The following is a 72,089-nucleotide window of genomic DNA, read 5'->3' as shown; positions in this document are numbered from 1 at the left end:
AGGGACACTATGATACAATATAATACAACCATTTTTACTCAAATGTTTAAAATGCAAACACATTTCAACACATTGTTAGCAGAATACATTGTTTGTTTGTTTGTTTGCTTGCTTGCTTGCTCACTTTAGAATCCTGCTATCCAATAATCTCAGAAGCTAAGCAGGGTCAGCCGTGGTTAGTACTTAAATGGGAGACCGCCTGAGAATCAGGCTTCCTGCACTGAGCAGGGGGTTGGACTCAATGGTCTTGTAGGCCCCTTCTAACCCTATGATTCTATGATCCATGAACTGGCATTATTGTGCTCCACAAACCACTAACTCTGGAGCAGACCTACTAAAGTGTGTTATGTGACTTGCATTTCAATTATTTATCATCTCTTTCCTTTTTTTTCTGTATTAAGCATAAAAATCAGGATGATTTCCCTGTGTTCATCTGCACTGAAATTCAAACTTTTCTCTAATCTTTTTCAAATCTCTCTATTTATTATTTTACTTATTGTTACATTTATATCCAACACTTCTTCCTCTTGCAAGGAACCCAAGGCAGCTCACATGGTCCTCCTCCTCCATATTTTATCCTCACAACAACCCTGTGAAGTAAGTTAGGCTGAGAGTCTGTAACTGGCCCAAAGTCACCCAGTGAGCTTCATGGCTGAGTGGGGACCAGGACCCAGATCTCCCTCACCAAGTGCAGTGCTCTGACCACTACACCACACTGGCTGTTTGTGTTAACAAAATAATTAAATAGGTCTAATCACCAGGAAACATAATGAGGAACAATTCCAATTGCCAGATGTGTTTCAACCTTGTGGTCTTCTTTAGTGGGATATAAATGACATTTAGGCTGCGGTCATATGCCCATCAATCTGGGAGTGAGCCTCACTAAACTCAATGGGAATTCCTTCTAAATAGATATGTGTAGGACTGCACTGGTAGGCTGCAATCCTAACCATAAAAAGGTAAAGGTGTCCCCAACCAGTCGTGTCCGACTCTAGGGTGCGGTGCTCATCCCCGTTTCTAAGCCGAAGAGCCAGCGCTGACCGAAGACGCTTCCGTGGTCATGTGGCCGGCATGACTGAACACTGAGGTGCACGGAACGCTGTTACCTTTCCCGCCGAGGCGGTACCTATTTATCTACTTGCAATTTCTTGCTTTCGAACTGCTAGGTTGGCAGAAGCTGGGACTGAAGACGGGAGCTCACTCTGTCACGCAGCACTCGGGTCTCGAACTGCTGACCTGCTGACCTTCCAGTCTGCAGTTCAGCGTCTTAACCACTAAGCCACCACAGCCCCAATCCTAACCATACTTACCTGGAAATAAACGTCACTGAATTGAACTGGAGTTATGTTTAAGTAGATATGTACAGGATTGCACTGTTAGGCTGCAATCCTATACACCCTTACCTGTGAGCAAAACCCATTGAACTCAGTTGTACATGCATAGGGTTGTGCTGCTAGTGGATTAGCTACACCAGAGAAGATCAAATTGAGGTTTGCCTAAATCAGGAGTCATATTCTTGAAAATAATAATTAAAAAATTTTTTATGTGTCTGGTTGTTTGTTTATAAAATTAATATTTGTCGCCTTTTAGCCCCAAAAGACCCCCAAGGTGACATATAAATTAAAACATTTAAAACAACATCATAATAGTAAGATACTAAACATATTAATACAGGTGGCAGAACATCTTTAAAAACAGAGTGTAGAATTACATCTAAAATCAAATGCCAGATGGAACAAAAAGCGTTAATGGCCTGCCTAAAACTAAACAAGGAAAAAGCCAATCTAATATCCCTAGAGAGGGAGTTCCACAATCTGGGTGCTGCCACAGAAAAGGCCCTGTCTTGTGTTCCCACCAACCTCTCTTGGTGGTGGGACACATAACAAAGCCTCCAAAATACATCTGAAAGTATGGGCAGGCTCATAGGGGAGAGGTAGTCCTTCAGTTCAGATATCCTGGCCCCAAGCAGTTATACCATTGTTCTATGTATAAATCTTACTTGCTTTTGACCAGGGATGTATGAGAAATTTGTTTCAATTCTTTTTTAAATCAGGATTTACCCAGTTCATACCTTCCAGACTGAACATGGACTTGGACACAATCTGTGGTCAAAGTCCATATGTTTCCCAGTTCGCAACGCAATTTGCAGACCAAAAAACCTGTGTTCGACAGCATGCATACATTTGAAAAACGTGCATGAAAAAGTCATACTTTTGAAAAATGTATGCAAAAACACTTTGATCAATGGGAGAAGAATGCAGGCATTTCAAAGAATTGCACAGTTGATGCATACATTTGGAAAAATACGCACAAAAATGCGAAAAGAAAAAAACAACGCTCGCAATCTGATAAAGACTTGAGCCGGAACGAGCTTCAAGATGAAATTTGGAGAACTTCTGTGATTTCAAATGTTGTTGATTTGCACATCCCTACTTCTGAGCTGTTTTCAAGGGCAGCCCCACATAGAGCACATCATAGTTATCAAACCTACATGTTATGAAACCATGTCTCACCATTGCATGGCTCACCATTTTGCCACCGCCTCCGTGACTCTGTGGAAAGCCCCAAGGCTGGAAGAGGCCTGGTGAGCTCTCATGAAGGCCCCACAGCTGCTTCTTCCAACTGCGTGGCTCTCTGTAGAGCCAATGTGGTGGCAGCGGCAAGGGGAAGAGGACTCAGTGCGGCAGCAGTGCATATTCTCTCCTCCCTCAAGCAGCGGGAGAGGTTGTGCCGGGGGTGGGTGTCTGCCTTTGTCTGGCCGACAGGGCAATGTCTTTTGTTTTCTGCACCCACAGTGGGGTGGTGGTAAACTTTCAACTGCAGGAAGTCATCATAACACTGTGTATACACATACACACACCAAAAAGCAGCAAAATTTATTTTATTTATTTATTTATTTATTTATTTATTTATTTATTCATTTCATTTCTATACCGCCCAATAGCCGAAGCTCTCTGGGCGGTTCACAAAACCTCACTAGGGAGCTCATTCCAGAGCCGGGGTGCCACAACAGAAAAAGCCCTCCTCCTCGTAGCCACCCGCCTCACTTCCTTTGGCAGGGGCTCATGGAGAAGGGCCGCTGATGATGATCTTAAGGTCCGGGCAGGCACATATGGGAGGAGGCGATCCTTCAGGTAACCTGGCCCCAAGCCGTTAAGGGCTTTGAATGTTAACACCAGCACTTTGAATCGGGCCCGGAAACGGACTGGCAGCCAGTGCAGCTGGAAAAGTACTGGCGTAATATGAGCTCGCAGGTCAGTCCCAGTTAACAATCTTGCTGCCCTATTTTGGACCAGCTGAAGTTTCCGGACCGTTTTCAAAGGCAGCCCCACGTAGCTAGGCTATGTCTGTCCAGATAAGGGCGTAGTTGGTATACCAGCCTAAGCTGATAAAAAGTGCTCCGTGCCACTGAGTTCACCTGTGCCTCAAGTGACAGTTCTGGATCCAAGAGCACCCCCAAACTACGAACCTGATCCTTTAGGGGGAGTGCAACCCCCTCCAGAACAGGTTGAATATCAACTAGCCAGGCAGACGAACCACCCACTAACAGTACCTCCGTCTTGTCTGGATTGAGTTTCAGTTTATTAGCCCTCATCCAGTCCATTACCGAGTCCAGGCACGGGTTCAGAACAGCCACTGCCTCACCTGGTTTTGATGAGAAAGAGAGGTAGAGCTGGGTGTCATCCGCATATTGATGGCACCTCAGCCCACACCTCCGGATAACCTCCCCCAGCGGTTTCATGTAGATGTTAAACAGCATGGGGGATAGAATAGAGCCCTGTGGAACCCCATGGCACAATTGCCATGGCACAGAGCAATAATCCCCCAACACCACCTTCTGGAATCGGCCATCCAAGTAGGAGCGGAACCACTGTAGTGCAGTGCCTCCAACTCCCAACCCAGACAACCTATCCAGAAGGATACCATGGTCGATGGTATCGAAAGCCGCTGAGAGGTCCAGGAGAATCAACAGGGTCACACTCCCCCTGTCCCTCTCCCGGCAGAGGTCATCCCACAGGGCGACCAAGGCAGTTTCCATTCCAAAACCAGGCCTGAAGCCCGATTGAAATGGATCTAGATACCCAGCATAACACCCAATTTACTAGGATAAACATGACTTATCCTAGGGATATTTACGTGGGAGTAAGCTCCATTGAACTCAGCCGTGATTGCATAGGTATTTATTTATTTGCCACTGAGCTTTAACAACAACAAAATGGTATTTCAGAAGCTGGGTTGTATCCAGTGTTAGATGTCTGAAGTCCCATTGATTTCAGTGGGTCTACTCTAAGTAGAACTAACAATTTAGCTTTTCATTAGAAATGCAAATGATTTTGCAAAGAAGTGCTACCATTTAAGCCTGGGGAGAGCAGACTTCAGGCTTGTGGGATCTACTTTATTTTTACCAGAACCCCAAGGTCCACTAACGGGAACCAGATGCAAAATGGTGACTTAGGGAGCAGTGGGATCAATTACTTAGCGCATGAGCAGGACCAGCCCAGGACAGTTTGCTGCCTGAGACAAAAGACAAGATGGTTCCCCTTGCCCAGTCCGTGTACAGAAGCTGACTGAATTGGCAATTGAACCTTACTTCAACACTGGCAACGGGATAGCATCCTCCATCACAGGCTACATTTAGGGGGGCCAAGGCAGGTTGTCTCTCATTCATTGCTCAGTCCTGCCACAGACAAGAAGAGCCAGAGAGTTCATGAGAACAACCAGGGGTCTGCCGCTGCTTCCCCCCTGCACCTGCCATCTGAGGCAATGGCTTCACTCTGCCTAATGGAAGGGCTGGCCCTGCACATGAGCCATAGACTGGGATGGCTGGCATACAAATACAAGTCTACATCTGAGCTACAAATCAGGGATCCTAATTCAGACCTAAAAATGCTATTGTTAATCAACAGGGAGTAGGAGACCCTTGCCAATCTACTGAAAATCACCCACCTCCCTTCAGCCTGATCTACCTTCAGCCGACCCTTGGTTTTAAACTAGTAGCATGAAATTGGTACTCCATCAAAAAAAAAGAAAAGAAAGGAAGGGCTTAATCGTTTTCCTCATTCTTTGACTTCCTGTATGCTAATCTGTCAGAAACAGTAGTAAAACTGGAAAGTCTTATTATTGCCCCATTCACTTGCCAGAGCAATTACTCTAGCTCAGTGGTTCTCAACCTTCCTAATGCCGCGACCCTTTAATACAGTTCCTCATGTTGTGGTGACCCCCAACCATAAAATTATTTTCATTGCTACTTCATAACTGTAATTTTGCTACTGTTATGAATCGTAATGTAAATATCTGATAAGCAGGATGTATTTTCATTGTTACAAATTGAACATAATTAAAGCATAGTGATTAATCAACCCCCACCCAAGAAGAGACAGGGCTCCTTTAGCCCATTAACACCCCCTTCACCCCTCACTGCCCAGCCCACTCCATAGGGACTAGCCTCTGCTTCCCACGACCCCACATAGGGCTCCTCTCCCAGGTCGTTTTGCCCATAAACACCCCCTTCACCCCTCACTGCCCAGCCCACCCCATAAGGACAAGCCTCTGCGGCCCACAACCTCCAGGTCCTCGCCCAGCCTTCTGACCCACCCCATATGCTTTTGCGCTGCGCCCTTCTTCCACACACCCTATAGGCCTCCCTTGGCCCATATAAAAATGCCCCCTTCACACACACCCACAGCCCAGCCCACTCCTCAGGGGCAGGCCTGTGCGCGCCGTGCCCCAACCCCACAGCCCGCCTGTCCCCCGCGGAGTGCTTTGCAGCTGCCCTTCATCCCCACCTCAGGGATCCCCGAACCCACGCAGAGGCCCGTCTCCTCCTCGCCTCACAGCGCAATCCAGCCCACTCCACAGCATCAGGCCTCAGCTTCACACACCGTCCTCACGACCCGCGGCAACCATCACGGCCCATCTCCCCTCACCCTCCTGGCTTGCGGGGGCCACCCTCCGCCCACAGCAGCCAGGCCTCGGCTCCCTTCTCTCCCCACATCCCCCAATAATTCGGCATGCAGCTCTGGACACCGCCCTTCCCTCCCGCCATCCCTCGTATCATGGAGATCTTCCCTCGCCCGCCCATAAGCAGCGACCCTTCGGCCGCTCTGCCTCCCGCCATCTCCGATTTCTCCACACGCCATCCTTGCCTACCCCATGGCAGGCGGCCAGGTCTAGCTGGGCCTTGCAGGCGGCGGACACAGACACGCCAGCCCTGCCTGGCTCTCCCCCCGTGCTCTTACCGCTTAGGCCACCGCCGCTTCAGCAGCCCCCCGGCCGGCCACACGCACTTCCTGGTCCAGCCTCCCTGGGGCGGAGCACGCCGGACCCCACCAGCCAGTCACCCCCATAAGGGGAGCCGCCACCGTCGGCGCTGGAGCCTCTGGGCCTCCCTTCCCTCTTCGCCTCCCCTTCTCTCGCCTCCCTCACCCGGAGCCTCGTAAAGGTGCTAGATTCTATCTAGTGTATCTGCATGTGGGCGGACCTGCCTGGAGACGGATAGAGGAGCGGTGTCTCGGAAAATATGTGTTTTCCGATGGTCTTAGGCGACCCCTGTGAAAGGGTCGTTCGACCCCCAAAGGGGTCACGACCCACAGGTTGAGAACCGCTGCTCTAGCTCTAGAGTAGAGGATATTCCTTATTCCTGGTCTGGGGGGCAGGGGGAAAGGTCCCAGAGCGACATCCCCCTGTGTTTTCTGCTCCACTAAACCACTGCTCTCCAAGCACAAGCCAGGAAGCTGAACAACCCAAGAATATCAATGAAGGAGAAAATAGACGGCATATCTATCCTTACCCAAGAATGTTCAGCTAACAAGTTGCAGGGAGTTCTAACTTCTGTCATGGCAATAATTAAAGGCGTGGAGTAAATAATTAAACAAGACAGCTTTTTGACATTCTTTATTTTCAACCTGAAATAGGAATCTTAACATGTCTGTAATATAATTGTTTTTGCATCATATAAAGTCTGATGTTGGACAGGGGTTCTTTTTTCTTTTTAGCAGCAGTGACTTACTGTTTTAATTGGCTTTTTTGAACTAGTTCATATTAATAACCGCTTGCAGTCTTTTTCAACTTTTAGAGTTTAATAAGAGCTTCTTGTCTTATGATTTACAGCAGCAGTTTCATTCCCCCTAGCCATTATTATTACATTCAAATTTAAGCCTTCAAAAGCCTACAGAGGCAATAGAGGAAATTATGTTCTGTGCAGTGCAATGTTGGTAACTAATTAGGTTCTAATTAAGTTTAATTCTTCTGCATTATTTTTTTTCCCCACACAAGGATGTATAGAAGATTATCAGCATGGATTTATTAAAGCCATTTTTAAAGAATTTAAAATGGTTGAGAATTTCAGCTTCCATTTTTTAAAAGAAGAATCATGCTTCTAGTCCTCAAATGTTTTTAAAATGTGCATACACAGTATCTGAAGAAGGCATTCCCAAACTTTTCTTTTCACAGAATGTCTCCTGTATAGTTCCATTCAGGCCTGGGTGCAGTTCTACTTTGCATGAAGAGGAAAAAATCCAAAAGCAACAGTAGAATAATACTTATATTAGAATAAACTACAATGTCACAAATAAGGGAGCAAGCTTTTGAATTCATAAAAACTCTCTGCCAGGCAGGACATTAAGCTAAAACAAAACACAACCCACACATGTTCCAAGAAACCTGCTAAATCCATGTATCCTGATTAATGCTAGAGGCTGCACCAAATAATGGTTAGCTTTTATATTTTATATTTTAAAATGGAGAACAGCCACTCTCCTCTACCGCTATAGACTTGAGGGCAGGGATGAGGAACCCTTGGCCCACTAGGCCTCACCATCCATGAAGGCCTCAGGTAAGGCTACTCCACAAAGCCCCACCCCCTCAGGAAAAAGAGAGGAGGTGGGAGAGTAGCTCCCAACTGAGCTGCCGCCTCAAGGAGTATTCTTTGAGGATGCAACTCAGTCAGGTTCCTTCCCCCCTCTCCTTCCCTGGATTGGGAAGGTGAGGGACAGGTAAAGCTCCCAACTGAGCTCCCAACTGAGTCCAGTCCTCAAGGTGTTATTCCTTGGTGCACCAGCTCAGGGCTTCACTCCCTGCTCACATTCTCCAGTCATGCACATCACCAAAAACTTGCTGTGAACAACCAAGGACTTCAAGGACTGCTGGATTCAAGCAGAATCTTTCCTCAAAATTCAGTGCTTTGAGTCATGACCTAAGCAAGGAAGACTCAAGTATTTTAGGCATGCTAGAAATTTAGTTAGCAGAATAGCGTATTCAAGGGTATTCTCAATATTTTGCATAGTTCTGGACAGGGGAAAAACAGACTTTAAGACATATCTTTGAAATAATGGGGTTCTTAAAGCAGAATTGAGGCTCAACTGCTTCAACTCTACTGAAATTGAAAGGGCTTTCAATTCTCCTTTCTAGGACACAAAAGACAGCTGGGGGGTGCTATTATAATAAAAATGTCTGTAGTGTAAAAGGAAGAGCATATTTATAGGGGTAGCAAACATATACCTATCTTCCTGCGAGTTATCTGAAAATGAAAATCAAATGACCACCGGAATCAGCTATAACAATGAAAGTGTAAGAGTCGTACAACCTTATAAGGGTGTGTCTGAAAGGCATTTTCCTATAAGTTCTTAGAAAGGTTGTAGTAGCGACCCTGAAAAATGTAAGTACCTTTTTTTCTGAATACTCTACATCAGCTCCATGAAGCCAGATATGGAAACTGCACATGGCACTCCCCCCTCAGTCTTTTGGATGGGTGTGGAAGTCCCAGTCCACAAGGTCTGCAGGGACTGGATGTACTCAATGAAGACACCTGATGCCTGAAATAAGTATTGTGTTGTGTTGTAACTTGTAACTAATAGTTGTAACAATCTTTTTTTATTTATTCAGTCATCCATACTGTTCAAACATACTGTTAGTGTAGCCAGGAAAGATTATCCATAGTAATATACACTGCACCTTTTACAATGGTTTTTATATTGCTTTTATTGTGTGTGTGTTTTTACTCACACTGAGTAATTTTAATGTAGAAATGAAACTCAAACCTTTTATAAATAAGAATAACAAGGGTCCATCCTGTACAGTATTGTTTCCAACAATGGCCAACTAGATGCCAAATATTTGGCATCCTACCTCTCGTTTGGCCAGCAAAACTTACTTACCTATTTGTTACATTTCTATACTGTCCAATAGCCGAAGCTCTCTACAGGATTTGAAACTTGTGCCCCAAGGCTCAGACAAGCAGATCTAAACCTGATCCAAATCTTCTGATCATCTGAACTGACTGATCATAACTGAGCCTAATATACCCCATGTCTCTACAACCAAGCACACCTAATTATCCCAATGTTGTGATTTCCAGAATACATAGAAGGATCCAGGATATTGAAATATTTGCATCTGCAAGAGATTTCTTAGCTCTCTAACTTCTCCAGTGGCAAAATGCAATATACAAAAAGTATCACCACTTGTCATATTCAGTGTATTGACTAAGCATTTGGTAGTCTAAAAGCCATTACATTTTATTCCATCATTCAGGAACATAAATTTGTAATGTATTGGAAGGTATCCTTCAGTAAAATGACAATGAACACAAAATTCGGGGAAAAATATACATGTACTACAATTCAACCAAACATTCATTTAGCCCCTCAGCTCTGGAAATGTCTGAAGAGTCATTGGCAGGAAAATTATATTAAAAAAAGACAATTCTAATGTCAAATTCTGAAATTTAACCCCCTCTTTTTTTTTCTTTACAATCATGTGAACTCACCATAAATACCATACAGCCCTAAGTGCTCCATAGGCGGCCTGATAACAACTTCCCATAAATAACTGGTACACCAAGGGTTTGACATGACATTGATTGTCATGTAATTTCTTGAGCCCAGTTTTTGATGATGGAAATCTCTACAGCACTCAGACAACCTCCTCCCTCTTCCCTCTGAGGGCAGGAAGCTTTTTATGTGCCTGACAAGTTAATAAGGTGGCCTGTTACTCAGCCACATTTTCTTTTCAAATATGGAAATTCACAATCTGTGCAGCAAGCCACAATAAGAGAAACCCTTCCCCCTTTTGGCTCAGATTGCCCTTTCTACTCCTCCCAGAGACAACCCAGATAACAAAGAAGCTGTCTCTGGGCTGTCAGGCATTCTTATGACACGGTGTTAGGATTTGAAGATACTAATGTTCTTATAATGCTCTGGTTTGCATACCCACATTTTATTCTTATAACAAAGATGGTTGGGGGTAGTTTCAAGACAGACCAAAGGAATAATTTCTTTACACATTGCATAATTAACTTACAGAATTTATTACCTCAAGACATGGTGATGGCCACTAGCATAGATAGATGGGTAAAAAAAAAGAATGGAATAGCAAATTCATAAGTCTACCAAAGGCAAGCCAAAATGGAGCTCCTATGATCAGAAGCGATGTAACTGTCCTGGATTCCTGGGACAAACAAGGTATACCAATCCTGTGAGCTTCCCATGCTTGACTAGTGTTAGAGACAGAATGTGAGACTAGATGGATTCGTAGTCTAATCCTGCAAGTGAATATTAAGGGGCAGGAAAGCTTCTAGCAGAGTTAACAAGATAGCTTATGCCCCAATGCCCATCTGCCTGTCAGCTAGGAAGGGTAACATAAAGGAAGAAGCAGTAGGTATCCTGTTTAAGGTAGCACAGGGACAGAGCTCCAGAGATTTCACTAGGGCCAATTCCAAAGGCAAGGTCAGATCCAAAGGCAAGTTCCAAAGGTAAGGTCAGAACTGTGAGCAGTTCTGGTCACCATGCCTAAAATAAGATATTGTAGAGCTGGGAAAAGGGCAACTAAAATTATCAAGGGGCTGGAGCTTCTCCCCTAGGAGGGAAAGTTACAACAATTGGGTTTGTTTCACCTGGGAAAAAAGGGAGGGTAAGGGGAAACGTGATAGAGGTCTACAAAGTTATACATGGTGTGGAGAAAGAGGATAAGGAGACACTTTTCTCCCTCTCACATAATACTAGAACCTGGGGTCATCCCATGAGGCTGATTGGTGGGAGATTCAGAACAGAAAAAAGAAAGTACTTCTTCATGCAGCTCATAGTCAAACTATGGAATTCACTACCACAAGAAGTTATGATGGCCACCAATTTGGATGGCTTTAAAAGGGGGTTCGATAAATTCCTGGAGGAGAAGGCTATCAATGGCTACAAGTCCTGATGGCTATGTGCTACCTCCAGTAGCAGAGGCAGTAAGCCTATGTACACCAGTTTCTGGGGAACATGGGTGGGAGGGTGCTGTTGCACTTATGTCCTGCTTGTTGGTCTCTCATGGACATCTGGTTGGTCACTGTGTGAACAGAACTAGATGGACCCATGATTTGATCCAGCATGGCGCTCCTTATGTTCTTATGTCCAAACACAGTGAGAGCCGAAGAAAAGCAAGGCAGGCCTCTGGGAGCTGGTGGACAGACATCAACCCTGCACTATGTGGCTAGAGCTGAATGCTTTTAACACTGAAACTTCAGAGCACTGCTGCAGGCCATCAGGGCCACCTGAGAAACAGTCTACTCATGAATAGAGCCCTGCTCACAAGTATACTTATGAGGAATACTTATCCCTCAGGCAGGCACACCTTCATCTGGTAGCCAGTTGAGCCTTCAGGCACCTGTGCTCCCTGGGGCTAGGTGGCCACTTGGCACCTGCCTCCAAGTCCAAGTAGGGACTAGGCATGTCTTGAGCAGAAGGTTTGAAAGCTCTCTCCCCTGAGGGCCCAGGATCCCCCTGACCTGCCTCAATGTCCCTTGTTACAAGCAGCTGCTTCACAATGTTTGGCTCAAGGGGGCTCCAGGTCATGAAGCCCCCCTGAAGCCCCCCTCCAGAAAGATGTCCTCCAGAGGGGGCTTGACAGTAGGCAGGACTGCCTGACGGTATGTGCCAACCTGTTGTCTGGAAAGTGGAAGGCACAGAGGCTGTGGAGACTAGTGCACTGGGAGTCCTGAAGTCTGGGGTTCTGGGACCCCATGACCACTAACTCCTACAACTGGGGCAGTTATAGGTAGTGTGATCAGTTGGGGAGATGATATACAAGGCATGCACAGAAACTGGGACAATGTTGCACTGCTCTTTGATTATTCATCAAATATGGCTCACTTGATGATAGAGAGCAGGAGAGTAGTACAGTTACTGAGACTTGTAGAAATAACTCCTATTGCATGTTTCCAACCTCATCTACTCGTCTCTCAGTTTGAGTAGCTGTTTCCTGTTATTGATAAGAACATAGGAAGAGCCATGCTGGATCAAACCAAGTCCAGCATTCTGTTCTCCCAGTGGCCAACTAGATATGCCACAAGAAGGACATTAGCACAATAGCACTCTCCCACTCATGTTCCCCAGCAACTGGTATTCAGAGGCATACTGTTTCTGATACTGGAGGTAATATATAAGCCACTGACAGCCTTACCCTCCATGAAAAAAACTTCTTTCAAAGCTGTCCAGGTAGTGGCCATCACAACATCTTGTAACGGAGAATTCCATAGTTACTATGTGCTGTGAGAAAAAGTACTTCTTTTATCTGTCCTGAATCTCCCACCACTGATGACCCCAATACACCTTATGCACCATTTTTCTAAACTAAAAAGCCCCAAATATTGTAATCTGTTCTCATAGGTGAGTTGCTCCAGCATCTTGATAATTTTGTTTGCCCTTTTCTGCACCTTCTGGCTCTACAATATCTTTTTTGAGGCATGGTGACCATGAAGAGTGTACACAATATTCCAAGTGTGAACCCACTGTAGATTTGTATAAAGGCATTATGGTATTGGCAGTTTTGTGTTTGTTTCCTAATGATCCACAACATGGAATTTGCCTTTTCACAGCAGCTGCATATTGGGTCAATATCTTCACTGAGCTATCTGCCACAACCCCAAGATCCCTTTCTTAATCAGTTACTGCCAGGTCAGACTCCATATATATATATATATATATATATATATATATATATATATATTAACCACCTTAAATAATTTGATGTCATCAGCAAACTTGGGACACCTTACTGATCCAGATAATTTATGAACAGGTTAAAAAAGCATGGTCCAGATCTTTGGGGAGCCTGCTGTTTGCATTCCTCATTCTCCTTAGAAAGTTATGAAAACTGAGTGGTTAGATTCTTCCATAGAAAAATCACTGCATTCCAAGCTAATCTAAGGTTTATTCACACTTATTCAGGGGGAGCTGGGCTCCCTGGTAGGGAGAAGAGGAAAGAAGAAAGGGAGGGTGAATGAGGCAAGCAAAGATGCGAGCAGAGACTTCATATTTATATAACAGAATTTTTGCTGTTCTGAACATTTCAGCCACAAGTCACTGAACAGATGTGACAGAGCCTTCTCAGTGGTGGTCCCTGCCCTGTAGGACTCTCTGCCAAGAGATATATGGCTGGCTCCATCTGTTGTTCTTTTTAACAGGGTTTTAAAAAACATACTTGTTTTCTTTGGCTTTTAATGGAAAGGTTTTTTATATATATGCTGCTTTTGTTACAAGTTTATTCTTACATTTGTTTAAAATTAATTTATGGTGTTATGAACTTGCATATTGATACAAAATTGTATGTTTTATATTGTAAGTTGCCTTGGAAAGACTGCAGTCTTGACAAGTGGCTAAGAAATGCATTAAATACATAAATAAAATAGGGAAAGACCTACCAAGAGAGAAAAGCATCTTCCAGATTCCACAGTATCAGCAAAGCTGCCCAAGATCTTTTTGGTGCCTTTCTCAAAATACTGAAATGGCACCTCCCCCCCCCCCCGCACTCCATACAAACATTTATACGGGGGGAGGGGGAGACAGATGGACAGACAGACACTGATTGTCAAGGGACAACATCCAACAGTAAGTTCTCCCATAATAATCAACAGATATCCAGACTGCTGCTCCCAGTCATTACACTGGGGCTTGCAGAGGACAATGTCTTGGTGGATTGTGTGGCATGGTTCATCTCTGTCTGTTTCCCACTCCACTGGCCTGAAAGCCACCATTTGAGACAGCACTCCCTTTAAGTAACAGGGAAGGAGGGACCTAGGGCTGGGGGACTTGATGCTGCCAAAGATGGAAGCATGCCTCTAACACAGGGGTGGGCACGACATGTGGCCCTCGCTACCTCCCAGCACGACCCCTGCCACCAAGATTAGCTGCAGCAGCCAACAAAATCATCTATTTACTGCTATGGAGCAATAAATAGGTCAAATTTAGCTTGTTCTTACTCCATAATTACCACTCCATGGTGGTTTTCCACAGAATTTTGGTGGTGAACCACCAACTCTTTTGCCATCACTGCCCTGCAGAATTCCATGGGGCACTAGCAATGGCAGCAGGACTGTGACCTGTGGGAATGTCAGTGGAAAAAATCCCCTGGCTACCCTGAAGCTGCCCACCCCTGCTCTAACAGTTTGGGAAACATATCTGCATGCTCTATAGCCAGACTGAAGGGGGGTACACTGGGTGCTTTGAGACATACATTGAAAGTGGCAAGGTACCAAGAGAAGCTAGTAATGTCTTATTTTGGAGAGAATGGCAGACAATGAAAGGAAGCAACATATGCACACATTTTACCCAAAGGTGAACCCTGACTCATCCATTTCTTCCCAGTTTAAGTCATTGCTGCGGTGAGGGAAGCTTTGCTATGACTGGAACAATTCAGCTGACTCAATCTGCACTGTAACAGTTTTGAAAGCTGCTGGGCATTTCAGCACCAAGGGCAGCTCCAGGGCTCTGGCTTGCTGAGCATCCGAGTCCCTGCAAAAACAACGTGTGCTGTAGTCACAAACCAGTAACTATGACTCTTTTGTTCTGCATCCAATGGTGAGCTGGTTGCTGTTTCTTGTCCTAGATTTAAGAAGCTCAGAGAAGCAGGATTTTGAGGAGCATCCAGAGATAGTTCTCAGTGTTTAGGGCTCTTGCTACATCAGCCTCCCTCTTCTTCCAACCTCAGACTCATCAGCCTTCTTTCACTTCACCAGTAATGCAAACGGTTTCCTTCCAAGTGAAGCAGCTCCTGAGCCTCCCCTGAGGACTTTTCAGTGCGCCAGAGCCTTTCTCTCCAGTCTAGAAAAAAATCAGCTCCCTGACCTCTCCAAGCACATTATCTTCTCATTCCTGATCCATACGTATCATTATAATATTGGTATCCAATGAGCTTGGAGATGTATATATAATAATTAGTGGGGACTAACCCAGATCTCCCTCATCAAGGCCCAATGGGCCTTGGAGGTCCAAGGTCCCTTACTCTTTAGTACCATATCCAATCCCACTTCCTATCCCATTGCTTCCAGGAGACCCTTCTTCCTCCAGTTCCTTACTATCCTCCCTTACCAGCTCAGACATTTTGCCAACCAGACACAGCTGTCAGTTGTAACTGGGTTTATAACCAAAAGCCTGTTCCCCACCCCTACCCCACTACCTCCTGCACACACACATACACACACACACACACACTTTACAACAAACATTCTCAGAGCTGCCAACTCCTGGCACAAATAGGGGTTGGAAGCTGTGGTTCCCCACCACACTGCTGCTGTGATAAGGGACACCTGCATTTCATGGTCTCTGCATTAAGTTCTTAAAGGCATGAAAGCACACTGTAACTCTAGGCCTTACAGATCTAAGCACCTCTCAATGTTCTCCTTTTCAAACAACATCTACTACAAGTCAATGAGTAGTCATAAGAGGGGAGAGCTGGATCGTGTAGCCTTGGCTGTAGCTTATGGTGCTCTCCAAAGACACCTTTATCAGCTTGTCAAGAACACCTAGTCCATGTACCAGGCTAACAATGGCTATATCCCCAAGTCTGTGAAAGACAACAACTGTGAAACAACTACTGATGCCATGTTCCCATAGTGGACCACACTATGGCAAGCTCCTTCAGGCAATCTCAGGTATGATCTCGTCCAAATGTTTGATCTGGATTGGGATCCCCATCTCCTAAACTTGCCTAACATATTTGTTCATGCACTGGGATCAATCATAGAACTAGAAGAGCCTCAGGGAATTGCCTGATTGTTTTTAATTTCATTTTTATTGTTTTTAAGTTGTGTTTGTGGTAGTTTAGGTATAATCCTAATGCAGCCATTAACTAAAAGTAAATTAAACATGTGAGCAGGGACATGCTGAGTATCCCTGCCCCTGAAGTCACATGTAGCTCTGCCCGCAGGTGTCTGCATGCCTAGGGTGGAAGTCTGCAGCGGGGAGGCCTTCACTGAAGGCACGGATGCTTCCAAACGATTTGGAACCCCAACAGTGCAGCATTCCAAATTGTGCAGAAGCTTCCACATGTGCAGCTCTTACATGTGAAGACTTCGCTCTGCAGATATCCAAGCTCTGTGCATGGATACCTGCAGGCAAAGCTCTGTGGTGCCTGTGATATGCAGGGGCTATGCAGCATGACCCATCCCCACTTGCATGTTTTAGGGAGCAATCCTATCGAGACAGGCGGCCACCTCTGAACTCGGAGGTGACCACCTATCCAAAGCAGGGCAGGAGAACCACAGAGGGGATCATTCCCTCCATGCTCCTCCTACCCTGCTTTTTTGGCTAGGCTCTCTAGGTGTGGGAGCACAGAGTGGGGAAGGAGGCTGCTGTATGATGCATAGGATGTGTCGTACAGGCAGCTATGCTCTCCCTGCCCCAGAACTCCCCCCACCACGCCCTTTTCTGGCCGCTCCGCACTCCTCTTGTAAGCATGGAAGACAGGGCTGTTCCATACTGCCTCAGAGGCAGTGTGGAAGTGGGGGAAGGTTAGTTCCCAGAAAACACTATATCCTGTGGCCATCTATCCACTGCCTAGTGGCCATAGGATTGCTCCCTTAGTTAATGCCTGAATAAAGCTATCTTGTAAATTTCTTTGTGAAGGCTTTTTGCTTGAAAAATGGAGCATAAATACATAAATAAATAAATAAATTATTGTAAGATCTCATCCCTGTCTGGAGAGTTGGGGCAGGATGTCTCCAATATACCGACAGCTATAGGGCCATTTTCAATAACTACATCCAGGCTCTGAAATGTCCTTCGCTGGGAAGCCCATTTGGCTTTGATGCTCCTTGGTCTTCATTGTATTGCGAAGGTGCAGTTTTTCTGGGGGAGGGGGGATGTTCAGCGCATGATAAATTGATCTTGTCCAGATGCTGGAAGACATCTCTAATTGTGTTTTATTTCCCTACTGGATTGTCTGGGATTGTGTTTGTGGGCTTCTTGATATTATTGTAACATGTCTTGGATGCCCAAGTGAGAGAAATGTGCAATATATATTAACCTTTAAAAAGTGAAAATCCTAAATGTATAAAAGCTACACACACTGGGTGCCTAACCCGCCTTCCTCCAACCAATTCTCTTCAGTATGATCACCCCACAATCTTCATGATCCATAAAGAATTATGTGTTTCGGTAAATCTCAGGGGGCTCCTTCCATCTCATTGGATATTGCAGACCACAAAAGAAAGACCAGCCCTGGTTTTAGTTTTTGGCTCACTGAAGCTCTACATGTAGTCCTCTCCAGTACATCATATTTCATTCAGTATCTTACCTGAATTTCAGATCTCTGCAAGTCAATTTATCAAGTCAAAACACTAACTGATTATTTTGTTCTGTAGGATCAGAGGGGAGAAAAAAAGCCTGAGGGGATTCCTCTCTCATACACACACACAGACCAACAACAACAACACATACAAACACCCTAGACCAGGGACAGGCAACCTGTGACCCTCAGGCTAATTTCAAAAGTCCTCTGTAAGCAAGCAATTCAGTCCTCTGGCAGGAATGATCTTCCCTCCTCCAGCAGTCCAGGCATTGAGTCAGCAGGAGAGAGAGAGAAGGCGGTGTAAGAAAGAGAGAGAGAAAGGCAGTGGCCCCACCCACTTTTGGCTTATGCCCGCCCACTGCCAGCATGCAGCCCCTGACCAATTGCCCCTGAGGGAATGCGGCATTCTACAGAAAAAAGATTCTCCCCCCCCCCGCCTCCCTAAACTCAAATGGCAATTTGATCTTCCCCACCTAATGAGCTACAAAAAAACATGGTAGCAGAAATTAAATCATATCATTCATGGGAGATATATTTGTGTCAGAGAGAGAGAAAGAAAAACCTTGGTCCAATCCACATTATTTCTGAAAATCATAATAACTATACAACTTCTCAACTGCTTATATTTACATTTGCTAGTCTCCTGCTTGCCAGACACTGCCATTTTCTTATGCAGAATAGGTAGGCTATGTTTGAAAGCTAAAGCTCAGCAATTATCCCATATTTTTTTGATAGTACTAAATTACTGGAAGGCATAGACAATTTTCCTTCTTATTTTTTGTTGTTAATGATGGTCTCTACATGCTAATAGTTCTCTATTCTAACGGAATAGGGAATGTGTTGAACTAAGATCATGCTATTTTTTCCGCCAAGTGTACATCACAATAAAGTTTTATTTCCATTGTTACCACTTTAAACAAAAAGAACTGTTCACCTCGTTTGTGAACCATATCGGCTTCACAAAAGAATTTCTCTTTGTTTACAAGCTTCAAACACATGCATAGCTGAATGAAACTGTACGTCAGCCTCATTGAGATTGTTCATACTTTGTCTGTCTTATCTTTCTATGGTATTGAATAATATGGATGTCAAACTTCCACATTTCCATTTGTATTTTGAAAGATGCACAGTGATTATCACATACTTTTGAAGCTGCTGTTCACAATCTTCATCCACCTGCCATTTTTATGACATACATCATACCTAGAAGAGTTTGAGAAAAACAAGCCAAGACACAAAAGAGCAGTCAGCCACTGCATTAATACACAAATAGTGCAATCCTAGGCATGTTCAATAGGCCTTATTCACAAGTAAGCATTCATAGGATTGCAGTCACAAATATATAAACTGAATGCATGAATGCAAAATCAGGTGTAACGTGAATGGATTTTTAAAAATCCATGAATTCCCCCCTCCCCCATCTTGTCCTATTAATACCATAAAATCTGTTAAAATGCATGCGTGCATGTTTTACAGGTAGCAACAGCCAGAGATTTCAAGACCAATAGGCTTTTCATGTAAGACATTAAGCATCTGACATGGACTGTACTACCAAAACGAAAGTAAAGGGGGGAAGACGACATTCAAGAGCTGATTGCGATTTCAAACTGCATTTTGGCACTTTGTACTCCGGCACCGTTGGCAGATCAATATTTAATGCTCGGAGATTCTAGCTCCGCAGGAGTCATGTCAGGGGACCTCTCGAGCCAATCTGCTTGGGTTGAGGAGTGATCATTATTCATGGGCTCCTGCCTTTTGCTCCTTCTTTTGCACAGCCCCACGCTGCTGACTCAGTGCCTTAGTCCTCTCTCTCTCTCTCCCCCTCTCGCTCTCTCTGTGTCGCTCCGTCTCTCCACTGCTGTAGCTGGACCTCTTTGCCTTCACAACCTCTGAGCATCTCTACACCCCACAATGGCTAAAACTGCAATGGGTAAGAAATATGCCATCTCTTTTTGCCTTCTTCCAACGTAACAGCCACTCTCTTCGATAACCCTTCTGCTGTCTTTGGTTCTGCATTCGTATTTATAAAACGAACATATTGCTGTTGTTATTGTTGTAGCTTTGATATTATTGTTGTTGTTGTTGTTGTTGTTATAGTGACGGTGATTATGAGCCTCCTTATTGGTTTAAGCCATAACCGGGAGGGAGCTGGTCTGATTTACTTTAAAGATGTTTTCACTTCGGTGATTTCACAGCCTGACCTACAAATCAATTCAGCCGGAGGATTTCCCATGTAATCCGATTTAATAAATCCTAGTCGTCTAGTCTAGTGCTCCGATTTAGTGGCTCATGGGAAGGCTCCAGGTCCGGACTGCTTCTGTGACAGTCAGAGGATAACGGGTGGCGAAAAAAAGAAAAGAAAAAAAAGAAAAAGTTATTCTATGTTTGATGCGCAATTGTCTTCGGCCCCAAAATCACGTTCTGCGGATAGCTGGGAATTTGCAATCATTTCACTGCCGACGGGAGACGAGTTTAGGGCAGTGTCTCGGGGGCGGGGGCGACCCGTCTTCTTGGACTAACCAGCACGCCGACCACGTGAATTGGATGGAGACAAACCTTACGTTTTACGATCGTTGTCATTGCAGTAGGAGCGCGGGGTGGGGGGTCGGGGTCGGGGTCGGGCTGCGCTGCCTTGGAGTGTCTTTGTGCTAAAGATGGAGGGTTCTCTTTTTCTTCCGTGGGGGGGGGATTTAGGGCCGCGGTCGCCTTGGCTTTCTTTGCGTAAGGCTTGCAATCCGGCCGGTGGTCTGGGCGTTCCCGGCAAAAGCGCACCTGCAGAGAGCTCGACGCCACAGACTCCAGCAGCCCAGCAGAATGCAGGCGGACCCCACCCATCCGCCTCCTCACAGGCTCACTAGGGAATCCCCCCCCCTTTGTTTTTTTTTCCCCCTCTGCTAGCGAGGAAGAAACACGAAGGGGCTGGAGGACATCAAAGGAAAGAATCGCCTTTTTCCAAATTATTACCATCTTCCTATTATTCTCATCATCATCATTATCTTCTCTTTTTTTCTTTTGCTCCAAAGATCTGTTTCTTCAGCCGCCTCTCCGTTCCCCTTGCTTTTTTATCACCTGATCAAACGTGCAGCCCGATTGTGCCAAAAAGTAGGTCACTGGATTATAAATCTCTTCCTCCGTCTTCCCCTTCCCATAATCGCCCCACCCGTTTCCTCCACCGGCTGTAAGTCCTCCAAAGACTTTGTTTTTATTTTGTCTCACTAGAGCAAAAGGAGCCTCCCCCCCCCCCGCGCCCGCCGACTCGACAAACCCCAGCCACACCCCTGTGCTGCGCGCTCCCTCCCTCCGAACCGAAGAAGATCGTTGCCGTGTTCTGAATGCTCTCCAGGAGTCAGGACTGCAGTTGGGGCGGAGGCAGATGCCTTTGGTATTCATACCAAGAAAAATTATTTTCTAGTCAGTAATATTTCCAAATTTAGTGTAATTTAGAAGACTGCAATTGCTGGAATCTCCTCTCCTTTTCCCATCCCTTCAAACCCATCTCTTTCTCGCTCGCCCGCTCTCTCTCTCTCCCTGGCCGACTTTTTTTTTTCTGAGTCTGCAATAAAACTGCTTTCTGGTGGAGAAAACTGATATTGCAGTGAAGGGTGGGATGGGTACCAGGAAGTGCCAAGGAGAAATGGATTGGCTACATACACCTGAACCGGATTTTTAAAAAATCAAATTCCTTTCTCCTTCTTTTGCAAAAAGAAAATCAGTATATATCGAAATGGGAAGAGGCAATGGTTCAAGATATCAACCTCTTACACTGACAGACACAACTAATATTATCAGTACAAGATTGGGGGGGGGGGTATTTTTCCTTACTCCCCGATCCTGGAAACGAAAGCCTCGTCATCCATGCTGGCAATCGCCTTGTTAGACTGCCTTGCTCATTTTTTGCGCTCTTGGCCAGAATGAATATGGATGCCCACTGATATCCTTTCATTAAATGCTGCTTTCTTTTGGCTTAGAAATGCTCCACATGACAGGAGGCCATTCCAGCTTGGTGGCAGAGGGCGCTTTGTTATTCCCAAGGGAAGGGTATGAGACAGCTATTTATGCAAATACAGTCAGACAGGAGTCGTAGGAGTCTGGCCAGCCCTGCAGTGCTGGGCTCATTCCCTTCCCTTCCCCTCCCCATTGCAGCAATCGGGTAATCAGTATTGATAATTTGTCGTCAGTCAGAGACTGATCCCTGCAGAAGGCCGCTGTTCAGAATTCCATCGGATTGGCTGGAAAAGGCTCTTCAGTCTTCAATTAAGGAACAACACACTAACCTAATGCAGGCGAGGTGGTGCTGGTCATTAGATGCACCCAAAAACCTGCTGATTAATAGACTCGGTTACCCTAATATTCAGCCCTTCCTTCCTGAGGCCCATTATTTGTTAGCATACATCAATACAACTGCTTATCCTTAAATCTTCCCCAGATAATTAATTGCATCACAATATAAACAATAGTCTTTCTTTTCTTTTATGTGTGTGTGTGTGTGCGCGCCGTCACATCCCAAATGGGGGAAAGCTGGTTCTGTAAATAATTCTCCATTTCTTACTCATCAAATTAAGAATAACTTTTTGGGTAACAAAAACACAGTCCAACCACTTCCTCGATCTCCCCATTCCACTGGGTATGGCTGGCACTTTATAACCTCATTAGGACTCTGTGCTTTTCCCCACTGAAAAAGAATCTGATGGGGAAAGCTCTGTCTGTTACATTTAAACTGTAACATGGCTCTTAAAAGCACAGGGGCTCTATCAAGGGGTAAAAAGCTGGCAACCCTCTCAGTTGTAAAATTCTCCAAGTTAATGTCCTACTGTAAGGAGTTAGAGATGGTGTTTCTGAACAACACAAATATGTCTCAGTGTTGCATGAAACACTTGGTTTTCATTACAGAGGAGTCCTGTCAAGTATTTTTATTTTAAAATAAATAATTGTGCTACAGGAAATTTACTTCAGAGGAAAACCAACTAATGAACAGATGAAGAACCAGACATTGATTTTACAACAGGTTTATACTATTATTCAATTATGTAGACCAACTTTCTACCATGGATGGTCCTTAAAGTTAGAAGGCCAGCTCTATGGGAGCTGCATGAATTCTGGTCCTTGCAGCTCAAAGAGTTCTCCTCTGACAACTAATACCCAAAGAGAGATGTGCCAAGGGCACTAACATGCCTGGAAATAATATGCTCTAACCTGGAAGCTCTGCCCCTAATCCAAGCTGAGTTAGGGTGTGCTCCAGGTACTGAGACCAAGGTCTATCTAGTCCAGCATTTTGTTTCTAACAGAGCTAGTAAGATACCTGTTGTCTTAAACTTGAGGCCTGGTCCAGCCAGGACCCACACTCTAAACAGAGTCAAGGATACCAATATGACTTAAATACACTTGTGTGGAAGAATGAAGTTTTATTGATGGAAAATGGATGCAGAGAATAAAAGAAACAAAGAAAGTTTACACATGCCCTTAACTCTCGGTTCAGTCGCTCTGGTTCCCAGGGGAGTGACAGGCACTGTCCTATGGGGCTGGTTGTCTGAGCAGGTGGCATGTCTTTCCCATGAGCAGGTGGCGGGGCCTTTCTCTCTTGGCAGCATAATAAGTTTCTCATAGCATAGGAAGAGCATCTTTATCCGTTAGAAGGTACAAACCATACAGCTACAGTGCAAAGCAACTACTGTGCATTGTTTTAGCTTCCATTAGTAGCAAAAAGCATGGCCTTCACTGTTTGTGAATATAGCTATAAGAACCAACTCTAAAATCATAAAAATTGCCAGCTGCTCTACCAAATTAGTGTACTTATTACACTATACACTGCATATGACTCTGAGCAAATTCACACCTGACTGCCCACCATTCTTCTGAAACCAAATCCAATACACCTGTAAAACAGGGGTGAGCAGAAAGTAGATCTCCAGATGTTTTGTACTTCAACACTAAGCACTCCTTATCATTGGCCATGCTGGCAAGGGCTTCTGGAAGATGAAGTCTAAAACATCTGGATATGTACCTTCTGCCTACCCCTAGCCATTCCTAATTCTTTGTCCCACCATCTATTGTTACTCAGAGATAGACCCTCCATATTCAGAGGGTGTATATTTAGCCATCAGTTTAGCTGGTTTACTTGCAAGTAAGTTGCATTTGGTTCAGAGGTGTTTACTGATAACCAAGTGCAAGTAAATAGGATTGTACCAATTTCAAAAACTTTATTCAAGTAGCATCAGCACGGACAAGGACTTTAGAGTAGTGGCCCCATTCTGTAGGATTCCTTTCTCAGAAAAACTCACCATTGTTTATCCTGGAACAAGTTAAGCCATTCCTGTTTAAGCAGGCTTTTAATCTACCAATAAACCAGAATGTGATCTGAACTTGCTTTATTAAATGGTGATGGTTTTGTCTTTTGAGGTATGTTGTTTTAGTTGTTGAAAGTTGCTTTATTTTAATGAAAAGGGGGATATAATTCAAAAGGGATATGTATTAAATAAATGCATTGCTTTATAGGAAGATTGCCCATTTGATAAATATCTGTGGGGGGTTCTGTTTGTCCAATGATATTTTACTGATGTTTGGGGTCATATGTGATGCTTTTTTCCTAGATCTATCAAAATCTAGCTGCATATTTGCATGTTCATGTTATTTCCTTCCAAACTGTCCTAGCTTTTGTTCTAAATACATCTAATATACACAATAAGCATGATCCAGCCAAAGTTAAGCAGTCTTTAAGTCACAGTAATTTAAATGAGAGCGATATAAGCACATGCTTAAGCACACTGCAATCAATGGAACTTAAAGGATCTTAACTCTGGTTGGAGCATGTTCAGTGCTTCCCAACTATAAAAATATCAGTAGGGCCAGACATGTGATTTACAGTACTATCTACTTGGAAGGAAGTACTATTGAATGTAATGTAAGTTAGTATGGGAATAGAGCCATAGGGCACAATCCTATGCATGTTTAGGCAGAAAAATGGCCTACAACTCCCAGCAGTCCTCAGCCAGCATGGCTGGCTGGGGCATGCTGGGAGTTGTAGGACTTTTTCTGTCTAAACATGCACAGGATTACACCCTTAATTAATCAAATGTTTAAGTAGAATATAGGAAGCTGCCTTATACCTAGTCAGACAACTGATCCATCTAGCCCAATATGGTCAACACCAACTAGCAATGACTCTCTGGGGTTTCAGGCAGGAATTTTTCCATCCGTACCTGAAGATGCCAGGGATTGAATCTAGGACCTTCCACATGCAAAGCATGTGCTCTACCACTGGGCCATGGCTCTTCCCCTAAAACATAGGAAGCTGCCTTATACTGAGACAAACCATTGGTCCATCTGGCCCAGTATTGTTGACGCTCACTGGAAGCAGCTCTCCAGGGTTTCAGGGAGGATTCTTTCCTAGCCCTACCTGAAAATGCCAGGGATTGAACCTGGAACCTTCTGCATGCAAAGCATGTGCCCTACCATTGAGCTACGGCCCTTTGCCAAATGCTCAGACTAGAGATTGGCAGCCTGTGGCCCTTGGCCTAATTTCAAAAGCCCTCTGGAAGCGATCAGTACAGACCTCTACCAACAGTGATCGGCAGCCTGCAGGGCAGGAAGGAAGAGGGAGAGAGAAAAAGGCCGGGGGGAGTGTCAGAAAGAGTCAAAGAAAAAGGATGGCCCCATCCACTTTTGATTCTAGCACCTCCCACCAATGGCTTACTCCCCACATACTGCTGCCATGCAGCCCCCAACGGGTTATCCCCGATGGAGTGTGGCCCTCCGGTTTCCTAGCCCTGGCTTAGACAGACACAAACTAATGGACCATGCTGTAACAGTTTATGAAATTATTAGGCTTAATGTGGGACTCCATTTTAGATCATAACCCTCAACCACATCTTCAGCAGTTCAGCTTTATAAGATTTTAGTTCTAGATCCTAGTCAGTTCTACAGACAGTGGTAATGTGTTATTTGCACAAAACAGTAGAGCAGAATTTGACCTGAATGGTTCTAGAGCATCCCCACCCTCCACCCCCAAGTGTTCATTGGTCTTTGGCATTCATGCTTATGTAGTTTAAGTTAAATTTTAGAAATTGGTATCTCATTCTTCAGAAAAGATCAGTGCGCCCCTGCATTTCTTGGTGTGATTTCTCTACCAGCATGTTCGGATCTCTGGAGTCCAACAGTTATGTTGTATGGCAGGGCTAGAGAAGGCTTAGGTGCCCACTGACCATGGTTCCTAAAAATGCTGTGCTGGTTTCTAGATGTTCTAATTTTTTTCAACTTTCTACAGAAAATTTGAGATATGTTCCCATCTGAGAAATGCGGTTGCATAAATGTGCTTTAAGATGTGCTTTACCATTTCCCTGTGATTGATATAGTACTTATTTATTACATTTCTATGCCACCTTTTCTCCAAGGCTCTCAGATCAGCATACAAGGCCCCCACCCAATTATCCTCACTGTGTGGTAGGTTAGGCTAAGGCCAAATTAGACACGACTATGGCAGATAACATCTGTTTACACCCAAATCTGCTCCAATCACAGAAAAAAGTGAGGGGTCCAGATATCAAAAAGAGTGTCTTCGGGAGGTGCTAAAGCTTCTCCCCCTCTGTCTTCTCCAGTCTTTTTTTTTGTCAGCTGAGCTCAGATACTAGAACTAAGCTTGGCTGGGAAAATACACATTGGGAGAGGGGTTGCAGGTGGCAGGCAAGGGAAGGGTTCTGCATTCCTTACCCATGAACCCATTTTTCTGATAAAAACTGACACACACAGCCATATTATATTTGTATGCAACTGGGACATGTATCTGCTCCTATCACATCTCAACTGAGTCATAGTGACAGACCCAAGGTTACCTAATGCATTTTGTGGCAAAGCAGGAATTTTGTGGCAAAGCAGGTAAAGTCGTATGCTCTATCTACTATAGCAGTTCTCCATCTGTTCAATGATTTTCCTTCTAAAATAAACTCTCAGGGAAGGCAAAATAATTGATCGATGCTGGTAAATGTAATAAAAGCAATCAATAAAATCAAAGCAATTACCCATCAAAGAAAATCTATATAGTATACTGCCTATTAAACAGTATTCATACCTTGTGCCAAGGTTATGGATAAATCTGATACTATTTCTCCTTCTTCTAAGTTAGCACCCCTCTCTGCTCTCCAATATATAAAAATGATCTAACAGTTCATTTTAAAAGCAATAATATTTTGCTATACTCCTATAATTAGGAGTATACTTGAACCACAAAGTCCTCCTTTACAGCAAATACTCTTGAATCGGGTCCTGCTCAAGTCTTATAAGCGCAAACTACTCATGATGGTGGCAGTCTGAAGACTTGTCATTAACCAAAGGTCTGTCCCAGTTAGGGATGTTGGAGAAATCCATTTGGGGGATGGAGTTCAACAAGGCTTGGCCTCCCTAGGCTTAGCCTCCCAGACTTCATTTCAGTCCCCGCTGTGGCATGCAACCCGATCTGAATCAGGCCAGTTTGTGGATTTTCTGGGAATTTTGAGCTTTTGGGAAATTTGGGAAATTTGAGCTGGGGAGAGGCTCTGGAACTTGTGCACATTTCGGAGCAATTTGCACAAATTATGACCAAATTTGCGCAGATTATGCAAATTATGGCCACATTTGCATAATTGGCCATAATTTGTGCAGATTGCCCAGAAATCTGCCCAAATTGCAGAACCTTTCAAAACAATGTGCATAAAAGTTCCTGCAGTTTGGGGAACAGCCCTCAGCTCGGCTTACAGACTCAAAGTGAGATGTACACACAACGGAATTCCGTAAAGCCAAAAAAAGAACCAGATTTCCCAGCAACAGACATCCCTAGTTCCAATAAAGCTTGGAGTGCATGTCCAATATAATAAGTAAAAGATGTGTGTGGGTGAAGAGTACTGAACCCTCCCACCCTGATCCATGACTTAACACTCAGTCACCAATCTGTCTCCAGACGTCATTTTTTTCACTTCACTATACCACAAGTGAGCCTAGGTGGGAGAAAAATGCTTGGAGGGGGAAGGGTTGCCAGCAGGTAAGAAACAGATGGGGGAGAGTTCAGCTTTCCTTACTGTCACACTCCTCATTTTAAGTCAGACCCCTACAGTTCATATGTGGCAGGTCTATGACTATTATATGACTATTATATATAGCTTGGGTCCATGCCTCATCAATATGTCACCCAGGAATGATGCCAAAGCCAAACATAAACAAACTGGCAGCAAATTCATGAGGATGTTGCAAAGACCCAGATGGAAAGCTTGGAACAGCCTGATTTGAACTTGTTGTCGTCGTCCTACCCCAACATGCTGTGTTCTTTGAAAACACTACATGGAAAAGTTTATATATTCAAGGAAGATAATGTTCAGGTATAATAATAGTACATAGGAATATAGGAACACAGGAAGCTGCCTTATACTGAGTCAGACCTGTGGTTCATCTAGCCCAGTATTGTCGACACTGACTGGCAGCAGCTCTCCAGGGTTTCAGGCAGGATTCTGTCCTCACCCTACCCGGAAAAGCTGGGGATCGAACCTGGGACCTTCTGTATGCCAAGCGTGTGCTCTAACACACTGAGCTATGGCCCCTCCCATAGCTACCAATAATATAAACCAACAGTGTAGATTGAAGAGAAAATCCCAGAACTACACTCTCAAATCAAAACAGATAATGAAACAAAGCTTTCAGTGGCAACGTATTTGGAAAGATCTCCCCACTTTTTCTATTATTGGGCACAGTATATTACACATTCACTAGGCCATTGGATATATAAATCCAACAGGTCCACTCCACTCAATAATTAGTTTTCATTTTGAGTGTGCAAATTATTATAATCCTTTTTCTCAGGCCATATCTACAATACAAAATATCCATTTTATATCATTTTAATTGCCATGGTTTCCCACAAAGAGTAATGGGAATTCTAGTTTGATGAGATGCTGACAATTCTGTTAGAGCAGGATTGGGCAACCTGTGGCCCAAGGATCACATGTACCGCTCAGCCTAATTTCAAAAGCCCTCTGTGAGCGATTAGTTTAGATCTCTGGCAAGGGAGATTCGTTCACCCAGCAGCCCACAGGATGGGTGGAGAGAGAGAGAGAGAGGTGTGGCATAAAGAGAGACAGACAGAAAACATTAGTGGCCTTGCCCACTTTTGGCTTTGGCCCCACTGACTGCTGGCATCCACCCTTCCTACTGCTGGAAGGTTGCCCTCAACAGGTTCCCCATCCATGTTTTAGAAGATCCATAGCCCCACTGGCATTTCTGAACTACAATTCATAGCGTTCCCTGGGAAGAAGGAATGATGGTTAAACCAGTTTAAGTGCATAGTGTGGATATTGGGCAGTGCAGAAATATAGGCAATGAATGAAATAAATATGACCAATAAATATCACCATAATAATCTTTGATACAGACAATTGATTACGGAAGAATGGGCAAAGCAAAAGTGATTTACCACTGGCTTGGGTGGGATTTGAAATCAGATTTCCAGTTTCATGTTCATGTCAATAGATCACAATGAAGAAAGGGTAAAACTGACTGTTATGCCTTACGCTGTTCTGTATTTGTAACTATAACCAAATTGGCCCCTTTTTTTTTTACTGTCCTGAAGAACTTATGTTTAGCAACATAACTATACCCAAATTGGCCCCATTTTTTTAAAGATATTACTGCACTGAAGAACTTGTGTTTAGCAACCAAACATAACATCCTCATTTCAAGAGCAATTTGCCAATCATAAAAACAATTTGAAGTGCTTTTGCTAAAAAAAAAAACTGTGTGAAAAAAATCTAACACTGGACTATTTATTGTTTTAAAGCAAAAAGAAAATATACTACAAAATATCAAGCGCCTTATCTTTCATTTTCTGCTTGCTGCTTTCATTTCCTGTTTTAAACCCTGGATGCTTCCAGACAGAGAGCTCCTAGCACTACCAGTCAAAAGGCATTGAGCAAATATTTCATTTTTCCTCCCTAATGGTTTTTTTCTGGTAAAAGAAAAGACAGAAGAACCAGTGGGAAAACACAGGAGGGTTACAACTAGAAAACAATGACGTCTGGACTCCCTGTAAAATTCCATGGATGAGGCTGGGCTATTGCAAAATAAAAACCTTGTCTGGAAGCACCCCATGTATAAATCGTACAAAACTATAGTATTGTAATAATGTTTAAATTAGCAAACCAAAGACTAGATGTCACTTTCTTGGCATTAATATTTTGTTTCATTGAAAACAATTCCTTTTAGAATGATTTTGTTGTGAAGAAAGTATTGCATTATTGCAGTCTATTAATAATGTGCAAAGACTATGAGCAGTAAATTGTTAATGAATCATTACTGGAAAAAAAACTTGGCTTATAGTAAAGACAAGACTGGGAACTAGATCACATTATCTTTTATGCTGGAAAAGTCATTAAGACTAAGAACATTTGGAAGCAAGGTCCATTTAAATCAATAGAACTTGATTCTAAATAAATGCGTTTAGGACTGGTATATTAATCTCCTTATACTCATAGGAATCTGTCTTATACCACTGGTCCATCTACCTCAGTATTGTCTACACCATGGATGGAGAATGTGTGGCCCTCTAGATGTTGATGGACTGCAACTCCCATCAGCCCTAACTAGCATAACTAATGCAAAGGAATGATGAGAGCTACAGTCTAATGAGATCTGGAGAGCCACACATTCCCATCCTTGGACTGCACTGACTGGCAACAGTTCCCTGGGATTTTAGACAGGACTATTTGCCAGCCCTAACTGGAGACGCCAGGAATTGAACCTGGGACCTTTCACATGCAAGGCTATGGCCCTTCCCCTCCTAACTTCAGGATAATTTGCTTAACTTCAACTGGATTTATAGTTTTATGGAATGGTTCAGAAGATATGATAGAGATACACGCTCATTTTCATCCCCCACTATTGTACATCATCAAATGAATTCTACACAGTTGTAAAACTCTAAAAAGCATCCAGCAAAGACCCAAAGAAGAGTCAGAAGCACAAGTTTATTTTATTTTTTCCTATCGTGCCGTGGTCTTATGGTCAGACATGTTTCACAGAACTTATACTGCTACAACAATCTGAAAAATCGGTTTGACCGAAGACTACCCTTTTGGGCCACATACTGAGTTAGGCCGCAATCCTATGAAGGTCATTGCCAGCCTCTGAACTTGGAGGCTGGCAGCTATCTTATGCAGGGTGGCTGAAGCATGAAGGGGATTCTCTCCTCTGTGCTCTGGCCACCCTGCATTTCCAGCTAGACACACGATTTCATGTATTTAGCCAGGGACATTGGAATGACAGCGGGGGAGGCTGTATGGCTCATAGGAAGCCTCATAAAGAGGCTTCCCCAGTCTCCTCTCCTCTCCTCCCATCCCCCTTTCACCCTCTCCACGCTCCGTTTGCAAGCATGGAGAAGCAGCCAGCATGGAGAGCCACGCTGGCTATGAGTGGGCAGGGGCAGGGAGCACAGTTTCTGGGAACCAAGGTAGGAGCCCTGGCTCCAAGCTCAGTTCCCAGCAACCAAAAAATCCTACGGCCCTCTGGACAGTGTCTAAAAATCCTACAGCCCTCTAGACAGTGTCTTGTGAACATAGGATTGCCTCTGATTTACTTATTCTGGGATATTTTTGGTACTTTAAATTCTGTAAGAGCTACTTGACTAGTGACCATAGATGGTGAAGCATAAAATATGAACATGTGAACTACTGGACAACAATGCCTCTATCATGCCTCCTTCAGGTGTCTATAAATATGCAAAATGTGTGAATGCAGATGACAGCAGTATGGGTCTGTTCACCATGGCCAGCGGCTGTTATCATGCCACTTCTAACCCTTATTTAAAAAAATATCACCTGTCTCCAACCACTGCCCTCTCTGCATAGCTTTAGATCTGAGTCACATTTCTCTACTGATGGTAGCTTAAATTTAAATACACTCATTTAATGCACTGTGAATGGAAGGCCTAATGCACCCATTTGCATGGTTTGTGCATCACAGCCTCAGGCTGAACTAGAAATTTGTTTAAGGAATCATATTTGGGTAGGATGTAGAATTATAATAAGCTTTTATATCCTGTTAACATATGAAAGCCAGAAGCATCTGCATGCTTTCTAACCCTGTCATTTTCAAAGCCGATAAGGTATTTTTCTTGTTAGGATCTCCCAGGGCAATCCAAAAACAAAACCAGGATTTCTTTTAATTTCATCCTGTGCCATCTCTTACATTTGATATTCATTGTGCCATTGTGTCAAAATGTAATAGAATTTGTGGAGCAGAAAAGTAGCATTGGTAATGAATGTTTTTAGTCTGGGATCAATATTTTCATCCAAGACACTGAAAATGACACTTTGAGATTATGTCAAGTTATGAGGGTTATTTTCTTAAAATAAGTAGTTCTTTCCAAGTAATTTGAACTTTCAATGGCACTGTAAAATACGGGCATTTTTAGTTTTATCTAGGTTAGTCTGCAAAGATGGCATTTATGTGTTTTATTCCAGTTAACCATGACTAAAATTGATGTTTAATGCAATTATAGTGGCAAGAACAAACATCCAGAAGGGCGGGCTCCATAAAATTGCTAAGGAGGTACCAAAAACCTCAGTATGATTCAAGGATAAAAACGAGAGAGCTGTCCTGACTATACTTAGATTTCAGTAATAGTGCATATTATAATTGCTAATTTCTCTTTCACTTACTGCACTTGTGAGCTGCAGGTTTTTTTGTCTAGACACAGATACATATTTTATCATTGGCCCATATATTCAGCTAGGATAAGCCCTTGCAGTGGATGAGTCTGACACAATGCGCTAGTTAAGCTCTTGCAGTCTACATTAAGGACACAATCCTATCAGGGCAGTAGGCTGCCTCCAAACTCAAAGGTGGCCGACTATCCAGTGCAGGGCAGGAGGAGCATGGAAGCAATCTTCTACTCCACACTCTGGCCACCCTGAATTTGCAGCTAGACAGCCGATTTGGCCTGTCTAGCTGGGGACCTCAGAGCGGGGGGTGCGGAGGCTGGAGGGTGCATAGGAAGTATTGTAACAATGCTTCTGTGGTCTCCTCCCCTCCCCGCCCCTGGGAATGCCCCCTTTTCACCCACTCCATGTTGCAGTTACAAGTGTGAAGACAGGGAAGAACCATGCCACCTACAAGGGGGCAGCGAGTGCAGTTTCTGGGAAGTGAACTCGGAGCCTGGCTCTGAGCTGAGTTCCCAGAAACCGAAAAATCCTATGGCCCTCTAAACACTGTCTAGTAGCCATAGGATTGTTCTCCCCAGGGCATTGGGCTGCATTCAATTCCACCTCTTGTACCAACATTATGCTAGTGGAAAAAGTACAACCCGCTGGCTTTTGAGTTTCCTTTTTCCTCCCATTGATGTTGCCTTTGTCTGTTCCTCTCTCTTCTGCTCCTAGCGGTGGCCTGCTCCTGTTTCCTTATGCTGTGCACACCTGCAAATGGTGTTTGCATGTTTTATGTCCACTATCATCTTAAAACATGGTGCCCAGTGCTTATTTACAAGCATTCACTTTTTGCCAAATGTCTACAAGACAAATCCAAAACATTAGACACTACCATTCTAACATGTGCTATACTTCTATGCATCATCTCCACCCCCAAAGATGAAGGGCAATGTTTTCTCTGGTCATAGGAAGCAGGCACAAAGACGGCACTAGAGAGACAGGCAAAAGTGCAGGCCTGACTATGCCCCCGCCCATGTCCGGGTATCTGTCCTATGTGTAACACTCATGTTGCATATTGGATGCCCACGCATTGGCCAAATGTCTACACTTCACATGGGTGGGCATGTGCAGTATCAGCAGAAAACATGAAACCTAGGACAGGAGATAAATCTTTATTTATGGTATTTACCAAATAAGCTTTTATATGTTACAAAGAGGAAAGCATAAAAAAAACCAAATTGTGCGCTCGTGCTCTCTCTCTCTCTCTCTCTCTCTCTCTCACACACACATACACACACACACACACTCTAAATGGGAGACTAGAGCCTTGAGCACCATTTCTGGTGGAAATGTGGGATATAAATTTAATAAATAAACCATTAGATGGTCCTAGGAGGAAAAGCTGATGTACAGGATTGGCAAACTGCAAATCAGCAAGTCAAGGATTTGAGGTAGTGCAGTTGACCATTTAATTGAATATCCCATTTTGTATGTAAAAACCATTTATATAAAAACATATAAACAGACAGTGCACACACAACACACAATTTTAATCAATCAACAAAGAAAATCCAGCACCTGATTAAAAAATTAGAAGTTTTGAGTTTTTTGGAATTGTTAATACCTCTTAATTGTTTTGATTTTGGCAGTTGACAGATATCAAAAAGCCATCCTTTCTCTGTAATACTAAATGTATGTATGTATTTAAATTCCATGGCAGGTCATCCATCAAATGCTATAAAATATTAAATACTATTGCATGTTGGCTAACAATATTAAAACTATTGCACAGCACTCATAGGATACCATCAATACTAAATACCATTGCATGTCATCCATCAAATACTCTCAAAAACTAAATTAGGCCTACACAGCCTGTGATGCAACAAATGAAATGCAGCCCTGTATGACAGCCACCAGGGACTTGCTAAACTTCCTGCTTCTGTTGCCTGCCTGGGAGCCTAAAAACAAGAGGTCTTTCAGGCAAGTGGCAGGCTAACTGGTGGGCTGTGTTCAGCTGTGTTCAGTCTCAAAATTGTGTGCAGACTAAAACTATGCCCCAAATCCCCCCCCCCCCCCCGCACAAGGCCCTTTTCTCCCCTGTGAAAGTGGAGGAATTTTCCTTGATCCTCAGACAGGTATGGATTCTAAAAACCTTTCATAGGGGTCAGGCATGAATTACCTTAATTTCAAATAAAATATGAGATGCTGAGGGCTTTTTGCTTGATTTGTTAAATTTTAGTTGACTGGTTAAAAATCCAATATGCATTGTCATTTCCATGGGCTGTTCTGTTAAGGAAGTAAAAAAGTGCTGCGTGGCCCACAGCTCAGGAGTGGTTTTTTGGGTTTTTTTTACAAGTTAGGGGTTTTTTTTTAAGGAAGAACAACACCCTTGGCACCTTGTATTCTATTTAAATTAAGGAAAGGCGCGCACACGCATACTCCATGAAAGTAGTTAAGCATTTCTCAGGGTCATCACCACCTCTTGATGATCAAAATAACCTTTAAGGACATTTTCACTCCACCCACACAAATGATCAAAAAAAGAGTTGGCCCCAGGCTGGCTGGGGATGCTAAGCATTCTTGTCCAATGCATCTGGAGGGCACCAGGTTGAGGAAGGTGGTTAGAGTTTTTAGGAAATAGCCCACAAACCTTGCAACTTGACATTCCTGAGAAGAAAAAAATATCCCAGAATCAAAGTCCTTTTAGTTTCTTTCCTGGTGCTCTCTGTAATGTGGTTGGCTGGAATATAAGTAAATAAATGATAACGGATGCTTGAGCACAATTTTAAAAAATCTATCTGGATCCAAAGGACTGGCAGCCTATATACCTCTGTTCTCAGGCACATCAAAAGCAGCACAAGAGGATTTGCTTTACTCTGGTGGAAAATAAAAGGCACGATTAAAATTTCATTTTAACAAAGTGTTTGCGTTAGCGCAGCAAAATTGACCCATTAACTCATGTCAGAAGTGACCATAACAATTATGAGTCTATAAATGGATTTTCTGTGGCTTGTTCAAACAGAGTCCTATGAATGAAAATACTGCGAAATGGCAATTTCAGGCCTACCAGGCTATTCCACTTTGGGCATCAGAAAGCAAAGTGAACCACCAATATGATTTGTACTGTAAGAATAGTGAAAACACAACGGAAATAATTCAGCTTGGCAAGGATCCCATGGAAAGGACCGTTCATTAATACGTTGGACAGATATCTATGTAGTGTTTGTTTACATATGCAAAAAATATGAATGCGCATATATTTTTGTTTATGTGTGGGCTTATATGCATCATAAATCTAGTCTCTTAACAATTCATTGTTAAGCCCCCACCCAACTTGAAATGGCTTCTTTTGTTACTGTTTTTTCAGTTGACGTGTAATGAGCAGCTCTATGTTGAGCCAGTCTAAAGGCCCTGGCATTCTCTTGTTCAAAGCTAAACTCTGCAGAGGAACCAACATCCAGTGGCAGGGGCAACTGTATGGAAAGGTTGAGCACTTATGAATCACCAAAAAAGAGGAAATGCACCACCAGAGTGGACAGTGTTTTGCATAACATCTGCATATGCTCATTGATATGTATTGTTGCAAATGTAGAAATTATTATCATTTAAATAGAAATACAGCCCATCTCACCATACTGTGAAAGACTGCAGCCAGGCGACCTGTGTGTCTGCCTGTTCAGTCTGCTGTTCAGGTGCTGTTGATGGACAACTTCAAGCTCACTGCTCTCCCTTCAGGTGTATCTTTATCTTCAATGCAGAAGTGGACAGGACAGCCCTTCAAATAGAGGATGCCTTCACATAGAGGACTGTTCCCTGTAAATAAAGGACACCTTGCCACCATAGCATATATTTCAGTTGGCCAGCTGGCTGGTAGGTAATCAAACAGTCAGGCAATAGTTGTGATAACATACGATGCAAGTTAGAATTTTCAGATGGTAGACACTGAATCAGGACACAGAGGGACCTTAAAACAAAGGGATTGGCAAGCTGGTGTGTGTTGACCCAGCACTGGTCAGAAGCCTAGTGAGAGTTTATATGCTGTGGCAGGGAGGTGAGCTGATAACCTTAACTAAATGGGAAAGTTCACCTTGTTTATTGATTGAACATATTTATGTACCACCCTTCAACCCCAAAGGAAACAGTTAAATAACAGTTAAAGGGAAAGCAGTCTATTTTTGAGCAATGTCCTTCAGTGACATTGGAAAATAACCTGAAGTAGCTTTGGGACTGTGGTGGGACTGGAAGTGCGACATTAGAACAAAAGGAGGGATAGATACCAATGCAGGAATAAGATCCCCCTAAGTTGCACTAAATTATAATTTATTTCAATTAAAATCTTCCCCAAGGGATTTTAAAATAAAACAATCTGTGTTCTCTATGAGCTCTGTTGCAAAGTTATTTCTGAAGTCAGGATGCCAGGAGCCAAGGGTGTTTCTGGGAAGGAATCATTATGCTACCCATACAGATGGCCCACGGGCAGCTTGAAGCCCTGGGCCAACTTATATGTGGTCTGCAGATCTCTTTCCACTGCCCAGATAATTAGTGCTCAGAACAGCTGAGGAACATACAAATAGGTGCATGCCTCAGTTGTTTCCAGCACTAATCAGGTGGGCAACAAAGATGGGGAAAGTGTGCAATGGGATTGCAGCAATCCCATGTGCCTCCCTTCCTTCCCACTCCCCAGCTCCCATTCTCTGTGTACACACATGCACATCTGTTTGCATGCAGGAGAGAGAGAGAGAAAGAGAGAAAATGGCAGAAGACTGTGTGTTCATGTATGTTTGGCTGTGTGTCTTGCTATAGCTGGATCAGGCCCAGCATTAGGTTAAACTAAGGGTCAATCCAACAAGTCAATAAACAGGCAATGGTCAAAAGCACAGTTTTAGCAGGCAAGAGGGAGAGTTCCAAAAGAGAGGTCTGAAGAGCAGCCAAGGTCACAACACAGATAAGGAGTCAGATACAATGCACAGTCCAAGAAGCAGAGTCAAGCAGGAGCCAAGGTCAGTAGCACAAATATTCAATCACATAGCAAGATCAGAAGTACTAGGCAGTAGAAGACATTGTTTGTCGAGCCAGGGCTAGACTGACTTTATTGCCAGAGCTTCCTGAACCCCATGCGGGCCTCAGCTGCAGTTTGTTACAGGCCTTGCTCCTGAGGAGTCTCTTCCTCTTGAGTAGTCCTTCTTTCTTTTCAAGCACTTCGCCTTAAAGGAGCCCTGCTAGCCTGCCTCTTGAGACGACAATGCTCTTGGAGGTAGGTGGTTGCCCAGCCTCTGCCTCAGAGGCAGAACTCCCAAATAATTTTTGTGAACCGTCCAGAGAGCTTTGGCTATTGGGTGGTATAGAAATGAAATAAATAAAGAAATGAAATAAATAAACAAACAAACAAACTCCCCTCCTCCTGGAGGGATGGAACCATGGTCATCTCCACTGAGGGCCCACGCTCCCCAGGGGCTCCTGCCATGGCAGCTCCTTGATGTTGGCCGTATCTGGGAGCTCTAGCTCCTCCTCAGAGGAGGGGTCCTCCAGAGGGGGCATGACACTGTGTGTGAGTGAGAGAGAAAGGGGGAGGGGGATCGAAGGCCCTGCCCACTTCTGGCCATACGACACCCAACACTAGCATGTGCCCCACAGGAGCAAAAGGATGGCTCATCCCTGCCACACAAGTAAGTTTACATGGGGACATTTTCAGGGGATGAATGGAGTGTCGCTCTTGGCAGATGAGAGTTCCCACATGACCATCTGATGCAGGCAGGGGTCTCTACCTGTCTTGATGCCCTTGGTGCTCCCAAACTCCAATGCTGAGTCTTCCGAATCATGGATTATGGTAACAACAACACAGAAGCTGCCTAAAATGCTTCCATGCTAGAAAGGCTCCATTCAGGGCCTGTAACATGCATTGTCCACCACCTGGCATTGCTGCAACCAACCTGGGCTGTAAATCCATTCTGGGGTTCAGTCAGAAGCAGGCAAAACTCTAAAGGGGCTATCCAAGGTGTTGAACCCTGGTCCCAAAAATAGGTTCAGAACCTTGAATAGCCCCTTTATAGTTCTGGCTGCTTCTGACTGAAACCCAGAATGGATTTACAGCCCCACCAAAAGAGCCGCCAGCCTCCACTACCCATCAGCAGCACCATGTTGAGGGCCAAGTCTTTGGCTCCAGGTCTGCTCAAATGCACTGATTTTCAATGGAGTCAGTTTAGATATTGGGCTCCCAATCATCAAGTATACAGCAAGCATAGAGGAACTAAGTGAGGCACAAGCATGCTTTATCCCAGGGGTGGAGAACCTGTGTCTCTTCACATGCTGTTGGTTTCTAACTCTCATCTTTTCTGACCATTAGCCATGCTGGCTGGGATTAATGGGAGTTGAAGTCCAAAACATCTGGAGGCCACAAGTTCCCCACTCCTGCATTGCCATAAAGAAGCCATCATGTGCAAGTATTTTACATGGAAACCATGGGCTGTTAATCCGCTGTATCTAGTTTTGGTTTCATTGCAGAACTGAGATCTGAGCACTACACAAAGAGTGTTTCTTTTCCTGCTTTCCCACTACATAACCTCTAGGTGGCAATGTGGTATAGCACAAATACACAAGTGGAAAAGGTGTTTTCTTTCACAAATAATACCGCATTTTCCCTGCTCTAAAAAACCTTGATCTTTGAAAACAGAAGTGAAACTGGAGGCTCACAATGTCATCTAAAGAACCTGTAAACAACTGTGAGGGGGGAATGATGAGCACACAATAAATGCCTTGTGTAGAAAAGCTCTATGACATATATAGTCACCCTACATATTATGGAATCTACATGGAACCTGCTGAAGAATGCTTTTGATTGTTAGCTTCTCTACAAGGGCCTATAACATGTAGATTGGTCATGAAGCTGAATGATTCAACAGAGACCTGCATGAACTCAACTAGTATAGTACAAACCAGCTGACTTTTCAGCACCTTTGTGTGTGTTTTTGCTCTGTTTGTAATTTCTTCATGTCTGCCTTCTGTTGCCACAAGGTTCTTTTTGGGGGGGGGGGGAATCTGAATTATGTCAAACAACAATAATGAGTGGGAATTGAATACTCCACATGGCAGATGGAATACATTACATTAGTGGCCGAAGTAAGATCCACACACACACTTATTACAAAATGATCACTCGCACATGTTTCCTTCATCCAAATGTCAGTCTTATAATTTTCTTATGCATAGCAGAAAATCAACCTTGAGAAGGACAGCTGTCAAATTATTCAATGCAGCCATCTACTTTACTGCATAAAACAGTCCTACTTATCCAATATATCATGTTGCATGTTTTGAGGGTGTAGTCTTAGAGATGATGTGCAGTCCAAGGGCTAGAGACTTGGCCTTGGAACAGAGGGCCCAAGATTCAGATCCTACTTCTGCCATGGACTCATTTTGCAGCCTTGGGCAAATTCTGTCTAAAAAGTCTTAGTTTTCCATTAGTATATTAGGATTAATTTTACCCCACTTCACAGGCTAGATGTAAGGAACACACATTGCTCATTAGATCAATACTAAACATCCATGCCCTTTGTGACAATTGCTTATTACTATTTTCAGTAGTAGTTATATTTCAATGGTCAGCTTAAACAATCTAAACAAAATACTGGGTTTGGCAATATTTTTTTAAAATCGGGAAGAAGAAAGAAAGTAAGGCTAATATGCTGCCTAGCTGAGGTTTTTCTAGGAGCATCTAGTATGTGAATGCACTTTCTTTCATAATATTTTCTCCATTGTGGTTGATCAGAAGTATGAAAATACCTATTCGGAATTACAAAAGAAAACATACCCACCAAGCAAATGCGTGTCATGGTCAAACAACATGTTACATTAATAACGTAGCATGTAACTTACTTTGTTTTTGCTTGAAAATCTGCAGGGCCCTGACCCTACCCCTAGACTGGGACCACTACATACAGGGAGGGGATGTTTAAACTTTCCCACCCAGCTGATTTGTTCACACACACACACACACACACACACACACGTGCCCACATGCAGGAGTTGAACAAAGAAAAAAAAGGCTTTATTGGTGCCAATGGAGGCTTTTAACAACAACAACAACAACCCTTGCACAAGGGGGAAGGATTTTAAGAAAGAAGTTACTTCAGGAGAAGGTTTAAACCTCCCTTCCCTGTACATGGTGGTCCCGATCCAGATCAGGGTCCTGTGTAGTACTTTCAATTAAAACAAAACAAAACACCAAAAGGGTCAGTTGCATGCTAAATAATTGACATAACGTATTTTGGGCCTCAGTTTGACACTGAAAGAAAAACACAGGCTTCACTGGCAGTATCTTTAATAGAAGCCTGAAAGCACCCACCATATCTGAATCACTTAACCTTCAAAATTCCAGAGACTGCTTTTGCCAATGAAATCACAGAGAGATTAATGTAAATGCAGTTATGGTACACTAAAGAAAATATGACCTATGTGTGGCCCACATTTCATGCTCCATCTAATTTGAAACCCTTACCTTTACCTCTTGTGGCGTCTCTCCCAAAGCATAAAATTCAATTGGATTCTGGGTCAGGAACGCAAATACATCTTTGAAAGCTTGCCTAAGCAACAAAAACTGATACAGTGCAATAGATGTGGGAGAGGGTCAGTGCCCACCCCCAACAAAGGAATCGTCTATGCCTGTATGTTTGCAGTCAGTAAGGATGAAGCTACAGAAATAACTGATTTACACTACAATCTCATGTACATCTATTCAGAAGTCAGTCCAAATGAGTTCAGTGGGACTTTCTCCCAGGGAGGTGTATACAGCAGCCTTCCTCAGCATGGTGCCCTCCAGATGTTTTGGACTTCAACTCCCATTGGCCCCAAACAGCATAACCAATGGCTATTCCTGGGAGATGTAGTCCAACACATCTGGAGAGCACCAGGTTGGGCAAGGCTGGTGTATAGGATTGCAGCCTACCAATACAGTCCTATGCATGTCTACTCAGAAGTAAGCCCCAGTGAGTTCATTGGGACTTACTCCCAGGTGAGCATGTATAGGATTGTAGCCTTCGGGTGCAATCCTATGCATGTTTAGACAGAGAAAAGGCCTACAACTTCCAGTATGCCCCAGCCAGAAGTTGTAGGCCTTTTCTCTTTCTAAACATGCATAGGATTGCACCCTAAGAAACTAATTTGAAGGTATAATCCAAATACCAATGATGATGGGTGATTGTTTAAGTATTATATTCAAGAATTGGTACAATTTAATCACCACAATCATAATCATTTACACTAAGCCCCATATGAGAGTTTTAAAACCTTCACCGATGTCATTTTGGCACCAGATAAATCATTTTGCTTTTGTTTGTTTTTTCCCCGGCTGTTCTTTCTTTCTTTCTTTCTTTCTTTCTTTCTTTCTTTCTTTTTTTTTTTACCTTACTTGGCTTTGTTGTTTTAATGCTTCTCCCAGTAATATTACTTGATGAATTCCAATGATAGTCCTACGTGGAGTAGGCCCATTGAAGTAAAGGGGACTTAAGTTAGATTAATATTGGATATAACCCACTTTTTTTTAGTATATTTTGTAAAATTAAATATTTAATTTCTATTTATATGTTATTGTTTTGTTAAAATTTTATAAGCTACTCTGGGAATTTTATTGAAGAGCAAGATAAATTTCTAAAACAAGGAAGACAGAACAACCTGTGGCAAAACATTTAAATTCTGATGGCCACAGCCTTTCAGACATGATAATATTTCCAATAGAACCACTATCTAATCCAGCAATCCTTGAACCAAGGGAAAACTTTTGGATTTATAGACTGGACAGATTGACTCCAAGTGGCCTAAATTTGGAGGATAGCACCACCTCCTGTACTCCTCCTGCAATCTGGGAATTCCATTCACAGCACTACTATTCTATAATTGTCATCTTGGGTACCTTATTTCAGCTCTTATAACAACTGTCACTAATGAAGGCAGAAGCCGAACTGTTTGGTAGAAATTAAAGAATATATATTTATTCCTGTTTCACCCATTGCTTTTCTAAAATATTGATTCTTATAATCTCAGGGAATAGATATTTGCGGCAATGAACATTGATTCTTGGTTTTCATTTGTCATTATTAAGTCCATAAGTAGGAGTAGGGTTTCATGTACGAAAGGCACTTACCTTTCGCGGATTATGTTTATGGTTGGGGGGAAGGCGCTCCGTCCCTCCCCCCGGAATCCTCGCCGGGGGGGGAGGTGCTCCGTTCCTCTCCCCCCCGGACTCCTGGCTGGCCGGCTGTGCTCTGCAGGGATTCTGCGGAGCCGCCAGCCGGCTCCGCCAGCAGCCGGACATCCGGCCGCTAGCTAGCAGGGACGCAAATGGCGGCGGCCATAGCCGCCGCCGTTTGCATCCCTGCAGTCAGCCGTCTTAGTCTACATAAATTTTATGTAGACTAAGACGTGCCAAAATAAGGAATGCAAATGGCGGCGGCCATGGTCGCCGCTATTTGCATACGCGCGTGTTTTTGGTTTTTTAAAAAAGTGAGACATGATAGGCTACGTAAACATTTACATAGCCTATCACGTGTTTTTTTTTTTAAACCTAGCCATGATAGGCTACGTAAATCTTTACATAGCCTATCACGTTTTGTTTGTTTTTTTTAAACTGGAAATGGTGGCGGTGGCAGCCGGTCGGAAGACCGGCCGCCGCAGCCACGGCCGCCAAACCACTGCTGGAGCCGCCGCCAGAGCCACTGCCGCCAGGAAGATCCGCCCAAGGTAAGTCTCATCCCAGGGGGGGCGGGGGGGGCAGGCCGTTCCGTCACCGATTTCAGGGGGCCGAATGCACTGGCATTCGGCCTCCCCAAGATCCGTGGTGGAATTTTCGTACATCCCTAAGTAGGAATACAAATAATGAGAAGGCTCAAATCCTTTTAGCCATAGGTTAAAGATGACCAAGGAACCTAACAAAGGGATGACATAGGTACACTTAGTACTATGCTGAAAATGTCTCCCACCTTTTTTTTCAACCATTCTCATTTAATTTGATAGAAAAGAAATTGCATTCAAAAATAAATTCTATGATAAAGAAAATTTTGGAGAAATTCTCATGGGTTAGGTTTGAAATTCTTGTGCTTACCTTACTTAGGAGGTGGCCAAGGAGCGTGTGTGAGTGTCCTGTCTTTCACTGTACAGTCATCTCTCCAGCAGCCTGTAGCCTCCTCAGCTTTCCACACTTCAGTTAAGGCCCTGGGCAAGACATACTGAGGTAATTCCTCCCAGAGCACTTTTTCGGATCAGGAAGCACCGGCAGCCTGGGAGACTGCAGTCCTATGGAGGGATGTGTAATAGAAAGAAAACACACACATAACCCTTGGCCACATCATAGTGATTAAGTATGCTCAAAACACCACGAAAATAAATTTTAAAACACCCTGACAATGAGGCAGAAAAATGGAAGCCTCTTTCATGGGTGAAGAAAATTTTCAGGAAACTGGAGGACAGGTTTCGGCACAACACTAGCCCCACCTCTTCCCTGGAGCTGGACACAACACTGCTCCCCTCACACCTGCATTGTGGTGGATGCAAAATAGAGCCAGCCTGCCAACCCAGTTGATGCTGTTGCCACTAGCTGTGGCAACACAAAGAACCCAAAACCCCTTAGGAAAAAAAGAAAGAAGCTGTGCTATAACCCCTGCTGCCAATGGTGAGCCTTACCTGTCAGAACTGTTGAGAGTTTCTCCTTCCGCTGAGAAATTTGGCAAAATTGCCCCGCCCCCCATTTCTCTGCCCACAAATAGGGCCATTTGCACACAGCTCTAGGGGATGGACCTTTTTCAGCCTGAGGGCCGAATTCCATTTCAGAGAAGCTCTCGGAGGCCACATTCCAGTGATGGGTGGGGCCAAAGGCAAAGGGGGTGTAGCCAAGATACAAAAGGCACCAGTATGTTTAAACGTAAAGCTCTTACTGCCAGTAACCAAGCCTTAGGAGAAGCATTTTAACCTTTTAGAGTAAGGTGGGGCTAGGAGAAAGGCATGTGACTATCTGGGAAACGCCAGAGGGCCAAATTGGGACCCAACCAGGGCCAGAGTTGTTCTTGGGGTCTGAGGCTCTACACCCCTTGTGAAGGTTTGAGACCTACAGAGGCAAAGGAGGAAAAGGGCAGACTTGGAGGCCTGGAATTATTTGTTGGGAGGGGGTATCCCTGAGAGGAGTAGCTTCGTTTCCCCAATTAAGTTTCAGTTTCATTTCCCCAGTTAAGTTTCATTTCTTCAGGTTTGAAGCAGTACTTTCAGTTTTGAGGGAGAAGGGTATATAAAGAGAGTGAGAGAGCCAGTAAGAGCAGAGTTGGGGAGACCAGAGCCTGAAGAGGGAGCAGGAAGAAGCAGACTGGAAAAGTCTAAGTGCAGCTAGGGTAAAGGAACTTGCGTTTTGCAAGTTTTATTTTCTCTTAAGGCCTTTTGTATCACTCAGCTCTATTGTGTAAATACCTTTAGGGTACAATCCTATGGCCACTAATCAGCTGCTAGACAGCCATAGGATAGGTCGGTTCCCTAAGAAGCGACCTCCATCCCCTCCCATGCTGCCTCGTAGGCAACACAGAACCCCGTGCTCGGCGCTCGGAAGAGGAGCAGTGAAAACAGGATATTCCTGGGGGCGTGCCGGGGCGGGGAGGGCAGCAGTGCCATTCCAACACTTCCTATGCGTCAGCCGGCATCCACCCCCTGCTCCACCTTGCCGCAGCTAGACAGCCAAAATCGGCTGCCTAGCCATGAATGCAGGGCAGCTGATGCATGGAGGGGACGACTCCCTCCACACTTCTCCTGCCCTGCATTGGATAGGCGGCCACCGAGTTTGGAGGCAGCCGCTTATCCTGATAGGATTGTGCCCTTAGTTGTGATTTGCTTGCTTTAAAATACCAATAAACTGTTGTGGTTAACCCCTGTGTCTAGAGCATCAATCACCCTACGCCTACAGCCTAAACCCCATGTTATTGGAAAGGGAAAGGGAAAAGAAGAAAAGTGGGACTATTAAGGAGGCAAGAGATCCTTAAAAAGTTGCTCAGGGGGTCCAGGTCATAAGGAAAACCCTGACACTTCTGCTTTATAGGGATCGGGGGGCAGCCCAGGCTGCAAGCACATTACCATAAGGAAAATATTACAACTGAATTGTAGATTATGCTTCAGGATGTTTATGCTGTGCTTGTATATATAAGGGGTGTCCAGATAACAAGCAACTTTCTAAACAGTGACCTGCCGGCTCATGCCATTCTTTAAAACAGAGAGTGTGTGTACAGTAAACTCCTTGTACAGCAAACTCTAGGCCTTTTCATTTGAGAGACAGAGATGTTCACCTATATGTGACATGGTCTCTCAAGTCCCAGGAGCACACAGCAGTGTGGTAGCCAGCTTGAAGCATGAGGGAGGGTCAAACACCATAATGAGTATGGACACTTAGAGTCCATATGCTAATTTGATAACTAGGCCTCTGAATGTACGTGCATAGAAGGTGACCCTAGATTTCAGAGACAGAAAGAGTGTCTAACAAGCTTTGGTCATTAATGTGTAATGAATATATATACATGCCAGACTGTCATGTCTAGCTATAAATACAAATAAGGCAGTCAGAAATGTATGGAGCTTAGAATAAAAAGGACACCCACCAACCTATCCTCCCAGTTTTCAAACCAGACAAGAGCTTTCTTGTCAGTTTATCAAAAAAGAGAGGACATAGTGGGGGGGGGAGCCATCTTACAAGTTTGTACTGGGCCCAGATAAATTATGCTGAAGCACTCTCCAGATGATCTAAGGCCAATGAGGGTGTATGAAATAAGGTATACCCTGAAATAAGCATGGCCTTTTAGATACTGGCCCCAAACAGTTAGATGATTGGCACTGGCTCTTCTCAGTCCTTCTGGAGCTTCTGGCTGGAACCACTCAGCCAATCAAAGCCTCCTAATAAACATTAGTCACAAACCTCCACCAAACAGACTAAATGTAAATCTTCTCTCTATGGCCTCTTAAAATGGAAAGGAAGACAGGATTCTTCACCCACTCTAGGGAAAAACTTAAACTTCTCCCTCAGAAGAAATATAGTGAGGCAAGATAATAAACTCACAGAAATAATTTGCATGGCTCAGAGTTGTTTCTTGTTGTAAAATTGTTCGAGAGGGGATGTGAGGTATTGTGAGGCACAAGACAGAAGCATGGGAGGGCCATACTACAGTATAGCTATAAGCCATTTCTGCACAAATATTGCAAAAGATACTAACTATACTTTTATTATTGTATAACCCATGGCAATATGTATATTGTGCTCTCTTCTTATATATGGTAGTGTCTCTCACAATTTAACAGAATTTTGAAAGACTCCATCCCTGAACTAAAATTGATTGGGCCACTTCTTACATTACAATTTTCTATAGATATAGAGGTGCACACAAGTCCACCATTATAGGAGAAAACTGCACATGTGACTATTTCACTACATGTACAAATGGACACTTTATCTGCATGTGTGGTAGTCTATATGGTGTATACATTTTCCCCCTACACTCATCTGTAAAGGAAAAACCTAATTTGTGACATTTTTATTTATTTTATTTTATTTATTATTAAATTTATTAATCGCCCATCTGGCTGGTCACCCAGCCACTCTGGGCAATGTACAGCATACAATAAAACAGTTTAAAACAATAAAATTCTACAGTAAAAACATTTTCTAAAATACCCTAACCCACCCCAAATGCCTGCCTGAACAACCACATTTTTAATGCACGACGGAAGCTCATTAAAGAGGGGGCATGGCGGAGTTCCCTAGGGAGGGAGTTCCACAGAGTGGGGGCCACCACAGAAAAGGTCCTCTCCCTTGTCGCCATATTTTTAAAGGACATTCATATTCATGTCCTTTAAAAACACTACATTATAGTCAGTCTCTTTTTTCCTCTTTATTTTGGTACCAATCACTGGGATTTAGGCACAGAGATACATATTTCTGTTTGATTGACAAACTACTAAAAAAAATTCAATTCTGTCTTATAACCTAGACAAAAAACAAATGGTGCTCTGTATAGAATGAAATGCAAACAACCTCAGACTGAATGACTATCAAAACTCTAAGTCTTATCAAAGTGCTCCTTGGGAATGAATCTATTTTTAAGTCTTTTGTAAAGTTCCTATGGGAGTCAAATGTTTGGCTATCAGGTTGTTGTCCAAAGAAGAGTCTTCCAAAGGGTGCATGACACCTCCCAGCTCTCAGCCTCACCCCCAACTGGGTCAGGATAGGAATTTAGACTAGTCCTGAACCTGGTCGAAATTCATTCCCTCCCAATTGTAGGGTAATTTTTTTTTCTCCCTTGCAACCCTGCCCTATCACTGAGGTCATCAGAGGGCATGCTCCTGGTGGTACCACATAGACCTATGGCCTAACTGGAGTCCACCCAGAGAAGAAGAGCCTTGAGTTTAGTGGCTCCCTTCCTGTGGAACTCCCTGCCTCTGGAGGTCATGCAGGTGCCTACACTGCATTGTTTTCCGTGCCTCCTGGAAACAGCTCTTTCCTAGGAAGCCTTCCTTGGTTGACCAGCCTCGGTATTATCTCATCAGCAGAGAACTGGGCAGTCAGAAAGAACTAGCTGAGACACTATTTCCAGAGTGTGTGGAGGGTGAGGCTGAAACAAGACTTCATTCCTCTAGTGCTCTAGGTGCTGACATCCCCAAATGCCTTGGTTAGGAAAACTGCAGCCTCCACTTTCTCTCCCTCCTCATTGGAAACACTAGTGATCTGACTTAACTTCTCATAAGTGAAATAAGATCCCAGGTGGCTGGATATGAGAAAGAAAAACAGAAACCATGGCCCTATCCACATTTACTCCTAGTGGCATGAGGTGTGTGTGAGTCTGTGTGAGAGGTATGGGGAGGGAACAGGGAGAGACATCAAAGATTCGTAGATATATGATAAAAAGCAACAATTTAGGGGAAACCTTTCACATTCTTAGATATTTTTGCCAAGTTTTAGTCAAGCAATTAATTTTGCAGATCTTCCAGCAACACTAATTACTGTCTAAATTAAACATTCTGTAACACAGGAAACTAGAAAGGTGAAAGATACTAATATAGTCTCTTTCATTTCAGCCTACAAGGAAAAGATGAAGGAGCTGTCCATGCTGTCTTTGATCTGCTCCTGTTTCTACCCTGAACCTCGCAACATCAATATATACACATACGATGGTATGTAACTTTCGGTGGATATTGTTTTACTAAGCAGAGATTGGTTTGGATTGCCTTAGAAAATGACACATTTTGCTCTTTTACATTCTAATTGTTATTTAGTCAGTGGTCTGATGATTTAGCAGTTGTTCCTACCTATTAGAACTAATTGCCCTACAGTTTATCACAAGGAATGTTTGCTCTTATTACCATCCTGATACAAACTAGTTCAGCACAAACTTAAACTGAAATATATGTTAATATTTTTAAAATATATAGTTATACAAGATGGGTTCCATTCAGCTTGGCAGGTGTCTGAACAGGCCATCTTTTAAAATATTTTAATTCAATGCAAAACCACTATACTCATTATTCCCAAGTTTATATATAGAATTCAACTTTTGTGGATGGTAACAGCTGGCAAAACACATTTTAATACCAATGTTTCAGTGTTTTATCTTCTCATATTAGGCTTCCTAAAATTGTAGGATTTGGCTTCCTAAGATATAGGATTAATGTACGTCTTTTTTTTTTAAAGTACAAAGATGGGAATATATCAGGAGAGCAGAAAGCATAGTATAAACTGCCATTCCAGGTAGAGGCTGATATTACTCTTTTGGCATATGCAAGAGATCACACATCTATATCAAGATGTGATATCAAGAGGAACTCACATCTAGTTTAACATATACCCAGTTTCCTTTGTAAAAAAAAGACTCTTTTGCTCTTTGTATTTCAGATACATTCACCTCTCCTTAAGTTTCCGCAACAGAGTATCACTGCAGTCCTGATCCTAAAACACTAGCCAGGATCCAAAGATCTACTGAGGGCTTCTCCACGTGTAGCTTTTATCCTGCTATTGAGCTTGGTTACTCACAGTAGTTTGCGTGTCCTTTAGATGATGTTGTCAACCTCCAAGGTGTCTCCCACACTAAATGACCTTTATACCATTTTTAAAAGATCAGAGATAATGAGCTATAAAATTACCATGCTTGAGTTCCGCTTGAGTTCCCTCATGAAAAGAGGAAAACCTGCAATAAGAGGAGCTAGATTGCAGCACCATCTAGTGGCTGTATAATGAAACATATGGAAGACTAAGATAAGGGGGGAAAGTGGGGGAAGGAAGTGCATGTAAGGGAGTCCATCATGATCCTGCATTTAAAATGGAAGCAGAAAGCCCCATTTTAAATGTGGGATTTTAGGCTAGTGTAGAGATTCTCTGTGTGCTTTATACCCCTGGCTTACTTCGTTACTGTAATAAGCAAGTTTTCCCACTCCATTGACTAAAAGCATCACCCAATAAAACTGCATTATTTTATTAGAGGTGCCACCCCATCCACTAGTACCATACAGCACTTTTTCTCTAACACTTGCTTACATGATGCAGGAAGCCACCCACAATACACTTCATCAATATCAATTATGGGCACAGCGTTTGCTTTAGATATTTTAATTTTACCTTCACAGATATGGAAGTTAAACAGATCAACAAACGTGCCTCTGGCCAAGCTTTCGAACTGATCTTAAAGCCGCCTTCTCCAGTCTCAGAAGCACCACGAACTTTAGCCTCTCCAAAGAAGAAAGATTTATCCCTTGAGGAGATCCAGAAAAAGCTGGAAGCTGCAGAGGAAAGGAGAAAGGTATTTAACCACTTATTTTAGGTGCAAAAATAGGAGTGTGAGTATGTGTGGGTGCCAAGGAAGAATCCACTCAAATTAATATTCTTCCTGTGGCACCTTAAAGACTAATATATTTATTGTTGCATAAGCTTCCTGTAGGCAAGATCTTGCTTCATCAGATACACGAACTGTATAAGTGTTGGGTATTATATAAACATGGGTGTACATACCATAACATGCACTATAATACTTAGTCTTAGCATTTATATTTATAGCACATCTCAAGTGTTTACAGTGCTTCATGTACACTCAGTATCTTAGTAATCCTTACAACAGCCCTGCAAGGCAGGCCAGCATTATTATCCTTATATGCAGGTGGGGCAGAGGGCCCAATCTACACATAGTTTGCAATACACTTTGTGACTGGCCCTGCCCCGTGGTAGCCATTCTGTGGTTGTGCCCATGCCACTTCCTCAAAACTCCAAATGTGACATATCCCCAAAAGATTGGGGACTCCTACCCTATTGTCTTCCTGCAGCATTCTAAATGGGTTTCTGAAGTTATCTTCTATGTATATGCCAGTTGCATTGTTAATTATTTCCAACTGTTGCAGTTGCGAACTAGTATGAGCTGATACTGACAAGAAGCCCTTCTGTGGCACATGCATTTCTGCACATTTTTAGGCTGCTTAAGTTCTACTGACTTCCATGTTATTTAAGCAACCTAACAGTGAGCAAGATTAGAGTCTTAAAAGTGACAAACCTCTGTTAAAAGGCACCTTTTAAGGCTAACCGAATTATTGCAGCATAAGCTTTTGTGCACTCGACTCCACTTCATCAGAAAGCTTATGCTACAAGAAACATATTAGTATTTAACATCCCACAAGACTTGTAGTTCTTTCAACTTTTAACACTATCCCCAGAAGACTGGAGTAGGAAACAACACCTCAAAACAATTTTTTGGTTGAAGATTAACATTTAGGGGAGCGGTTGTAGTGTGTCAGGTAAGAGCATGAACCTGAAGGTACCCAGTTCAAATCTCAGCTCAGCCATGGATTCCATAGATGATCTTCTTCCAAGTACCCCTCCCCTCCCCATAGGTGGAATCTGTAACCATCCAGATGTTGTTGTACTCTAACTCCCATTATCCCCAGCCAGCATGGTCAGTGGTCAGAGGTTATAGCAATTGTTATCCCAAAACATCTGAAGGGCTACAGATTCCCCAACACTGCCATTGGTGATCAGTACTATCAAAGCTCACAACTTCAGCCGGCTTTGGTAATATTCTGTGATCTGCTGTGCATGGAGATCTCAGCACTGGGGTCTGTTTGCAAATACAAACAATCTTCCTGCATACATATATAATGCAACTAGCCTGTCTTTTCAAGGGGAAAATAATAATTAAAGCAGGCACAGTTTACTGAAGATAATTGCTTTAAACCTGTTAACTGATTTCACACTATATTTGAATTAAACCCTTCTCTATTAATCAATCAATCAATCAATCACCCATCTGGCTGGTCACCCAGCCACTATGGGTGATGTACAATAATACAACAGTTTAAAACAGTAAAATTTCACATTAAAACATCATATTTCTAAAAACACCCTAACCCACCCCAAATGCCTGCCTGAACAACCACATTTTTAATGTGTGGCGGAAGGTCATTAAAGAGGGGGCATGGCAGAGTTCCCTAGCGAGGGAGTTCCACAAAGTGGGGGCCACCACAGAGAAGACCCTCTCCCTCGTCCCCACCAGTCTAGCTGTCCTGGCTGATGGGACAGAGAGAAGGCCATCTGAGGCTGATCTTGTTCAGCGGCCTGTCTGGTGTTGCTGGAGGTGCTCCTTGAGATAGGCTGGGCCGGAACCATATAGGGTTTAAAAGGTCGAAACAAACACCTTGAAAACAACTGACCAGTGCAACTCCTTCAGCACCATACTGCACAACTGTCAATCATACAGAATCCTGTATGATTCAGGATGCTGAAACATACAAATCAAAATCCATTTTTGCTCCTGGTTCTCTAGCTATTTATCATTTTAAAAAACGGTTTTACTCCTTATGCTTTTGTTTCATCCTCCCTCTGCTGTCCTTCCTAAATGTTTTCATTACTCACTGTTGGAAATATTTAAGTTAAGAAATCCCCATGGCAGTAAACACTACTATGCATTCATGCTACTTTGTAGCGTTGGACTCTTCTTGAAGGCTGGCTTTGCTGTTCCACAACTATGGTAGTGCTGTGCAACAGTGTGGCATTTTGCCACACCACTCACTTTTCAAGTTATCAGAATGACAAAAAAGAATTCCTCCAAATCCAAACAGAGAGTCCCCAATACAACAAGAAACTGGCCCATGGTTTAATGTCAATGGATAGCCATGATAGTGCGGTCACTGATCTTGAGCTGGACATCCTAGAGAGTAAAGTCAAGTGGGCCTTAGGAAGCATTACTAACAACAAAACTAGCGGAGATGACAGTATTCCAGCTGAGCTATTTAAAATCCTAAAAGATGATGCTGTTAAAGTGCTGCACTCAATATGCCAACGAATTTGGAACACTCAACCGTGGCCACAAGACTGGAAAAGGTCAGTTTACATTCCAATTCCAAAGAAGGGCAGTGCCAAAGAGTGTTCAAACTACCATACAATTGCACTCATTTCACATGCCAGCAAGGTTATGCTCAAAATCCTACAAGCTCGGCTTCAGCAGTATGTGATCCGAGAACTACTGGAAGTACAAGCTGGGTTTCGAAGAGGCAGAGGAACTAGAGATCAAATCACCAACATTCACTGGATCATGGAGAAAGCAAGAGAATTCCAGAAAAACGTCTATTTCTGCTTCATTGACTATGCTAAAGCCTTTGATTGTGTGGATCACAACAAACTGTGGCAAATTCTTAAAGAGATGGGAGTACCAGACCACCTTACCTGTTTCCTGAGAAACCTGTACGAGGGTCAAGAAGCAACAGTAAGAACCGGACATGGAACAACCGATTGGTTCCAAATTGGGAAAGGAGTATGACAAGGCTGTATATTCTCACCCTGCTTATTTAACTTATATACAGAGTACATCATGAGAAACGCTGGGTTGGATGAATCACAGGTCAGAATTAAGATTGCCAGGAGAATTATCAACAACCTCAGATACGCAGACGATACCACCCTAATGGCAGAAAGCGAAGAGGATCTAAAGAGCCTCTTGTTGAGGGTGAAAGTGGAGAGTGCAAAAGCTAATTTGAAATTCAACATTAAAAAAACGAAGATCATGGCATCTGGCCCCATCACTTCCTGGCATATAGAAGGAGAAGAAATGGAAGCAGTGACAGATTTTATTTTCTTGGGCTCCAAGATCACCGCAGACGGTGACTGTAGCCATGAAATTAAAAGACGCTTGCTCCTTGGGAGGAAAGCTATGGCAAACCTAGACAGCATAGTAAGAAGCAGAGACATCACCTTGCCGACAAAGGTTCGTATCATCAAAGCTATGGTTTTCCCAGCAGTAACGTATGGCTGTGAGAGCTGGACTCTAAGGAAGGCTGAGTGCCAAAGAATTGATGCATTCCAACTGTGGTGCTGGAAAAGACTCATATGAGTCCCCTGGACTGCAAGGAGGTCCAGTCAGTCAATCCTAAAGGAAATCAACCCTGAGTGCTCATTGGAAGGACAGATACTGAAGCTGAATCTCAAATATTTTGGCCACCTAATGCGAAGAGAAAAGTCACTGGAAAAGACCCTGATGCTGGGAAAGATTGAAGGCAAAAGGAGAAGGGGACGGTAGAGGATGAGATGGCTAGATAGCATCACTGATGCACTGAATATGAATTTGAGCACACTCCGGGAGAGAGCGCAGGACAGGAACGTCTGGCGTGCTATGGTTCATGGGGCCACAAAGAGTCGGACACGACTTAACAACTGAACAAAAGCAGAATTAATGGGATGATGACTGTAAAATTGCTGGGCTCAAAATACTTAGCTACCACACCAGCTTCCAAGGTTTTAAAAGGCAAGATTGTGTTGCACAGTAGCATCTTCCATAATCAGAACATTAATATGAAAATTATATTCCAAAGGGATGCATATTCCTAGCAGTTTTTTGGATTATGGTGCAGAAATTAGATGTGATCCTATTAATGGCTTTGCATTTGTGTGAAATGTAATTGGGCAAGTCCCTGCTGTTTAACATCCCATAGAATGGAGGATAATGATCACTTTTTTAAAACATTCATGCTGTTGTCTATCCACTGAAAGCCAAGTGTCTTTTACCAGTTAATGTCTTTTACCATCACGATTATGTGCAAAAGAGGCTCCCACACGCTTATGGACAAAGTCTTCTCTGATACAGGAGAGGGACAGCATCACTCAATTTCCTTTTCTAATCTGTGAATGCTGAAGCCAAACAAACCAGCATCTTAGAGCAGTGTGGGGCAGAGGATGTCTGCCCCCTCCTTAGCTGCAAGCTTTAAAACAGGGGTGTTGACCCTCTTTCAGCCTGGGGGCCAAACACACTTGCAGAGAAGCTCTCGGGGTCACAGCCCAGTGGTGGGAAGGGCTGAAAGCAAAAGGGTAAAAAGGAACAGCTGATTTAAACTTAAATCTCTTACTGTCCGTAACTTAGCCTTAGGAAGAGCATTTCAACCTTTTAGAATTGGGGCGGGGGAGAAATGTGCAAAACCTGGGGAACCACCAAACAGAGATCCTCTGAACTAGAAATTGTCCTACTCAATGTGAACTAGGGATGTAGGAAAAATCTGCAATGGATTCAACTGAGTTCAGATTGGAGGTAGTGGGCTCTCCCACACTGGAGGCATTCAAGATGGGGGTGGGCAGCCATCTGTCGGGGATGCTCTGACTTGGATTCCTGCATTGAGCAGGGGGTTGGACTTGATGGTCTTATAGGCCCCTTCCAACCCTACTATTCTATGATTCTATGATTCAGATTTCTATTAATCCAGCCTGCAGATTCCACAGTGGACTGGCTTTTTCCATGTTGCGCAGACTCTGCAGAGATGTGGACCTGTTTTTTTACTTGGGCGGGGGTGCAAATTTACAGTTGTGCTAATGTGCACTAATGGTAGTGCACATTAGCACTAGTGCACATTAGCAGAAGTGGAACATCCCCCCCAAAATCTGATTCCATGAGTGGATGACAGAACAAAAGGTGCCTGACAATCAACAAAACACAGATGGAACTGATTTAACAAAATCCATACATCCCTAGTCTGAACCCATATTAAATATTCATACGATCAAGACACTGTGTGTATATCAGTGTGAAAGACCGTTGGGCATGAAGTTGCTGTTGAAAATAGTTGCACACATTAGTTCCTTCCTCATGGTGAGCTGCTTGTGTGTTGGTGACATGCCACCAAGTGCAGGATTTTGCTGTTTGCCTGCCACATTAAGGACAAAACTAGACAAGGTGGTACGAGATCAAAGATTGCACCTCATAAATGGGAGTAAGTGCAACCATGGTGGGGAGCCGTATCGTACCTGACCTGTATTCTTCCCCTGTAGGGCTCAGGGGAAGATAACAGTGGAGATAACCACAGTGGCACTCCCCTATGTGCCGCTCCCCTTCCCAATGGCTCGGACCTCGGATTGGATAGAACAGTGGGGATTTCCTCCAGGGGGGATTCCCTCAGAGACTGGGCCTGGAAGGCCAAGCGTTGCTCCCTGGAGGAACATGAGGAGGATCCTCAGATGGATTGGGGAGCCTGGTGAACTGGATCAGGACCACAGACTAGGGCTTGTGCACCCCTGATCTGGCCTGAAGAAGAGTTTCATAAAACTCAAAAACTAACTCACTACTTTATGACTTTCATTTGGTCATAATAAAGACATTATGATACTGCTAAAATATCCAGCATTAATAAACATATTCCAGTGCTTTAGCTAAGAAAAATGACTTTCTGTAACTCAGTGGTTTGAAGTCAGATTTTAAAACAAAATTTACAAAATAAAACAACCCTCCCCCCATCCCCAGCCATCCAAAATATTGAGACATACTGAAGTCTTAACTTCCTGAGGCCGTTTTAAGGGGATGTTAACTTCCAAGACCATCTGCAATAATGTAAATATACTAAATATAAATGCACAGCTTCGTACCAAGATGCAGTTTTTAAAACCGCCCAGAAAAATTCCCTACAATGCCATATAAAATTTAAAGAAAATATAATAGCAGGATATTTGGGAGAGGCTTCATTGGTAGCAATATTATTCAGGGATCCATATTTCTCCAATGTTCTCAACAACAAAAAATCACAAGTGCTCTTTTTTAGCCTTTCATACATCATATGCAAGTACATGAAAATCTCCGTTACTGGAATTGGGGCTGGCTTTCTACCTCTGAAAACATGACATAGCCCATAGCCACCACCACCCCCATTTTATTTGTACAAATAATTAAAAGCAGTTTACAATTTTGTCTTTAAAAGGCCTACAAACCACATTAACTGCCCCCTACTTTTTTGGTGGACCCCCCCCCCTTGAACTTTTAGGCTGGCTAAAGGCCTGAAACATGACATTTGCTGACCTTTCACCTGGTTATTTTGACATAGAATTGGTTTACATTCATTCTTTTCAACTCTAATTTAGATTGATAAAATGAATATTGAGGTTATAACCTGTGTCTTTAATACAGCCTTCTGTGTCTTGAATACAGCCTTCTCTAACCTGGTGGTCTCCAGATGTGTTTGACTACAACTCCCATCAACTCTAGCCAGGATGATGGCTGGGGATAATGGGGGTGTAATCCAACACATCTGGAAGGTTGCTTCAGTAGATGTGTTCAACAGAGAATCTGAATGGCTACAGCTCATCATGCAGTGTGTGTGTGGGGGGGGGATTGCCTTCCACCTATTAAAAACTAAGGTACTGGATCCCACTCGTCCTTTGTCTCCAGTCGTTTGGGACCAATTGAAACCCACTTGTTATTTTCACTGAAACTTCCCTGACTGCTTTTGAAACTGACCCCACCACTGGATTTCTTATTTCCCTCCTCCACAGTCCCAGGAGGCCCAGGTGCTGAAGCAACTGGCAGAAAAGAGAGAACATGAACGAGAAGTCCTTCAGAAGGCTATGGAGGAGAACAACAACTTCAGCAAAATGGCAGAGGAAAAACTGATACTGAAAATGGAACAGATCAAAGAAAACCGTGAAGCTAACCTAGCTGCTCTTATTGAACGCCTTCAGGAGAAGGTAACCAGGCTGAGATTGGGGCAAAGATCTAGCTTGGATTTGGGTGGGCCTCCCAAATACAAAAGACAAAGTGAGAACCAGCCAAAGATACCTGAGTGCGCGAGGGGAAAACATCCACTATCTTGCTTTCCCAGAACATGGGGCAGAGTCCAATGGGGTGATTCTGCTCCCACTGATTCTCTTCTGCCCCACTGACTGTGTTGCACGAGTGACCCCCACCACTTACGCAGTGGCACTTTAGCACGTCTGGGGCAAACCAGAATGAGCAGAAACATTTCTGGAAGGAGGCAGGTCAGCGGAGGTTGCATGAAGGTGCTCCGCTGAGCTGCCTCCTTTCCATTCATTTCAGGGCTTCCCCTGGGAAATGCTAAATCTTCCTTGCGAAAGTGGTGGGTCCAGCTTGCACAACACAGTCAGCGGGACCAACTGTTTGTGGAACAGAATTGGTACGACGGAAAAGAATTGGTGGGGGCATGAGCACCCTGTTGGATACTGCCCATGGAAGGGAAGAGACCAAAGGCAGCGGACATGCTCCCAGCCTCATGGCATGCTCCCATCAGCCCTCATCTTGGCAGTTTCTGAAAGACCAAACATGTCATAACCTCCTTTCAGGGAAACAGAGGAAAATGACAAGCATGTGAAGATTTTGCATGGCATGGGAGCAGGATCATGCCTGCCCACCCCACGCTGTGTCTGTCTTGCCTTTGGCCCCCCTGGATGTCCACAAGTTGGACATTATGAGCATAGACCCTAGCCCTGTCAGGCATTTACCTGCACGTGTGAGGGCTAAGATTCATGGGGACACACTAGTACACCACTGCGCATGCTGGCCTAGTCCCCTCCACCACCCCCAACCTTTGGCATAAAAGTCTGAAGGGGGCTTCTGTATACATTCAGGTGGAAGTTCTTAGAAACCTCCTGGGCTCAGCAACCCCCAATGAGCAGTGTTGCTGAGTGTAGGAAACGTTGCATGTTTACCTACTTGGCAGGCTTCTAGGTGTACTCGCCCAATGGGTAAATGCATGAAGGCCAGGCTGGAACGGACAGGGATAAGGCTAGCATGTGTACCCCCACACCCCATCCCCACTTTTAGTCCTCACTCATTCAGGCAGATGCCTGAACAGGGCTACTATGCAAATATTCAGTTCAGCATGCTTAGGTCCAAACAATGCAGACGTTCCAGAGCTGGCCCAAGACATTTTGCTGCCTGAGGCAGAGCAGCAAATGGACTTCACTGCCTACCCAAGTCAAGGTGCATTGTATCCAAAGCCAGCCACGTTATTTTGGTACATGGGGCAGAAAATGCCATAAGCACCCCTCCCCAGCCCTGGCAGTAGAAATACAATAAAAACAAAGTAAATAGCTAATAATTTGCTGCCCTTCCATGACACCCAAAATCTGCTGCCTCAGGCAACTGTCTCACTCTGCCTCATGGTAGGGCCGGCCCCGAGTCATTCATCTATATAAAATCTGGGAATGATTTGCATGTGTAGGACATGTGAAAGTCCAGTGAACCTGGGGGAAGGACAGCAGCACATAGGGTCCTGCTCCCTAACAAATGTCAGCTTTTTACACTTCAAGCCTCGTCCAAACTGTCCCAGAGAATTTTACTGTTCTTTGTCCTCTCCCAAGGGACCAGGCTCCTCCTGAACTGCAGGCATGGGTTGATCCTGGGCAGTGCCAGTTGCTGAGGCAGCTGGGTCCTCCCCTGAGGAGGAATCCTCTAGCTGGGGCATGGCTCCCAAACACTTGATGGCATATGATGGGGCTTTTCAAATGTTAGGGGGTTTTTAATTGGGTCCTGGTGGTTTTATTGTTAATTATCTTTAACTGTTTCAAACTGTTTTACATTTTTGTACATTAAAGGTTTTATGTTATGTTTTATCATGTTGTGAACTTCCCAGGGAGCTTTGGCTATTGGGCAGTGTATGAATGAATGTATGTATGAATGAATGAATGAATGAATGAATGAAACATAACCTATCTTGATTTTCCTCCCCAGGAGAGGCATGCTGCAGAGGTCCGCAGAAACAAGGAGCTTCAGGTGGAACTGTCTGGCTGAGCCCAGCGGCGGAGAGGGTGGAATAACTCCACATCCAACTCCCCTGCCAATATTATTACAGATCATGAGATATTAGTATGGGAAATGTATGACATGGTTTAAAAAAAAAAGAATCAAGAACTCAATAAAAACAAAACAAAAGAATTAAAACAATGCAGTCTTTGCAGAATGATTTGCTTGATGTTTAAAAAATAAAACTTGGATCTTATTTTGTAAATACTTACATTTTTGTTAAAAAAATACAAGTATTGCATTATGCAAGTTATTTCATAATCTTTACATGTCCTGTAACAGGCTTTTGATGTTGTCTATTTCCATTCAGTTGAATTTGTTAGAACTTTGCCATGAAGTTCCGTGCAGCAAAATCCATGCCGAGCTATATTCAAGCAAGTCAGTAGAAGGTCTATGGTGCTAGAATCCAGTCATTGCCCAGTTACCTAGAAAGGTTTGCAATCAACGTACTTCCGTAAGATAATAAACAAATTATGGGCATTGTGACTTAACAGAGCAGTCCTGAAAATATCCCCTTTGAACATTAAGCAATCATAATTTATTGACAGCCTCGGTGCTCTACTATAGGGGTGGGCAGAAGGTAGATCTCCAGATGTTTTGGACTTCAAATCCCAGAAAGCCCTGCCAGCATGGCCAGTGGTTAGAAATGCTGGGAGCTGAAGTCCAGAACATCTGGAGATCTACCTTCTGTCCACCCCTGCTCTACTATACTACTAAAAAAAAAATGATTGCATTCAACATCTGATACATGTTTATACAGAAGTAAACCCCACTGAGTTCAGCAGGACTTACTCCCAGGTAAGCATCTAAAGGCTGCAGTCCTGAGCACACTTACAAGAGAGTAAGCCCTATTGAATTCAGTGGGACTTATCTCTGAGTAAACATGCATAGCATTGCACTGTAAATTGGTATCCACAGTCACCATATTTTTCTGCATTCAGAAGAAAAATTGCTTCTATTTTCATCAAAGACAAATGTCGTTGATGAGGAGGCAAATGGAAGCAATTTTGAACTTTCTTTAAAAATAAATAAATGAGATATTTAATGCAGCTGAGAATGAACAGTCCTTTCTGGCCCCAAACAAATGTTGTTTTTAAAGGCTGGATTCCAAAATGAATCTAATCTAAATGAATCTTTGCCAGTTTAAATTCACTGCTGGACAAATTCATTAATGGAGTCAAGGAGCCTTTAGGTATGCTGTGACCATTATTTTAGGGGTTTGCAGTCCTGTCTGCAGTTGCTGAAGATGCCTGGGGCATCTTTGTGGGCAGGATTCCAGCCTTAAGCACCTCTGTTTCATTCCAGTACAAAATGCTCTGTATGATATTTTTCATCCAGAATCAATGAGCTGGTTTTAATCCTGCTGACTTCTTCACTCCAGTCTTAGTCTGTCCTGCCTAGTTTTAAAATGATCCCTGAAATGATGAGGGGACGAAGCAGTAAGAGTGACTAGCCAGGGTGCTTGTGCCAAGGACAGTATCACCAAACCAACACATATCCTCTCCCCTCAATAGCTGCCAGTTTGAAGTTGTCCCGAACCCTCCTGGAAATTGCTGCCTGCATATTCTACTCTTCATTAGTGCTATTTTTCCTGTATGTCATTGTGAGCAAGCTGTGATTAATAAAGAATTGGGGTTCTGTGAACTGAAAAATGACTGGTCTCTTGTCTCGCTCTCTCCATTTTCCCAACATGAAGGGTATTGATGTCTGTGTAAACTAGGAGCGTGAAAGTGGGGGGGGGGGATTGTTTCATTTCTCCATTTGTTTTAGGGTTTCCTTTTATTTTTATTTGAATTGCATTCATTAAATAATTAAGAGGGATAGTTTGGATTCCTGGATCTGAGGTCGGAATCAGCGCTCTGACCTCGGACCCAGGAGTCTGAGCTCCCTGCCCCCTCCCCCACACAGCCAGCACAGAAAGAACTGCGCCGGCTGCCTCCACGAGTTCGCAAAAGTGACCACAGAGGGGACATAAAGGGGGCAGTTCTGTGGGAGGGGAAGGGACTGGGGAGGCAGGGATATGAGCTATCCCCAGCCCTCACCATCCTCCTTCCCTCCCCCTCCGCAGGGCTCTAGCTAAATGGGCAAAAATGCCTGTCTAGCAAAAATGCAGAGCACAAGAAGCACGAAGGTGATGATCACCTCTGCGCTCCTCCAGCTCTGCATAGGATGCCCATTAGTCTCTGAGTTCAGAGGCTGACAGGCACCTTAATTTGTTTTTCCATTTGTTTCAATGGAAGGCCCAACCAGTTTTGTTCTGCCTCTAACTTTGATGTTGGTTTTGACCTTTAAAACCCTATATGGTTCCAGCCCAGCCTATCTTAAGGAGCGCCTCCAGCAGCACCAGACAGGCCGCGTAACAAGATCAGCCTCGGATGGCCTTCTCTCTGTCCCATCAGCCAGGACAGCTAGACTGGTGGGGACGAGGGAGAGGGCCTTTTCTGTGGTAGCCCCCACTCTGTGGAACTCCCTCCCTAGGGAACTCCGTCATTCCCCCTCTTTAATGAGCTTCCGTCATGCATTAAAAACTCTGTTGTTCAGGCAGGCATTTGGGGTGGGTTAGGGTATTTTAGAAAATGTTTTTATTGTAGAATTTTATTGTTTTAAACTGTTTTTATTGTATGTTGTACATCGCCCAGAGTGGCTGGGTGACCAGCCAGATGGGCGATTAATACATTTAATAATAAATAAATAAGATAAATAAATTTTCCATTCAAATGACATGAAATGTGCAGGCATTCTACTAGATCCCCTGCCCACTCGCCATCAGACATGCCAAATTTCAGACAGATTGGACAAAGGGACCCCATTTTATAGGCACCTCATTAGGGTGCATATCTTAGAAACTTCCCATTGCCCTGGGACTGGCTGCATTCCTCCTGCTTCTAACTTCTGTGTTATTAGCAGTGATGTAGTGGATCCAGGACTTGCAGGGATGCAGCACCAGCATCTACGGATTAGCAGGGATTATTGTGTCATCTTCCAGCCCCCTCAGACTTTCCTGTTCCTCTGAGCTTAGCTGCAATCCTCAGAACAGCTTGATGCCAGAGAGCAGGGAATGGATCTTCCAAGCCCAAACATGTTGCTGTGAGTTATCCCTGTTGTAATGAAATATTTTAGAGTGGCTTGGCCTTGAATGGGCAATAAAGACCCATTAGCTTGACAAAAGACCTGTTCCTGGTGAAGATGAAAACTGCTATAAGTGGTTAGTTGATATGGATCAACACTGCTGCCTGTATTTTTGGACTCTCCTTGGGGGCGTGGCTATGGGGACTGTCACGATGACTGTGTGTACTTCAAAATTTACCGCTACACCACTGGATATTTATCCTATTGGCGTGACATTGCAGAGGGGGTGCGTATGCGCATGTGTGTGTATTAAATGGTCTTTATTTTATAGGCAATTTCAAAGATGTACAGACATAGCCTAACTGCTATCTAAACTATATAGAGCTTTCTGCTGTACATTTCACTGACTTGAGTGCCTTCTTTCTCTTCCCTCCCTCCTTCCTGTGCATTTTTGTTGACTGTACCTAGAGTTTTAGCCTATTTCTTAATTTTTTAAAAAAACGGCCTCCAAAGCAAAGCAGTTAAAAATTAATGATCTAGTGGACAAATGAATGAATGAATTCTCATTTTGTTTTCATTTGGTCAGATTCCTGTTAGTTCTTACTATAAGAGTGAATAAACAAACTCATTCGTTTTGTTTTTCATTCATTTTTCAAATGAATGTACACACCCCTAGTAGAAACGAAGCTGTTCATAATAACAGAACTGATGGAAGCTGTTGGATCAGGCCCATGCTGGCACAAGAGTGATGCTCCAGTTTATCCTTTTCTATCTTTTCAACCAGTCTGTTGTTTGTAGCATTTTAGATCACAGCCAGTGTAAAGCTTCTAGACCAAAGAGAGGAGAGAGAGGGAGTTAACCTCTGTGGCCCCAAACTACCTGTTGTTGTTCAGTCGTTCAGTCGTGTCCGACTTTTCGTGACCCCATGGACCAGAGCACGCCAGGCCTTCCTGTCCTGTGCTCTCTCCCGGAGCATGCTCAACTCCATATTCATTGCATCAGTGATGCTATCCAGCCATCTCATCCTCTGCCGTCCCCTTCTCCTTTTGCCTTCAGTCTTTCCCAGCATCAGGGTCTTTTCCAGAGAGTTTTCTCTTCACATTAGGTGGCCAAAATATTTGAGCTTCAGCTTCAGGATCTGTCCTTCCAATGAGCAGTCAGGATTGATTTCCTTTAAGATTGACTGATTTGACCTCCTTGCAGTCCAGGGAACTCGTAAGAGTCTTCTCCAGCACCACAGTTCGAAAGCATCAATTCTTCGGCGCTCAGCCTTCCTTATAGTTCAGCTCTCACAGCCATACGTTACTACTGGGAAAACCATAGCTTTGATTAGATGGACCTTTGTTGGCAAGGTGATGTCTCTGCTTCTTACTATGCTGTCTAGGTTTGCCATAGCTTTCCCCCCAAGGAGCAAGCATCTTTTAATTTCATGATTACAGTCACCATCTGCGGTGATCTTGGAGCCCAAGAAAATAAAATCTGTCACTGCTTCCATTTCTTCCCCTTCCATATGCCAGGAAGTGATGGGGCCAGATGCCATGATCTTCGTTTTTTTAATGTTGAGTTTCAAACCAGCTTTTGCACTCTCCTCTTTCACCCTCAACAAGAGGCTCTTTAGATCCTCTTCGTTTTCTGCCATTAGGGTGATATCATCTGCGTATCTGAGGTTGTTGATAATTCTCCCGGCAATCTTAATTCCGAGCTGTGATTCATCCAACCCAGTGTTTCTCATGATATACTCTGCATATAAGTTAAATAAGCAGGGCGACAATATGCAGCCTTGTTGTACTCCTTTCCCAATTTGGAACCAATCGGTTGTTCCATGTCCGGTTCTTACTGTTGCTTCTTGACCCTCATACAGGTTTCTCAGGAAACAGGTAAGATGGTCTGGTACACCCATCTCTTTAAGAATTTGCCAGAGTTCATTGTGATCCACAGAATCAAAGGCTTCAGCATAGTCAATGAAGCAGAAATAGACATTTTTCTGGAATTCTCTGGCTTTCTCCATGATCCAGCGAAATTTGGCAATTTGATCTCTAGTTCCTCTGCCTCTTTGAAACCCAGCTTGTACTTCCGGTAGTTCTTGGTTCGCATACTGCTGAAGCCTAGCTTGTAGGATTTTGAGCATCACCTTGCTGGCATGTGAAATGAGCGCAATTGTGCGGTAGTCTGAACACTCTTTGGCATTGCCCTTCTTTGGAATTGGACACTGTATATTCATAAGGGATATGATTTAGGTCATACCTGAACGGTTTAGTGGTTTTCCCTATGTTCTTCAATTTAAGCCAAAATTTTGCAATAAGAAGCTCATGATCTGAGCCACAGTCAGCTCCAGGTCTTGTTTTGACTGACTGTATAGAGCTTCTCCATCTTTGGCTTCAAAGGACATAATCAATCTGATTTCGATATTGACCATCTGGTGATGTCCATGTGTAGAGTCGTCTCTTGTGCTGTTGGAAAAGAGTGTTTGCTATGATCAGCGTGTTCTCTTGGCAAAACTCTATTAGCCTTTGTCCTGCTTCGTTTTGTACACCAAGGCCATGCTTGCCTGTTATCCTGGTGATTTCTTGACTTCCTACTTTAGCATTCCAATCCCCTATGATGAAGAGGACATCTTTTTTTGGTGTTAGTTCTAGAAGGTGTTGTAGGTCTTCATAGAACCGATCAACCTCAGCTTCTTCGGCCTCAGTGGTTGGGGCATAGACTTGAATTACTGTGATGTTGAATGGTTTGCCTTGGATTCATACTGACATCATTCTATCGTTTTTGAGATTATACCCCAGTACTGCTTTTCCCACCCTTTTGTTGACTATGAGTGCTACTCCATTTCTTCTAAGGGATTCTTGCCCACAGTAGTAGATATGATGGTCCCCTGAATTAAATTCGCCCATGCTTGTCCATTTTAGTTCGCCGATTCCCAAGATGTCGATGTTCAATCTTGCCATCTCATGTTTGACCACCTCCAGCTTACCTTGATTCATTGATCTTACATTCCAGGTTCCTAAACAATATTGTTCTTTAACAGCATCAGACTTTCTTTTCACCACCAGACACATCCACAGCTGAGTGTCCTTTCGGCTTTGGCCCAGCCGCTTCACTCTTTCTGGCGCTACTTGGAAATACCCTCTGCTCTTCCCCAGTAGTATATTGAACACCTTCTGACCTGAGGGGCTCATCTTCCGGCGTCATATCTTTTAGCCTTGTGATACGTTCCATGGGGTTTTCTTGGCAAGAATACTGGAATGGGTTGCCATTTCCTTCTCCAGTGGACCACATTTTGTCAGAACTCTCTGCCATGACCTGTCCATCTTGGGTGGCCCTGCACGGCATAGCTTGTGGCTTCATTAAGTTACGCAAGCCCCTTCGCCACAAGAAGGCAGTGATCCATGAAGGGGAAACTACCTGTAGTTGGAAGCAAATAGTCAAGCAACATTCAGGGCCACATTCAGGTGGCCCTGAATGTGGAAGCACATTCCTTTTGGCATCAAAAGGTTTATCCACCTGGGTCAATAGGGCTTGGATAAGCATCATGACCATGGAGAAGAATATACACGCAGATCTGTATTGGCAATAAACACAGAAGCATGATTACATGCATAGCTCAGTCTTGCTAGATCAGTGTGTATTAACCAAAGTGAAATGAGGTAATTGTCAACCTCCCTCCCCAAAGTGTTTGAGGTCTGCCCAACCTGCACTATCATATGGGAAGGATACCTGGGATGAGGAGAAAGAAAAAAGGCCTATGTAAGGAATCAGAGCTATTTCACCCTCTCCAGGGCTAGCATCAAGGGTAGGCATGGTCAGGTATCTACTGTCGGGGAAATCGTGGTCCAAAAGACTGGAGGTCACACATGTTCAGATGATTGGGTAACACACTTTATTCATGCATGAGGTTGCTCTCCTGAGAGAAGAACAACACCTCCAAAATGGTGGCACACACATATAAGACATAAGAGGTGGTCCTTGGGCGGGGTGGTTCTGCCTTCAAGGTGGCCTCCATGCAAGGGTTACACAGCCAATAGCAAGGGTGGCAACTTACAACCAATCATATTAAGATAACACAGCAAAGGTTCTGTACATGCTCAGTTATACCTTACTCACGTGGGCATGATGATCTCATCATGACTCTTGGCACATACACAATGGTATCTGTTATCAGTGACCCGAGTATTTCAAGGCACTTCCTTGCATGAACACAATAGAATTGCGAATTTGCTTTGTTCATCTCCAGTTATTGGAGATAGTCTCTTACTGTTCGCCCACAGGGGCTTGTATGCTTGTGTGAAGTATTTTTATCCTGCCCCTCAGCCACAAAAGTTTCCAGAGTGGCTTACATATAATCAGTAAAACAAGATAGTCCCCGCCCACAGGCTGACAATCTAATCGCATCTAATGTTTTGCTAACATGATCTGGAGAAATCAGCAAGGTGAAGCTTTCCAGGGCATGGAGATAAGCATTACCACTTGCTGAAAACTATAGATCATCAAGCTGCTTTTAAGGGTGCAGGAACCAGTAGAGAAATTGGCAACTCCTGATTTTCTAGGCCTTCTAGTCTTTTACTGCTTCCCCACACTACTGAGGGCCCACAACCTGGAAGGTCCCACTGAAAAGATCCCCCCTGGCATTGTCCCTCTTCTTCATCATTGCAACATGCTTGCTCACCTGCCTTTCACTCTGGCCTAGACAACTGTGGTGGGGAGAAGGAGAAGGCGATGCCACAGCCTACTTGCTTGCTGGCTCTCTGCCTGTCAAGCAAGCAAGTGGTAGCAATGATGAGAAAGAAGATGAGCAGGAGCAGTTGGTGACAATGGTGGTGAGAATATAGACTCACTGAGGGAGGGGGCCCATTGAGGGTATCTTGCCTAAGGGACCTCAAAAACCTGGAGCCAGCACTAACCCTGTCACTTAGATCGAACTATAAGGGCTCTGGTCTCCAGAGCCTTCTCAGCCATCCTCTTCCCACATTGACTACCATCTCCTCATTTATATGACTGCAAAAAGGCCCTGCCTCCACTGCCTGGCAATGAAGCAATCCAGAATTTCTAGACTTTTTCTGCCTCTTCACCCTTTCTCGGTGGTGTAACATGATCAGTGTAACTGAAGTTAAGGAGAACAGAGTCCCTAGGGAGAAACTGTTTCCAAAGGAACAGCTCCCAGACTCTTGCTGCACTTTTGGTTTCAGTTTTGAATAAAGCTTTGGTTGTAGGCCTAGCGGTTGCTGCGTCTTTCTGTTTACAACTTAAAAGGGGGCAGGGGGAAAGAGAGAATACTATTTATTATTCCAGGTCAGTAATGAGGGAAACCCCACCACTGTGGCAATCCCTCCCTCTGCTAACTCAACTGATACGGTTATAGCATTGATCATGCCAAACAGCACCTGTACCTGTCTGAAAAATCTGCTAACTTGTCTGTAGTATTTTTGGCAAACCAGAAGTGACTAGGGTGTAGGGATGGGCGAACCCGCCCAATGTCTGGTCCGGAGGGGCCACCACAGGGAAATCCAGGCTACTTGGGGCTCCACAGATTTCCACAGAGCCCTGGCACATCCACCAGAGTTAGTGGGGCAGCGCTCGATCTTTCACGCAGGGCAGCTCTCCATCTTTCTAAAAGACGCAACAGGCTAATGGCTGCTGCCATTAGCCTATCATGGGAAAATTATAGGCGTACTTGGTGCATTTTACGCCATCTGTGGCTGTAAAGTACTTACTTCTACCTAAATTGTGGCCGTTATGCCACAATTTAGGTAGAAGTAAGTGCTTTACAGCCGCAAATGGCATAAAATATGCCAGTTAGAGCCGTAGTTTTCCCACAATAAGCTAACGGCAGCCACCATTAGCCTATTGTGCCTTTTAGAAAGATGGAGAGCTGCCCTGCATGAAATCTAAGGATGTGCAGGTAAGAAGGGGCAGTCCACTGCAGAATCTGGAGGTTGGATTTCTGGGAAATCGGCCTCATTTGGGTCAGCAGCGGATTTCTCCAACATCCCTATTAGGGTCGCAACTTATGGAAGAAAAGAGGGAAAGCATCACCAAGAAAGAGGACAAAAATTTGTATGTGTAGATGCAAATTTAGAAATCATGACTATAATTAAAAAAGAAATAAAATGCATCTCACCATAGTGGGGAAGACTGTGGCCAGATGACCTGTGTGCCTGCTAAGTCTACGATCCAAGTGCTAACTGTTGACAGGGAACTTCCCTTCTTATGGTCCTTTATTTTTAAACCAGGCATGGACTGGAGAGCCCTTCAAGAAGAGAATGACCTCAAATAGAGGACTGTCCTTTGTAAAGTAGGACACCTGGCCACCCTGGAAGTGATGGGATTCTCCTTGCAAACAAGTATCTCCTCTCCCTGCACAACTATAGTGATTGACCTCCAGACCACACACTTACCCTCCTTCCTGTCCTGCCTCCACAAATATTTTAAACAAACCATTCGTGAGGGTACATTTGCTGGATCACCCTATAGCCAAGTCGCCACTTTGGACATGTCATAGTCTGAGAGTGCGAGCAATTAGGCTTTCTTGCTTTATCCCAACGGCTGGTGTGAAGTAAAGAAATCAGAACGTTCATCAAGATTTATTTATTTATTTATTTATTTGTAGCATTCCTTTTTACATAAAAATATGTAAGGTGGCTCATGACAAACTCAAGGTTACAACTGAAAAAATGAGCAGTGGTTAAATACATTCCTCAGAATATGTCATCAGAAGCTACTTTAAAAAGAGTCTTATAAATGGATCTTTAAAAACCCAGAAAGGCCCAAACAAGCAGTAGCTAACCCATTTCTAACTCTCTTGCCAAGTTATGCCTACTGTCTGGAGACAGGATCCCCTTTGCTTGTTTTCACCTTAACGGGCTTCTCCTATGCCAAAGGTGGACAACCTGTGGCCCTCCTCATCATAATCTCAAAAGCCTCCTCCAAGTGATCAGTGGAGAACAACCTGTTCCTTCCTTGACAGTCCACATGGTGGGGTGGACGGAGAGGAGAAAGAGAACGTGTTGTCAGAAAGAGACAGAGAAAAGGGGTTGCAGAAAGAGAGAGAACATGGTAACAGAAAGCGAAAAAAGAGATGGACTCATCCACTTTTGGCTTTGGCTTTGACAGTCTTTCATGTAGCCCGTGACAGATGAACCCCAGGCTCCTGGGCAGAAAGTAGCAGTAGCTGGCCACAAGGGAATAACATGTCCTTCCCTCCCTCCAACTTGATATCTGTTCCCCAAATGATGAAAAGGTTTCCACTAAGACCTCCCTTCATATGTTGTGCTGGTGGCATGGAGCTACCGCAGCACCATTCCTTCCCATGCTGGGGGTCTCTGCACTGCATGGGACTCCCACCCTTTTGTTCCTCACCATGCCACTGCTGCTCTCACACTTCAAGAATCTAGTCTGGGGTAGAGAAATTATGGTCCTCCAGTTCTAGAGTCCCATCTGACTCCCATCAGTTCTAGCCAGCTTAGTGAGGGATGATGGGACTTGTTGCGCAAAACATCTGGAAAGCCACAACTTGTCCATACCCTGCTCTAGTCTCCCTGTTAGGCCTAGTTCTCTCAACTAACACATGAGCTAGCAACCTGTGCCATGTCAAGGTACAAACTGCTGGTGGGGGCTCACATGATTCCACCATACAAAAAATACCTCCATGCATAGAAAACTAGCATGTCAGTAAGAAGGCTAGCTTAGAAGCCTTCTCCTGATACTCAATTTTCTACGTGCAAGGATTCTTTAATGTGATGGAGCATTCAATCAAATATGCTCTCACCCACAGTCAGAAATGGTACAGTCCAGAAGAGTGCTTGAATTCTGAGGGGAGAGGTATGGGAATATTAATTAAATTAATAAGCACCACTGCCTATTTTAGCCAAATCATGCCCGACCCCTGATCCTTCTAAAAACAGGGGCCATCACAGATGTTGAGCATCCCTTGACCTCCCTGTCATTATGCCTTGCTCAGGAACACCATGAGACATTTTGCTGCCTGAGGCAGAACAGCAAATGGCACCACCTCCACCTCCCCAAGTCAAGGTGCACAGAACCCAAGGCTGACCAAATTATTTTGGCACCTCAGACAGAAAATCCCACGTGTGCCTTTCCCTTGAAGTAAAAATGCATTGATATTGAGCTTTTCTACATGTGGCTGTTAACCTGCTGTATCTACTTTCTGTTTCATCACAGAATTGAGACCAAGCACTACATAAAGAGCCTTTCCTGCTTTTTCTGCTACATAACCTCTAAATGGCACTGTAGTATGGCAGATTAGCACACATACACAAGTGAAAAAAGGGGTTTCTTTTGCTTTCACAATTACATGCCCCATTTTCTCTCCTCTAAAAAAAACCTCACAAAAAGTGCTGGTTAGACACAGAAGCAAAAGTAGAGGGTGAATAGGGAATGATGAGTGCACAATAAATGCCTTGTGTAGAAAAGCCCAATGAATTAAATAAAGGACAATTTGCTGCCCTTTCATGACACCCAGAACTGGCTGCCTGAGGCAGCCACCTCAGTCTGCAACCTTTTTGAAGCTGAGGGTCATGTTCCCTCAGTGTAAAGCAGTCAGGAGCTGCATACTGGTGGTGGATGGGGCTAAATCCAAAAGAAAGTGGAAACGTCTTTCTCTCTCTCCCTTTCTTCCCTTCATCTCTCTCACGTACACCACCCATGCATTCACACAAATGTACACATGCACGCACACACACGGAGGGATGAACAAATCTGTCCATTTCAGTTTCTTGCAGTTTCTTGTTTTTCCAATCTGAAGTTCCGTTTGACACAAACTGTCAACTGATTGTTCTCAGTTTTGATTCAAACTCATTTTTGTGCCCATTTCTCCTCAAACACACATTTTTGTACACAGTTTTGCCTAGTCTACACATTTTTTGCAAGCAATCTTCCTATATAATGCATTTTAATGTTAATTTCACTAATATATACATTTTGCTATGCTTTTTTAAAAATTGCTGTTGTTCAGTCGTTCAGTTGTGTCCGACTCTTCGTGACCCCATGGACCAGAGCACGCCAGGCCTTCCTGTCCTGCGCTCTCTCCCGGAGCATGCTCAACTCCATATTCATTGCATCAGTGATGCTATCTAGCCATCTCATCCTCTGCTGTCCCCTTCTCCTTTTGCCTTCAGTCTTTCCCAGCATCAGGGTCTTTTCCAGAGAGTTTTCTCTTCACATTAGGTGGCCAAAATATTTGAGCTTCAGCTTCAGGATCTGTCCTTCCAATGAGCAGTCAGGGTTGATTTCCTTTAGGATTGACTGATTTGACCTCCTTGCAGTCCAGGGGACTCGTAAGAGTCTTCTCCAGCACCACAGTTTGAAAGCATCAATTCTTCAGCGCTCAGCCTTCCTTATAGTCCAGCTCTCACAGCCATATGTTACTACTGGGAAAACCATAGCTTTGATTAGATGGACCTTTGTTGGCAAGGTGATGTCTCTGCTTCTTACTATGCTGTCTAGGTTTGCCATAGCTTTCTTCCCAAGGAGCAAGTGTCTTTTAATTTCATGGCTACAGTCACCATCTGCGGTGATCTTGGAGCCCAAGAAAATAAAATCTGTCACTGCTTCCATTTCTTCCCCTTCCATATGCCAGGAAGTAATGGGGCCAGATGCCATGATCTTCGTTTTTTAATGTTGAGTTTCAAACCAGCTTTTGAATCTTACATTCCAGGTTCCTAAACAATATTGTTCTTTACAACATCGGACTTTCTTTTCACCACCAGACACATCCACAGCTGAATGTCCTTTCGGCTTTGGCCCAGCCGCTTCACTC

General features: G+C 43.8%; 1 protein-coding gene across 1 annotated transcript; it reads left to right on the top strand.

The window, feature by feature from the left end:
* The first annotated feature begins 19,091 nt into the window (after nt 1-19,091).
* On the top strand, nt 19,092-59,336 carry STMN2 (stathmin 2). Its single transcript, XM_084848033.1, has 5 exons — nt 19,092-19,474; nt 48,285-48,380; nt 49,827-49,999; nt 56,983-57,174; nt 59,177-59,336. The coding sequence occupies exons 1-5, from the start codon at nt 19,456-19,458 to the stop codon at nt 59,234-59,236; spliced, it is 540 nt and encodes a 179-aa protein (XP_084704159.1). The 5' UTR covers nt 19,092-19,455; the 3' UTR covers nt 59,237-59,336.
* Nucleotides 59,337-72,089: the final 12,753 nt, after the last annotated feature.

Source organism: Heloderma suspectum, chromosome 4, assembly GCF_057233095.1.
Source record: "Heloderma suspectum isolate Gila_16-S chromosome 4, 16-S_ref, whole genome shotgun sequence".
In the NCBI taxonomy this organism is placed as follows: domain Eukaryota; kingdom Metazoa; phylum Chordata; class Lepidosauria; order Squamata; family Helodermatidae; genus Heloderma; species Heloderma suspectum.
The sequence above is the reverse complement of the archived record's forward strand: the minus strand, read 5'-3'. Positions and strand labels throughout refer to the sequence as shown.

Coding starts and splice junctions, on each gene's coding strand:
- STMN2 (XM_084848033.1), top strand. Junction 50,000..56,982: donor CTGCAGAGGAAAGGAGAAAG/GTATTTAACCAC, acceptor CCTCCTCCACAG/TCCCAGGAGGCCCAGGTGCT. Junction 57,175..59,176: donor TTGAACGCCTTCAGGAGAAG/GTAACCAGGCTG, acceptor TTTCCTCCCCAG/GAGAGGCATGCTGCAGAGGT.